The sequence below is a fragment of the Columba livia genome, unplaced genomic scaffold (assembly GCF_036013475.1).
Source record: "Columba livia isolate bColLiv1 breed racing homer unplaced genomic scaffold, bColLiv1.pat.W.v2 Scaffold_127, whole genome shotgun sequence".
NCBI lineage: Eukaryota > Metazoa > Chordata > Aves > Columbiformes > Columbidae > Columba > Columba livia.
Genome location: NW_027043024.1, coordinates 917776 through 988132, shown reverse-complemented (window position 1 = coordinate 988132; position 70357 = coordinate 917776). Strand labels below are relative to the sequence as shown.

Sequence of the window (70357 nt, the reverse complement as noted above, 5' to 3'; positions counted from 1 at the left end):
GCTGTGACAAGAGGCGAAAAGGACACGAGTGAAGAAGACTCCTTACTTCATCCTGCAGACCCCCTGAACGACCACCAGAGAACACTGCGCGTGCTCAGAGCAGTTCCAAGAGCTGCTCCATTGAGTCCATTTTTACTATTCTGCTTACAATAGATGACAGCTCTTTTCTCCTGCAGCAGAAGCACAGCCACATCTCCTGTTTCTGGGAAAAACAACCCTCAGGCTGTTCGAGGATCAGTTGTGCCTTCCATCACAGCAAACCTCGAAATACAAACGGACTTTTCCTGCCACCTAGTAACAGTGAGGGAAAACATTTTCTCTACTATTTGTTCATTAGAGTAAGTACATACACAAGAGTGTCCTTGCAGTGCTCAGTAATCTCTATGACGGTTCAAAATGTACCGTGGTAAATCAGTGGTGTAGGATCTGCTACCGCAGTGAGTTCAAAGCAAAGAAAGGAATTGTATTGGCATTTGAATAGTGTTGCCATGGGACTTTTTGAGCTGCCATGTTACGGATCTTCGTGTTGCAGGAAAGATGATGGCACAAGTGGTGATTCAGGCTGCTGGGATCCACAGAGCAGAAACGCTGCAGAAATCATTTGCAAGGGTATATAATATCTGAAAATCAAATTAGTTTTGGAAAATAAAAAAGCATCATTACAAGTTTTGTTTGTTTGGTTTTGTGTGTGTGTGTGTGTGTGTGTTTGTTTGTTTCCATTCCTTCCTCAGAGGAAGGAATCTCCTCCCTGAGGAGCCATCTCCTCCCTGAGCTCCCTCAGCCTTTCCCGCCCAAGCTCCTTCCGCGCCGTCCCGCCCTCAGGCTCCTCCGCCGCTCCCGCCCTTCCCGGCCCCTCCCCGCGGCAGCGCCGCCCCCGCCCCTCGCGCCCCCTGGCGCCCCCACGGCGGCCCCGGCCCCGCCTGCGCCGCTCCCGACCCGGCGCTGCCCCCTCCCGCTCGCTTTCCTCCCTCTGCCCTGCGGCACCACGGGCTCCCCCCTCCGCCCCACGGCCCCGCCCGAGCCCCGCGCAGCGCTCAGCCCGGGGCTCCCTTCCCTCACAGCCGCCCGCGTGTTTCCCCCTCGCCCCTTTCTCGGCCCGGCCCGGGGCCGCGCTCTTGCGGCTGGCTGCCCCTCGCCTTCCTCCTGCCGAACCCAGCCCGTCCCTCCCCCTCCAGCCTCCCCCCTCAGCCGGGACCGGAGCGGCCCCGTCCAGTCTCCCCGTTGTCCGCCCGCCCCTCGCTCACCGCCGGCCCCGCCGCTCCTCGCGCGCTGCTCCCGCCGCCGCACCGGCGGCACGCGCTCCTCGGCCCGCGCTCCTCGGCCCGCGCGCTTCTGCAGCGTGGCCCCGCCCATCCCGCGCAGGAGCCAACTTTGCTTTGTTTCTCAGTCCCTTTGTTCTGTTCCCTGCCTTTCTTTTTGTCTCTCCATCTGTACATCCCCCTCCCTGTCTTTCTCTACCCCCTTCCTGCTTCTCCTCCTCCACACTCCCCATCCCTCTGTCCTGCTCCTCAGCCCTGCTGTTTCTTCCTCCCTGTCTCATCACGACTCCTTGTCCCTTTTTGCCTTGATCTCTCCATCTCTCCATCCTTTTCCCTGTGTGTTTCTTTCTCTCTGGGCTCCTCTGTCTTCTCTCTTGTCTCATTTGTCTCTTTCTAGTCCTCTGTCCTTCTCCCCAGCAGCTTCAACTGAATGACCGGGTGTCCGTGCACTCTGGTGTTTCCTCATCCCTGCCCTGGGGAAGATCTGTGTCTGTAGGGCTGGGGATCATTTAGGAGCTGGTCTCCTTGTGCAGACGGCAGAGCCGGGTGCAGTTGTGGCAGAGGTTGTTCTCAGCTGCTGCTCTGTGCAGCTTGGTTCAAGAGCCAGCTGGGGGCTTCTTTGGAAGGGAGGTTTCTTGTTCTGTGCTCACTGCTCCTCGGGACCCTGCACAGGAGCGCTGTTGGGGTCTGCAGGGACGGGTGGGACCTGCTGTGACTCCTGGTGAATGTGAACTCAACTTGTCCTGATGGCCTCGAATGAAACCAGACTGACCGTAGGTGGTTTTCTTCCCTCTTTCAGTTCTAAACTACACGTTTGGCACTGAAGAACATGAGACTTTGTGCTGTTTTCCAGACATCAGTGGCTGCGAATCAGCTGAGAACATCACTGCCTTAGGTACCAGGGCAGGTGGTCTGTGATCAGGGCTGGGGACTTGCATGGCAGCGCTTTTATGAACATTTTATGGTGTTGCCACTTCAAAGCCCTTCATTTTCCTAGAAATTTTAAGATGGTATTTCTTATTCGGAGGTTCAGACTCTGGTTGGACTTGATGTCGAATGGTCCATATAATGGGGTCCATAAAATAAGAATCTCGCTTCCTTGTTGTTTTCTAACACTGTCTGAATTTGGTAAGTGAGAGCAAGAGTGGTTGACAGTGTCTACTCTTGATGTAATGTATTCCTGACTCTCCTTCTTCGTATGGTGAAGGTTTCTGCCTGCACTATGATTTTGCTGGGCTGTGAGGCTGTGTTGGAGCAGCAGAGGTAAGAAGTGGTGGCTTTAAAGGCATTGAAGCTGTGGTAAAACTAGCAGGTAAAGCTTGTTTCTTCCTAGAGAGCTGCCTGACAAAAATAGTTACAAGGAAAGACCCTTGAAGTTGGCTTTTTTTTTCTAATTTAGTCTTAATATGGAGCTTTTGGTATTGATTGATTGATTGATTGATTGATTTCTGGGAAGCAAGAAGTGAGAGCCTGTGCACTCCCATAGGCAGCGCTGCCTCCCAAATAGGTGCACCCTTCTCCACTTCTGTTCCTTCCCTGCTCGTGCAGAACAAGGCCATGCAGTAGTGTGCAGATGTGGTGGTTCCAATGTGACTATGAGGTCACAGCCCCACGGTGACGTGCTGTGCTGTGTCTTGGCAGCAGCAGCAGCAGCATCATGGTGCGAGCGTGGGGGCCATGGTCCTCACCCTCCTCCTCCTCCTGGTGTCCCTGCCAGCCCGGGACGCCCAGGCTGCTCCAGCCGAGCGCAGGGAGCAGGTGGGCGGGCAGGGGCAGCACCCAGCCCCGAGCAGCTCAGCAGGGCAGCAGTGGGGCCAGGGCTGGGGCTGGGGCCGGGAGAGCAGCCGGGCTGGGCCGGGCAGGGCGAGCCAGGCAGCACCAGGGTGTGGGCAGGGGGCAGACGCCCCGCAGGGAGGGGAGAGGGGCTGCGGCTGCTTCAGGGGCAAGTTCTGGGCAAGCAGGGGCTGGGAGTGGTGGCCCAGGGGCAGAAACCAGCACTGAGTCCCTGTGGGGCCCTCGCTGCCCCCCAGCCTCGTGCCACACGGCCCCATCCCAGGGCACGCTTGGAGCCTTTGGGCCTGTTTCAAATCAAAGCTGGGAATGCTTTGGCCCTTTGGGCCAGTTTTGAGCTCAATATGGGCACATTTGTGCCCTTTGGGGTCGTTTCTGCCTAGATCTGGGAGTTCTTTGGCTTTGCAGTCCAGTTTATACCCAAATCTGGGGGTGTTTGGGCCACTTTTGGCTGTTTTTTACCCAAATCTGGGCAGACTTTGACTTTTTGGTCCAATTTCACCCCATATCTGGGGATGTTATACCCCTTTTTGGCCATTTTTGATCCAAATCTAGTGGTGCTTTATTATTTTTGGCTCTTTTTACCTGATATACTCAGGTGCTTTTGCCCACTTTTTCCCCTAATGGAGGCGCTGTAATCCCAAATATGGGATGTTTTCACCTTTGCTGACAGTTTTGCATCCAAATGTGGATGTTTTTGCCTCTTTCGGACACTTTTTGCCCAAATACTCAGGTACTTTTGCCTGTATTGGCCAATTTAGCCCCGAAATATTTGGAATATTTTGTCATTTTGCCATTTTTTTCCCCAAATAGGGCTGTTTCTCTGCAATATATGGGCATTGTTGTCCTAAATATGTTGTGTTTTGTTTTGTTTTTCTCTCTTGTTTATGTCCTCTTTCACCCAAAATGCAGGAGTATTGCTCTGTGAGCCTGGAAACCTCTCTGCTCTGTGCTTGACTCCAGGCCATGGCATTGGCAGAGCTGATCGAGCTTCTGAGCTGGATCCTGGTTATGAGCCTTGGGCTGTCCCAGAGGTACGTTGGCACTGTCTGTCTGCTGGAGGGAATAAACAGTCACGTTTTAATAGGTTATTCACGTGTGATTGTACCCAGGATCATCTCAGAGGCTTTTCAAAAGCTTTTTGTGCCTTGGTGGTGTTACACAGACAAGTCATAAATACTATTTGCCTGCAAACCTGCTAGGTCTCAGCAAAACGGTCACCCATGTTCCATTTCTAGCTGTGGGAACGTACACCTTTGTATGTGTCCTGTGTCATTACCTCACCCCCTCCTGTCACTGCAGGTGACTGAGGAAGAAGGAGATCACAACATGCCATGGAAGCTCCTCACCCGTGTTTGACTCCCTGTTTGGTTCCTGCAGTCCATGGTGATCAAGCCTCTTGGTGTAATCCTGTTCCTGAGCCTGGGGGCAATCCCAGGGTAAGTGTTCAGTCTTCATTGGTCACTGGCCTTCTGCATTTGTTAATATTTGGTTTATTATTTGTTAACATTTTCCTGCAATAGTTGTGCCTTGCAGTAGCCAGCAGGCTCTTTGCTAGAAGAAACATGGCTGATCATTTTTTGCCCTGGTGCTCCATGCTCCCACCTTAGTGTGGGTTTTCTTTTGTGTGTGTGAGAGGTGTCCTGGTCAGAAGGCCCTGAAAGGCCCCATGTTTGTCCATCTGGTCCTTGAGGGGTGTTGCATGTGGCCTGGTCACAGTAGTTTGGAAGCTGCCAGGTCCCAGCCAAGGGCTCTGCAGCCCCTCTGCAGCTTTGGCAATTTCAGCATGCGTCTGGGTCCCGTGTTGTTGCCTGACCCCCGTCCAGGCACTGCAGGTCACCGAGGACAAGGTAGATCACAACGTGAAATGGAAATGCTTTTCCTTTCTCCTTGTTTCCAGCCGTCCCTGTAGGCAGCGGCTACTTGGCTTCTTGACTTGAGTCTGTCCGTGAGCCTCGGGGCGATCCCACAGCTACGACCTTGGAACAAATGAGCGTTTCCATGTTCATTTTCTGTTCCTGTGAAATTTAGCTTGCTACTTTCTTGTCTGACGCTGGGTCACGCAGAGGGGAAGTGGGTCCGCCTCAGTGCTGTGCCCCAGAGGGATCTGCCTCGCAAAGCTCTTTGCCAACTGCTCCATCTCTGCGCTGCTCGCAGTGCCGGCTGCCGAGCCAGCGGCAGGTTGGGGCTGAGTTTAGAGCTGGGTGAGCTCCAGGGAGTCCTTTCTCCCGACAGCTCCAGGCCTGGTTAGTGGCCACTGCAAGTGCTGGATAAATGTTGGCAAGCTGCTCCTGACGGGAAGGGAGAGAGGAGCTGCCGCTGGGATGGGTTTGGATCCTGAGGACACAGCGGTGGGTGACAGGGGTGGCCATTGCGGAGGGGCAGTGTGAGCTCTGGTGCTGCTGTCTCCAGGTTGGATCACCAGACCCAGGCCACCATGCTGGTTCACCAAGTCCTTGGCAGATCCCTGTGGTCCATGGTGAGCGCTGGCTGCCAGGTCCTGGGCCTGTGACTCTCAGGGCAGCGGTTTCCCTGAGAGCCTTGCAGTAAAAATCTTTTGGGAAAACTGCTGAGTGTGTGTAACTTACCCAGAGGTGCAGCTGGTCAGTCTTGTGGTTCCTGTGGGTTGTGGCATGTGTTGTAGTGCTGGAAAAGGCTGTTGGCTGGGGGCCCCCAGCTCTTTGCAACCAGCTGAGGAACCCATGTTGGCAGTTATGTACCAGCACTTGCTGTCCCAGCACACAGTGGAATTGCACGCTGTGAATCCTGGTGCCGACATCCCAGAGCCCAAAGCTGGAGAGGAGGAACACGGCAGCTGCCTGTGCTGTGCTGGGGTGGTGTTGGGTGCGGGTGTTGTGCCAGGGTGTGCTTACTTCCTGGGCCTGGTGCTGGAGATCAGGTAGTGGGGCAGAGTGTGGGTGGGGGAGCTCTGCTCTCACAGGGGATGTTCCTGCAGCTGCACCGTTACTGCTCTCCAGGCTGCTTAACTGCCAGTGTCAGGCAGGGTGCAGGCAAGAGGGAAGCAGCTTCTGTTGTTGTGCTGCCTCTGTCTGGCAGAGCAGAGCCTGTTGCCTGAGCATGAGCCACGACTCCTCCACTGAGGCTCCATGGGACTGGGGACAGTCCAGCCGTCCCTCATGGCATGCTGGCCAGTGCCTGGCTGGGGGCAGGCTCAGGGCTTTGGTGCAGTCTGTGGCCCTGTGCTCATGCTCTGTTTTATCTCTTGGGGCCAGCGTCTCTGATCAGGTGAAAAAAGCTGAGACCAACAGACCCATGTGTTCACCAGTGACAGGCCAGGTGAGTCCTGAAGGCTGTTCTGGGCCAGAGCTGCAGGGAGCTGCTGCCCCTCTGCCTGCTCTGCGAGGGCAGGTGGGCTGCAGCTTGGCAGGGAGGCAGGCACTGCACCCAATGGACAGGTGTGAGGGAGGATGGCTTGCAGGAAGGATCCTGCTCAGTTAAGAGTTGCTGTGTGAGCTTGGAGGGGATGGGATTGCAGTATCACCCTGTGTCCTTGGCACAGTGATTCAGCCTGGAGGCCCAAAAAGCTGCTCGCCCTCCTGCAGCTGCCTCCTGTGCCCAGAACAGTTCAGAGCTCCTGCAACACCAGCAACGCAAGTGCGGCCAAAGCAGAGCTGTCCTGGCAGAGCTCCTGGGAGAGCAAGCAGCCACCCACCTCACCCAAGCTGCTGCTGGAGCCCATCCCCAGCCAGGAGCCCAGGGGCAGTGGGGAGAATGCTGAGACCCTGCAGAGGGACTCCTGCAGCAGCGGTGCTGCCAGCCCAGTGCACGGCACAGCGGGGATCTGCCCAAAGCGTCCCAGAAGGCCCAGGGTGGAACCAGCAGCTTCTGCACCTCTCAGGAATCAGGCTGTGGCATGGACCTCCCTACTGGCTCCAGCACCAAGATGGCTGCACCCAAAGACTCCAAACTGGCAAATTGAAATCCTCCCTGTTGGCCAGTGTTGCTCTGGAGCTGAACATCACCATGTCACCACCACCAGCCATGAAGCTGGTGCTTTCTGCCAAAAAGTGAGTCTGAGCTTCTGCCTGGAGTCTTCAATAGGTGCCTTGTGTCTTCTGAGCTGCAGATTGTGTTGGGGAGAGTGTAGACGGAATGCTGCGTGTCTTGCTAAGCTGGAGGCAGACGGGGAGAGCCCCTCAGCCCCAGGACTGCAGCAGTTGCTCTGGTTTGGGGTACAGGGCCAGGTCCCCGCTGTTGTTCCCTTCTCTGATTAAGGCTGGAGAGACGCCTCCTGTCATCTTGTTCAGGACAGAGGGGCGGCTGTGCCAGTGCCTGGAGCGGGGTGGCCTCACCAATCTTCTCTGAGTGTCTTGTCCCCTGGGGTAATGGGAGCAGGTGACTCCCCAGCTGGAGGCTTGTCGAGTGTTAAGATTGCGGGGTGACAATAAAACCCTGGCAGATGTATTGTTAACCCCCTCTCCCCCCCCCACACTTCCCCCTCCCTCTCCCCCCTTTTCACTAAGGAGGGTCAATTGGGAGGAAAAGAAGCACAGAGTGAAGAGAGTTGGAAAAAATTAAAGATGTTTTACTAATGCTACTAATAAGAATAGAGAAAATAATACAAAATATACAAAACCAATCTCGAAAGTCTCAGCAACTGCAGAGCCGGCACCTGAAGTCCTGGATTAGACTCTGCAGCCAACCGGAGCTGGATTCAGTCTGTCACTAGGCCTCAGTTCGCAGGGACGACTAGCAAGGTCCTCTCCTAATGTCGGCCATAAGCAGAAGGGAAAAGGGAAAAGCAACAAGCAAACGAGATCCTCGTGATCTCCCACTTTTATATGAAGTATTCACGTGAATGGAATGTTATACACAGTTGGTCAGTTTCTTGGTCTCTTTCTTCTCGTCGCCCCTCTCGCGAGATGTCCATCTGTGCTTATCATTAAGTTTGCATTCCATTGATAGGTTTACCAAAACATGTGTCTGGCTCTCCAGGAAAATGCAGTTAATATGAAGCTTTAGCTGACAGGCAAAATTCACTGAAAGAGAAACTTGTTTTTACCAAAACCAGGACAAGGCTGCAGAGTCTCCTCCTCCCCAGGCATGGGCTGGGACCGGCCCTCTGGGCGCCGCTGTGCAACCAGGGCTCAGGACAGTGCGCTGGCGTTTCTGTTGTTTATATGTCCTTCCTTCCTTTTTTCGTTTCTAATCTTTTCTTTAGATCACCAAGTTTGTTGGTTTTTTCCATTTCAATAACTGCAGCGCAGCATCCTGTGGAAGGCGAGCAGAAGTGACCATTGCACACCACCTCATTCACAATTTGCCAACCACACCTACCCCATGGACACCACCCACCCAACTCCTTGGCCTGTTGGCAAGTTGAGGTAAGTGGTGCCAGTCGCTCCCAGGCTCCTGCACGGCAGCAAGGCCAGTAGTCCACGAGGCAACTGTCTGACATGGCAGGTGGCCCGGGGCAGTGATTTCAGCAGCCACCTCTCCTGTTCTCTTGGATTGGCTAAGATGGTAGCAGTTGGGTGCTGTGCTTGTGCGCTGTGGAGTGTGGAGGAAGAGGGGGGCTCCTGCTCCTGACCTGGCCTTCAGATCATGTCAGCCTCTTTTCCTGTTCTGCAGGCTGTCCTCATCTGCTCTCCGTTGGCCAAATCATGAAAAGCCGACCTTCAGCTTCATCCTCAGCTCAGCCCTTTGGCTCCCAGCCTCCCCGTGACCAGCTGTTCCACTGCCCACCCTTCGCACCACCTTCCTCCCTGCAGCAGCGAGCAGGAGCCCAACCAGGTCACCCCTGGTTCCTCCAGAAAGTGTCAGTGTGAGCAGCACCGTGGAGCAGACAGCAGCCCCTGTGCTCTGGCTGTGAAGGACAAGGATCAAGTCTCCAGCCCCAAGGAAGAAGAAGAAGAATCTCACAGGAGGGCTCAGTGTCCCCTGCGGGGAAGGAGGTGGCAGGCAAGGGTCCCAGCGGTGGCAGGGAGGCCACCAGCTGCCAGCACCGAAAGATCAGGCCCGTGGTGCAAGTGTCAGGCCCCAGGACCTGTCTGGACACAGAGCCCATCTGCCCCCTCAAGAGGAAGAAAAAGAGGAGATGGAGGAGACAGAAGAGTGCTGCTCAGGGTTAGAATTAGGTTTAGCATTAGGGTTACAGATTGTGGGTAAGGGTTAGAATGAAGGCTTGGGTTTAGGTTTAGTGTTTAGGGTTTGAGTTAGTGAAAGGGTTAAAGTTAGGTTTATGGGTTAGGATTAGGATTAGAGTTAGAGTTTGCTGTTAGGTGCTAGGGTTAGAGTTAGGGTTAGATGAGTGTTAGGGGTTAGTGAAGAGTATTATGGTAAGTAGTTAGGGTTAGGGGTAGGGACAGAGTTAAGGTTGGGTTTTGGTTAGAGGTAGGTTTATGGTTTAGGTTTAGAGTTAGTGGTTAGGATTAGGGTAGGGTTAGGGATGAGGAATTGGCATTGTAGTTAGTGGTAGGGTTTGTGGATAAGGGAAATGGTTAGATTTTGGGTTTGGGGTTAGGATTAGGGGTCTGGTAGTGCTTGGAATAGTGGTTAGGGTTAAGAGTTAGTGTTAGAGCGATGGTTAGAGTAAGGGTTGGAATTTGGGGCAGAGCTGGGGTTAGGAGTTAGGACCAGGATCAGAGTTTTGCTTAGGGTTATCACTTGTTGGTGATTGTTTCTTGGCTAGCGTGTATTAGTTAGGTTTAGAGTTAGGATTAGTGTTTAGAGTTAGGTTTCAGTGTTAGGGCTAGGGGCTAGGGTTAGAGGATATGTTAGGTTGAGAATTAGTGCTACAGGTTAGAGTTAGGAGTAGGTTTGTATTAGCGTCAGAGGGGGCTAGTGTTTTGTCATGTGCAGGGACAGGGCTTTGGGTAAAGCACAGGGTCAGGATTAGAGTTACCAGTTAGAGATTAGGAGTAGTGTTAGGTTGAGATAAAGTGTATGGTGAGGTTTAGATATGAGTTAGGGGTTTGGGTGTAGAGTTAGAGTTAGCATTAGGTAAGGTTTCAGGTTAGGTTTAGATTACAGGTAGATTTAGGGGTTAGGGTTATAGTTAGGATTAGGGTTTGCGATTAGGGTTAGTGGTTAGTTTTCGAGTTCTAATTAGAGGTAGGGTTAAACTTAGCCTTAGGGAAAAGAATTAATTTTAGTTGTAGGGCTAGGATTTGGGTTAGTGTTAAGGTGTAGGGGTTATTGTTAAAGTAAGTATGAGGTTTAGAATTAGGCTTGCAAGCTAGGGTTGGGTTTAAGGTTTAGGAGCCAGGTTTAGAATAAGTGTTAGGGGTTTGTTTTTGTGGTTAGAGTTAGAAGTAGAGTTAAGGATAGGGTTATAGTAAGCAGTAAGGACTTAGGGTTATGGTTATAGTTACGCTTAGGGTTAGATTAGGGTTATTGTTAGGGTTTGGTGTTAGGGCTTTGGTCAGGGCTAGAGTTAGCATTAGGTTTCAGGTTTAGTCTTAGGGTTAGGATTTACAGTAAAGGTTAGAGTTAGAGTAAAAATTAGGGCTTAATTTAAGGGTTAAGTTAGTGTTAGATTGAGAGTTAGGGTTAGGATTAGGTTTAGGTTCAGCATTTAGATAAGGGTTAGGTTTTAGATAAGGTTGAGGGTTAGTGTTAGATAAGGTTTTGGGTTAGGGGCTAGAGTTAGGGTTAGAGTTTGGGATAGGCTTATGGAGCATGGTTAGGGTTAGTGTTTGGGGTTAGGGTTTTGAGTGAGGGTTATGGGTCAGGTTTTGGGTTGGAGTTAGTCTTAGAGTTGGGATTAAATTTTGGGCAAGAGGTTAGAGTATAGCGTTAAGGGTTAGGGTTAGGAGTTTGTGTTTGGGTTATATGAGGTTTAGGTTAGGGTTACGTGGTAGGATTAAGGTCTAGGGTTAGATTTAGGGTAAAGGTAAGTGTTAGGAGTTACAGTTAGGGTTAGGCTTAGGAATTAGGGAGTTGGGTTAGATTCTGGGGTTAGGGGTTTGATCTAGGGTTAGGGGGAAGGGTTACATTTAGGGTTAGAAATAGGGTTAAACTTAGGGCAAGTGGTCAGAGTTAGGGTTAGAATTACTGTGTTTGAGTTAGATGAGGTTTAGGGTTAGGGGTATGTGTTAGAGTTAGGCTTTAGGGTGAGGAGTTATGGTTAGTGCTAGAGTTAGGAGCTAGGGATTAATCTGGGAGGTAAGGTTTGAGGTTCGGGTATGTGTTTGCATTGGGGTTTGGGTTAGGTGTTCAAGTATTAGGGGTAGGATTTGATTAGTGTTAGAGTTCAAGAGTAGCGTCAGTGGAAGTGGTTAGGGTTAGGGGTTAGTTTTAGGAGGTAGGGCTAGGGTTAGGGTTATGTTTAGAGTCAGGGTTAGGGTTAGAGTTAGGGGTTTGCATTAGCGTTCCATTAGGCTGAAGATAATTGGGTAGAATTTAGGGTTAGGCTTAGGGTTGAGGGAGTAGCATTAGTGGACATAGTTAGGAGTAGCTTAGGTGTAAGGGTTGGGGTTTGGGATAAGAGTTAGGGGTTGGGCTTAGAGTTAGGGGTAGGAATTATAATTAAGATTAGGGTAAGGGTTAGATTAGTTTAAAGTTTAGGGGTTAGGCAGTAGTGTTAGAAAAGGTGGTTAGGGTTAGGTTTTAGAATTCTGTTGGAGTTAGGGGTTCGGGTTCATGGTTAGGGAGTAATGTTATTGTAAATGGTTAAGATTAGCATAGGAGATTAGGTTTAGGGGTGAGGCTAGACTTAGGGTTAGAGTTAGGGTTAGGATTCTGTTTAGAGGTCAGGTTAGGGTTAGATTTCATGTTAGGCTTAGTGTTGGGTTAGGCTGTTTTAAGGGTTATGGTTATAGTTAGGTTAGTGATAGGGTTATGGTTAGGTTAAGGTTAGGGTTTAGGTTTAGTGTTAGGACTAGGTTTCAAGTTAGGGTTAGAGTTAGTATTAGGGTTTAGGCTTACCATTAAGGTTATAGTTAGTGTTATGGGCCAGCATTAGAGTTATCATAAGTGTTGGGTTTGTGTTAGGGAGCAGTGTTACGGTTAGTGGAACTGGTTAGGGTTAGGTAGGGTTAGTTTCAGGTTTTAGGGGTTATTGCTCGAGTAAGGGTGAGGTTTAGAATGATGGTTACTGGCTAAGGTAATGGTTAAGGTTTAGGGCTGAGCTTTAGAGTCAGCTTTAGGGGGTTGGTGTTAGGCTTAGGTATTAGGGAGAAGAATTAGGGTTAGATTGAAGGATAAGATTATGGCTAGGATAAGTGGTTAGGACTTAGGTTTAGGGTTATATTTCCTTTTAGGGTTAGATTAGAGTCAGTGATTGGGTAGCGTTACCAGTTAGGGAGAAAGGTTAGAGTTAGCGTTTGATGTTAGCGTTAGATTTTGGGTTGCGGGTATTGTTAGGTTAGGGTTTGGATTTCTGTTTATGTGATGTTAGTCTTAGGGTTAGAGTTAGGGGTTTGTCTTAAATTTTAGGATTAGATTTAGGATTAGTACTTAGGTTTACATTTAGGCTTAAGTTTTAGGATTTGGTTTAGGGTAATGGTTGGATTAGGGTTAGCATTAGGGGTTCCGGAGTTGTCTTAGGGGTAGAGTTAAGTTTTGGGGTTAGATTTAGGGGTAGGGTTAGGTTAAGGTTTAGGGTTAGAATCAGGGTTAGGGCATTGAGTTAGTTTTAGAGTTAGAGTTAGAGGCTGGTCTTAGATTTAGCCTTTGCTTTAGGATTACAGTGATTGGACTAACATTAGAGGTTTATATTTAGGGATAGGTGTTAGAGGTAGTGTTAGGATTATTATTAGGGTTTGTTTAGGATTAGGTTTAGAGTTTATGGGTAGGGATGTGGTTAGTGGTAAAGGTTAGTATTAGGGTTAGTGTTAGAGGTAAGGATTAAGATTAGGGGTTAGGGAATAGTGTTGGGTTAATGTTACGGGTTGGGGATATGGAGTAGTGAAAGTGGTTGGGAGTAGGTTTAGGTACTAGGGTTAGATTTAGGTTTAGGGTTTGGATTTACATTTTGGGTCTGGTTAGTGTTCAGGTTAGAGTTGGGGTTAGTGGTTAGTTTTAGATTTACAGTTAGGATTAGGAGTTAGGGTTAGGGTTAGAATTGGGGTAAGGGCTTGGGGTTACAGTTAGATTAGTTTTAGGTTAGTGTTAGGGTTGGTGGTAGGGGTTTATTTAGGGTTAGGGGTTAGGGAGTAGCGTTATTCTAAGTGATTAGGATTACTGTAAGGGGGTAAGGTTAGGGGTGGGGATAGGGTTAAGGTTAGAATGATGGGTTAGGGTTGCAGTTAGGGTTTGGGATTGGGGGTAGAGTTAGGTTTTGGGACAGGGGTTTGGGGTGCAGATTAGCTTCAGGTTTAGGGTTTAGGATAAGGATTAGGCTTTTGGTAAGTGTTGCGTTAGTGTTACGGGTTGGGGGTACGGAGTAGTGGAAGTGGTTAGGAGTAGGTTTAGGTGCTAGGGTTAGATTTAGGTTTAGGGTTTGGATTTACATTTTGGGTTTGGTTAGAGTTAGGGTTAGTGGTTAGTTTTAGATTTACAGTTCGGGTTAGGTTTAGGGGCCAGGGAGTTGTGTCAGTGGAAGTGGTTAAGGTTAGGGGTTAGTTTTAGGATTTAGGGTTTGAATTAGGGTTAAGTTTCAGATTAGATTTAGGGTTAGGGTTAGATTAGAGTTAGGGGATGGTGTTTCCAGTTAGATTTATGGTTAGGGGTTTGGATGAGGTTACTAGTTAGGATTAGATTAGTGTTCGGATATAGTTAGTATTAGAGGTAAGGATTAGGTTTCAGAGTTAGGGAATAGTGTTAGTGTAAGCAGTTAGGGTTAGGTTTTAATATTAGGGTTGAAGGGTAGGACTAGGTTTAGGGTTAGAGTTAGGCTTATGGGTAAGTATTAGAGTTAGGTTAGGTTTAGAAGAGGGTTAGAATGTAGCGTTGGAGTTAGCATTAGGGGTTAGTTTTATGTTTTCGGTTAGAGTTAGGATTATGTTTTAGCTTTAGATTTAGGTTAGAGTTAGGGATGGGGTTAGCATTAGGGTTAGGGATAGCGTTAGGCAGTAGTGATAGTGGAATGGTCAGAGTTAGGTTTTAGATTTCTATTGGAGATGGAGGTTGGGGTTGGCATTAAGGGTTGCAGTTCTGGTGAGTGGTTAGGGGGTAGTGTTAGTTTAAGTCGTTAGGATTAGTGTAAGGGGTTAGGTTTAGGGGTTAGGGGTCGGGATAGCTTTAGGGTTAGGATAATGGGTTAGGGTTTGAATTAGGGTTAGTTTAGGGTTAGAGTCAGTCGTAAGAGTTGCAGGTTAGGATTTAGGGTTAGGGCTTGGTTTAGTGTAGTGTTTGGTTTAAGGCTGGTGTTAGTATGATGGGTTAGGGTTAGTTTTAGGGTTAGGCTATGGTTATGGGTTAGGGTTAGAGGTCGCATTAGGGTAAGATTTCAGTGGTTCGAGTTAGGGTAAGGGTAGAGTTAGGGTTAGTTTTAGAGTAAGTGGTTAAGGTTGGGGTAGGGATAGGCTTAGGTTTAGGGTTAGGTTTAGGTTTTGGGTTATACTAGGGTTAGTTTTCGGGTTGAGGGGTGGGGTTTGGTTTAGGATAGATTTTGTGCAAGAGGTAGGGTTAGGGTGGTGTTTGGGTGAATGTTCTGGTTAGGTGAATGCTAGGTGTAGGGTAAGTTTTAGGTTTAGGGGTTAGGATTATGGTTAGGGTAAGGGATGGATAAGTGTTAGGGTTATGGCTTAGGGAGTTTTAGATTTATATTGAAGGGTTAGGGTTAGGACACTGGGTTAGGGTTAGAGGTAGCGTTAGTGTTATTTTTGGGATAGGGGCTTAGGGTTATAGTTAGTCTTAGAATGATGGGTTAGGATTTAGCATTAGATTAGGGCTAGGTTTAGGTTAGGCTTTAGGGTTAGGCTTAGAGGTTGAGTTAATGGTTAGGGTTAGATATTGGGGTTGGGTTAGTGTTAATTTTAGTCTAAGTGCTTACGGTTGGTGGCTGGGTTCATGGGTTAGGGATATGAATGGGGCTAGGATTAGATTAGGGTTGTTTAGGTTTAAGGTTTGGGTTAGAGGTGAATTTAGGGGTTAGGTGGAGATTTCAGGTTAGAGTTAGGGTTAGTGTTGGGTCTGTGTTAGCGTTAGGTTAGGTTAGGTTAGTTACGGCTTACCATTAAGGTTAGGTTAGTGATAGAGTTAGTGTTAGGTTAGGGTTAGGGTTAGAGTTTAGTATTGGGGTTAGAGTTTAGGGTTACTGTTAGAGTCAGGGTTAGGGCTCAGTTTTAGATTTATGGTTAGAATTAGTGGTAGGGGTTAGGATTAAGGTTAGGGTAAGGGTTGGAATAGTGTTAGGTTTGGGGGTTAGGGTGTAGTGTTAGGGTCAGTTGAAGTGGTTAGGTTTAGAGGTTAGGTGTATGGGTTAGGGACAGTGATTGGGTTAGGGTTAAGTTTAGATTTAGATTTAGGTTTATGATTTTAGTTTGGTTTGAGTTTAGGCTTAGACTCAGGCTTTGATTTAGGATTAGAGTGAGGGTATGGGTTAAGCATTATGGTTAGTTTTTTTTAGAGATAGGTGTTAGGGGGTAGGCTTACAGTTAGGATTAGGTTGTGAATAGGGTTAGGGTTTGGGGATGGGGGTAGAGATTAGGTTAGGGTTAGAGTTATGGTTTAGAGGTTAGGATCAGGGTTGAGGTTTAGCAATGAATGTTCATATATGTGGTTATGGTTAGGGGTTAGTTTTATGGGTTAGGGGAAGGGTTAGTGATTAGGGAATGAGTTAGTATTATAGTTAAGGATAGGGTTAGGGTTAGCAGTTATGAGTTAGGGTTAGGGTTAGCAGTTATGAGTTAGGGTTAGGGTTTCAGCTAGGGTTAGATGATGGTTAGGGTTAGAGTTGGCATTACCAGTTGGGGGAAGGGTTAGGGTTAGGGTCTGGTGTTACAGTTTTGGTTAGGGGTAGAGTTAGCGTTAGATGTTTAGGGTTAGAATTGGAGTTAGGGTTAGGAATTACAGTTGAGGTTAGTGTTAGGGTACAAGTTAGGGCTTAGTTTAAGGGTTAAGTTAGGTTTAAGAGTTAGGATTGCATTTAGAGTTAGCGTTAGCACTAGGGTTATCATTTAGATAAGGGTTAGTGTTGGATAAGGTTTAGGGTTAGGTTTAGATTAGGGTTAGGGAATAGAGTTAGAGTCAGGGTCAGGATTAAAGGTTAGGTTTAGGGGTAAGGGCCTATGGTTAGTGCTTGGGGTTAGGCATTTGAGATAGGGTTAGGGGTTAATTTTCAGGTTAGGGTTAGGCTTACTGTTAGGATTAGGCTTAGGAGTTAGTGAATATTGTTAGTGTAAGCAGTCAGGGTTAGGTTTTAATACTAGGTGTAAAGGGTAGGATTATGGTTAGGATTATGGGTAAGTATTAGAGTTAGATTAGGTTTAGAAGAGGGTTAGAATGTAGGGTTGAAGTTAGCATTAGGGGTTAGTTTTATGTTTTGGGTTAGAGTTAGGATTACGTTTTAGCTTTAGATTTAGGTTAGAGTAGGGATGGGGTTAGCGTTAGGGTTAGCATTAGGCAGTAGTGTTAGTGGAATGGTCAGAGTTAGGTTTTAGATTTCTATCAGAGATGGAGGTTGGTTTTGGCATTACAGGTTGCAGTTCTGGTTAGTGGTTAGGGGGTAGTGTTAGTGTAAGTCGTTAGGATTAGTGTAAGGGGTTAGGTTTAGGGGTTAGGGGTCGGGATAGCATTAGCGCTATGTTAGGGGGTTAAGGTTTGAATTAGGGATATTTTAGGGTTAGAGTCAGTTGTAAGAGTTGCAGGTTAGGATTTAGGGTTAGGGCTTGGTTTTGTTTAGTGTTTGGTTTAGGCCTAGTGTTAATACGATGGGTTAGGGTTAGTTTTATGGTTAGGCTAGGGTTATGGTTTAGGGTTAGGTCACATTAGGGTGATATTTTAGGTAAGAGTTAGGGTAAGGCTAGGGTTAGGGTTTGTGTTAGGGTTAGGGGGGATATAGGTTTAGGTTAGATTTTGGGCAAGAGGTAGGGGTAGGGTGGTGGTTGGGTTAATGTTATGGTTAGTTTTAGGTGAATGCTAGGTCTAGGGTAAGTTTTAAGTGCAGGGATTAGGGTTAGGGTTCGGGATGGATAAGTGTTAGGGTTAGGGTTTAGGGAGTGGTGTCAGTGGAAGTGGTTGGGGTTGGGGTTTAGCTCAGGGTCCCAGGGGGATTTGTGAGGTACCAAGGCCTGGATGAAGAGCTCCCTTCTTGGTCGCACACATCCCAAAAGACAGGGACACGTCTGTGACTTATCTGCCTGGCGCTGTCCCACCAGCAGTGGCAGATGCATCCTGGAAAGGAGTGGAGCTGCCAGGCACTGTCAGAGGATCTCCCTGAGGTGCCACTCGCTGCCCACCCAGACTCACACCCTGTCCCTGGCTGTGACAGATACACCAGCTACGAGCTCTGGACACAGGACACAACAGTCCAACAGCAAAGACCATCTCTCCTGTCCTGAAAGACTCTTATGACCCCTGGAGCCCTAAGCCATGGACCACATGAACTCATTGGACATTTTAGAGGCGTGGCCTATAGACTGAGGAATGAGATGTGTGTGTATATCCAGAGATAGGAAAGTGCTGTTGATTAACTGGAATGTATTGGAGAGTGTGGGACCCGGGCACAACACAGATGCTACAGAATAAGGGGGGGCACTGTCCTGGTTTCAGCTGGGAGAGAGTTAATTTTCTTCCTAGTAGCTGGTAGAGTGCAGTGTGTTGGATTTAATCTGAGAAGAATGTTGCTAGCACAGGGATGTTTTGGTTGTTGCTAAGCCATGTTTATCCCAAACCAAGGACTTTTCAGCAAGGAGGCTGGAGATGCACAAGAAGCTGGGAGGGGCACAGGCAGGACATCTGGCCCAAGTGGCCAAAGGGATGTTCCACACCGTATGATGTCATGCTTGGTGTGTAAACTAGAGAAAAGTTATCTGGGGGACCGCTGTTTGGGATCTGGCTGGGTGTCGCTCGATGGGTTGTGAGCAATTGCATTGTGCGTGACTTGGTTTATATCTCCTGTTATTATTATTACCATTTTTGCAATTACTACTATTACTACTGCCATCGTTATTATTATAATTACTATTACTATAATTATTTTATTTATTATCATTATTATATTATATTTGTTGTAGCTGTTGTAGCTATTGTATCTGTTGTAGCTATTGTAGCTATTGTAGCTATTGTAGCTATTGCTATTGTTGCTGTTGTTATTGTTTTGCCTTTCTGTCTCATTAAACTGTCTTCATTTTAACCCAAGATGTTTCTTTCTTGCCTGATTCCCTCTCCCATCCCACTGGGCTGGAGGGAGTAAGAGAAGGGCTGTGTGTGATGTTCAGCTGCCTGCTGGGTTAAACAAAACAGTCCTGGTAAAAGGAGTGATCATGCAAGGTGTCCCAGAGGAAGAGGTGAACCTGAGGAGGGCACAGGGTAACAAGGGCCCTTCAATGCCAGGACAGGCTGTGAGGAGCCAGGATGCCAAAAGATGTCAGACTGGAGAATGTTTCAGGACACCATCTTGGTTCAGCCCTCCCCTGCCCTTGGTGCCATGAGAGACACCCCATGGTCCTGCCCAGCCTTGTCCTGGGCTCCTGAGCCAGCTGGGAAGACGGCAAGGGCTCAGCAGCAGTGATCCTCATCCAGCTGGCTCTGTTTCCCAGCCCAACCAGCGTGGCCAGAGCGGAGTCAGCCCATGGCCCCAGGGCACCACAGCCCCTCGCTCTGCAGAGCAGCATCGCCAGCTCAGGGCCCTGTGGGGAGCACAGGGAGGGAACCAGGACCAGCCGGCCAGGCCAGGCTGGACACCCTCACCTGGGGAAAGGGATGTCCCTGGAGAAGAGCAAGGGAGCATTTCTGTGCCTGCATGGAGGAATCCAGGAGGAAGAGAAACCTCTTTCTGCAGACACTCCTTTGGGTCAGGCTGCTCTGTTGCTGGAGCAGGACTCTTGTTCTGGTCTGAGGAGAGGGGCTGGCACTGATGGACACAGCTCATCTGTGGTGGGGACCTGCTGGAGTTGAATCTGCTTTTCCTGTCTGTCCACACCTCCTCAGGAGACACTCTGCATCGGTATCCATGGGGGAATTCTGCTATCACATCTTCAAAGTGCTCACTGCCGAAACAGTGTCATCCTCACCAACTTCTCTGTCATCCTCACTCACACAAGACAAATCAACCTGTTGCCCATGTCATTGAGCAGCTCCATATATCTGAGCTGATCCTTCACACAGGGACATCCCTCTGTCCTCACCCTCCCTGAGACTCTCTCCAGCAGACCCTGTATCCTTCAGCTGAAACACCACAGCTCAGCAAGCTGACCCACCTCACCTCATATCATCCAAAAATGACACAGTGCTTTGACAAGACATGGGGCGCCTCCTGGCAGTGGATGTTCGGAAGCTTGTTCAGTGCTACACCACCTGGGTTTCCACCATCCAGAGGGACACAGATTGCCTCTGTGATAGCCCTCTTGTAGAGCCAGACCTAATGAACAGCATTTTAAACAATACCTCAGAGTCTGAGTGCATTTCTTTCTGGGTTCATACCAGACCAGCATCAACTGGGGAAAAACACTCTCCCAGCACTCTTGGATGCAAACCCTCTGGTCCCAAGGGCTGGTAAGGCTGCAGTTTGCTCATGAAACCCCTGGCTTGATCCCCATCCACCACAGTTGTTGTCCTCCAGAGTCGTGCCTGAAAGCACAAAGGCCTGGAAGACTTTGCTCGTGACATCTGATGCAAAGACACGGAGACATCTCAGGTCTACATACACCTTGTCTTACTAAATTCAGTAGTAGTCTCACAGTATTTAGGAGTATCCTTTAGCTGTTTCTGAAGTAGCAACAGCTTATCTTGATGACCTTCCATTCCTTTTGGAGTTTTACTTGTGTTTTGATGTGAACCATTGCTGTGCCTGGAGGACCCTTGTCAGGGATTGGCTCAAGGAGCCTGGACATGAGTCCACCGAGCAAGTGTACGAGCAGAGCCCATTTTAGTTGACATAACTAGGCCTTAGCTAGCTTGAATATTAGGGCGTGGGGAAGGGGGAAATGGAAAAGTACTGACTAAGGCAGGGTCTGCATAACCTTGAAGAGATAAGGGTCAGAGGAATGGGGTCTGTTCTTGAAGAGATAAGGGTCAGAGGAATGCGGATTGTTCTTGAAGAGATAAGGGTCAGAGGAATGCGGAATGTGCATAGTTAACTAAACCCAAGTAGGTGGAGGAAGTAAACGTAACCTTTTTAGTGCAAAGCCTATTAGGTAGAGACAAGTATGCATAATTACTGTGTTTGGTATAAATACGCGCTATTTCGGGCAATAAAGTTGAATCATGCTTTATCACTCACACTGAGTCGGCCTGCATGTTTTCCTCAGCCGCGTACTCGCAGACGCTGTCCTTGAAAACTAAATGTATCCAGGCATATTGTGAAAGTATTTGGTCTCCCACAGCATCCTCACAGCTAAGTTGAGGAGGTGTGGTCTAGACAATAGAGTAGTGAGGTGGGTTGCAAACTGGCTTAAGGAGAGAAGACAGAGAGTGGTAGTCAATGGTGCGGAGTCTAGTTGGAGGCCAGTATCTAGTGCAGTGCCTCAGGGGTCAGTACTGGGGCCAATATTATTCAATATATTCATTAACGATTTGGACGAGGGAATTGAGTGTACTATCAGCAAGTTTGCTGATGACACCAAGCTGGGAGGAGTGGTGACACTGGAAGCTGTGACGCCATCCAGCGGGACCTGGACAGGCTGGAGAGTTGGGTGGGGAATAACCTGATAAAATTTAACAAGGACAAGTGTAGAGTCCTGCATCTGGGCAGGAACAACCCCAGGTTCCAGTATAGGTTGGGAAATTACATATTAGAGATCAGTGTAGGGGAAAGGGACCTGGGGGTCCTGGTGGACAACAGGATGACCATGAGCCAGCACTGGGCCCTTGTGGCCAGGAAGGCCAATGGCATCCTGGGGTGTATTACAAGGGGGGTGGTTAGTAGATCGAGAGAGGTCCTCCTTCCCCTCTACTCCGCCCTGGTGAGACCCCATCTGGAATACTGTGTCCAGCATGGCTTTTGCTGTTAATTTAGCAAGAACTCCTCCTGTTGGCAAATTACGGTTGGTAAACTACTGTCAACAAGTCCAGTGGCTTCGTAGCCTACACTGGGACCCAGATTGCTCCTAGGAAGGAAGTGTTGATTTCAGAGAGAACACATAATACAGATTAAAGTGAAGTACACATTGCTGAGTCAACACCTTGAATTGGGCACCTGCTGAATTGGAACTGGGAGCCTTAGACGAGTCAACGCAGCTGTGATTTAGGGCCCAGCAAGTCCCGTGTGTCAAAAGTGTTCCAAATCGTGCCGAGGAAACAGATGCTTCCCACAGAACGATGTGGGTATCTCTAGATGTACATCACTACCTTTCTGACCACGGCCCCAACTGACTTGTTGCGGCACAGCCCCGCAGCACCAGAACATGTCGCCGGTCACCTCCCGCCTGAGGAGCGCAGGTTGGACAGCTGTGGCAAGTTACTTGCTTTGTTCCATGTCAGTTTTACTCCTTTGGCTTTTCGGGAAGTGTGGCTGTTTCACGTCCACTCCATCATGACGTTCCAACTTCCCTGAAAGTGCCGGCGTCACCTTATCCCAGAGAAGGACCGCGCTGTGAGCAGGAGGAATACACCAGTCCAAGCCAGGAAAAGAAGGGCTCTGCTCCGGGGACGTGGCGGTGCTGTGCTTTGTCCTGAGCCCCCGGCCGATCGCAATACAACTCTGCCCTTCCCAGGCAGAAATTCCCTGCAGGGCAACTGGGCAGCTGGAGGCTGGGGAGAGAGATGCTGCTGCTGCCCGGTGCTGCCCCAGCCATTGCAATCAGCTCTGGGTCTGTGCAGTGCACGGGGGTGCTGGGGAAGAGGAGGATGCTGCGAAGGCTGCAGCCCGGGGCATGCAGCAGCCACAGACAGCCATGGCTGGTTTGCAATGCGCCACACAGGGATCAGCAGCTGCTGCGGCTCTTGGCTGACTGGGTTTATACCTGAGCCCCCCTCCATTTCTGGGCCCCAGAAACCCAGGGCAGAGTAACTCACATCTGAGACAAAGCTCTGAGCAGGTGGATTTCTTGTCAAGACCAGCACTGTTTGCGGCGATTCTCCCCGGTGTCTCAGGCCTGAATGTGCTCTTGTGATGCTGGCAGCCTTGTGCATCAGAGCCTTGTGCAGAGATGGGTCATGGCTCAGATTTCCAGCAAGGGAGCGAGCAGCCGGCTCTTCCTGACTTGGAAGACCCTCGGTGGAGGAGAGGGACCACATGAGGGTTTGGAGGGTCTCGCCTGTATCAGCTCATGCAGGTGCTCCGAAACACCCCCGCAATGGGCAGGTTCCTTGTGAGACGAAGGGGGTGCCGTACGGTGCAGGTCAACCAGGCCAAGTCGGCAATAGATCTCAAATGTTCCAAGTCCTGGACTGGAACTGGAGACAGGCGGGTGGGAAGGGAGCTTGAGGGGGATCCAGCCAGACTGCCGGCTTGCGGCACCACCATCCCAGGGCTTCCGGCAACCAAGGCTGGGACACCCCGAGGACAGAGATTTCCTGCAGCCTTCTTTGTCCCGAGATGGAGCAGGAACAGAGGAGCACAGGGGGAAAACTTGTCTTTTGGTTTTTTTTTTTGGCTTTATTGATTTTGAAAACAATCCAAGCCCGAGCAAAGGCTGGCAGCACCATGTCCTCAGGGCAGGTGAACGCCGCGGTCGCGGCTCTACTCCTCTTGCTGTCCCGCGGTGCAGCTGCAGCGGAAAGCCCTGCGCAGAGCCCGGAGCGCCCTCCTGAACCGGGAAGGCCGTCGCTGTGGAGCCGGGCCCTGCACTGGGCAGGCGATGTCTGCGCTGGTCTCTCCCCCATGCTCTGCAGACATTGGAGAAACCATGTTCTCTTCTTCCTCCTTTGCAGCTGGGATGAGAGGGGCTGTGCTGGCCTGTCTCTCATCCTCTCCTGCCAAATGAGCCTCAATGGCTTCAAGTTCTGCAGGTGCTGGTGCTGCCATTGGAACATCCGTGCGTTGGGCCAGGTCCTGCTGTTCTACCGGTTGCTGGCCAGGTCCCTGGATCTCAGCCTCAGCCCTGCGCACCGCCTCACTGATGATGTACTCCACAATGTCTGACAGGTCCACATCATCCTCTGTGGGGCTGTGCTGGGCAGGTGCTGGGCGCTCTGCCTCTGCTGCCGCCTCCGTGTCTGTGCAGCTGGGCAAGCCAGACCCCTCCTGGGGACCTGCAGGGACGTCCCGGAGGTGCTCCTGGACCGAGGGGTTGATCCAGATGCTCTGGATGGTGTCTCCGCCCTGGCACGCCTCTTTGCTGTTCTCATCTTGCAGGTCCATGTGCTGGGCCAGGTCCTGCTGTTCCTCTGGTTCCTGGCCAGCTGCCATGATCTGAGCCACAGCCCTGCGCACGGCCTCACTGACGATGCGCTGGGCTGTGTCCCACAGAGCCGCGTCGTCGGCTGTGGGGCCCTGTGGGGCAGGTGCCGGGCACTCCGCCTCTGCTGCTGCCTCGCTGTTGGTGCTGCGAGGCCAGCCAGACCCCTCCTGGGGACCTTTATGGTGGTCCTGCAAATGCTCCTGGACCGAGGGGGTGACCCAGGTGCTCTGGAGGGTGTGCTGGCCCAGGCTGTGGCTGATCTGCGGGCAGGAGGAGGAGCAGGACACCTCCTTGTCAGTTGGCATCTTGGGTCTCCTCTATCAAAGAGCCGCAACGGGCACCCAGGGGAGATGCTGCCTCGTGAGAAGCTGCTGCCTCGTGAGAAGCTGCTGCCTCGTGAGAAGCTGCTGCCTCCTGAGAAGCTGCTGCTCCTGAGAAGCTGCTCTCCTGGGAGTGAGCACCCCAGGGCTCTCGCTCCTTAAATACCCCCACGGTCAGGGCGGGGACCCCCACGTCACAATGGCCTCTGGTTATGACGTCACAGAGCCCGGGCGGTTGTCATGGAGACACCCACCTCCGGGCCCGGCTGGGACTGGCTGTGCGCGGCTGGGGCAGCCCCTGCTTGAAGGAGGAGGGAGCAGAGAATGGCGAGGGAAGCTGTCCCCCGCACACAGGACCCGGTCCCCCAGAGCTTTACTCAGATGCTGCTGCCTGCTCCGCTACACCTGCAAGAATCCGCATTCAGAGGTTGTTTGCAGGACAAACCAAGGGCCACTTGACAGCCTCACCACGCTGATTCTTTGTTTTCAACATGATCGTCATGAGTTTTCTTAAGTAGGTATGAGTCTCCTTTGAAGAAATAGGCTGAAGCCACATTCACAAAACCACACAGTCCGTTTTCAGCAATAGAATCTACCGTTTTCCCCTTTAGTGACAACCAAGTTTCTCTCAAGGTGTGCTATTACAGTGCTTGTGAGCTGTTCAGTGACTCACTTGCTAAAGGAGGTGGCCTCATCCAACTCCCAGTTTTAGCCTGCCAGCTCTCCAATGCATTGCCTCTGCCACCTTCCTTCTACCGGGCCCAAAGCGCATTCTACTGCCTGGTTAGGGAGATGCACGTGCCACCGGTCCCAAAGCATCCCTCTGGGGACCCATCCTAGCTGGCCATTACCTCTCAGCTGCTGCACCAGCCAAACCTTTCTGGAACAGCAAACTCTCAGAATCTGCTCCAGCTCTGTAAGAGTCGGTCCAAAACCAGAATCTGCCTGAACATCGCCACCAAGAACAGACTGACAGTGACTTAGAGAGAGGCCTGAGGAGAAGCATTGTGGTGCACAGGTGTCTCCAGCCTGCTAACAATGGTTGCTGTGTGGAGTTTGCATGCTGCTTCAGCCAAGCCAGCCCCCACCCCCTAAAAGGGATTGTTAGACGGGTCTCTCTGACCCAGGGACAATCGCTGCCGTCCAGAAGATGGATTCTTACCTGCAGCCTCAGTCACACCTTGTCCCCCACCCGCTCCCTTGAACAAAGGACAACAGAAAAGAGCATGCCCAGAAGCTCGCCAAGGGTCCTGAGGCCACCCGATGGACCAGAGAGATACCCCTGAATGCAGGCCACGCAGGCGCAGACAAGCGCTGGCAAGAGAGGCGAAGACTTTTCAAGCCTGCGCATTTAAACCCGGATTGAGAAACAAAGGCGGAGATTGGCCTGAAACAATGGGAGCGAGGGGGGTGAAGAAGTATAAAGATGGTTCCTGACTGGACGTCATTGAGATCTCCCCACCAGAGGATCCCAAGCCACCACGGAGGACCGTCAGGACTCCACGGGACTGGACACCAGAGGGACGCCTTTGGAACTCACCTGCTGGTAAACCAGTCCTCATTCCCATCTTTTCCTTCTTCTTTCCCCGTTTCATTTTCCTTTCCCGTTTTCTTACTCTCTCGCTATCGCGTGCCGCTTTACGGGCAAAATAATAAAGTAACACTGTTTGATTGCATTCTAAGCCCTTGGCATTTCAGATGCCTTAGTTTTGTGACACCAAGCTGGGAGGAGTGGTGACACTGGGAGCTGTGCTGCCATCCAGCGGGACCTGGACAGGCTGGAGAGTTGGGCGGGGAATAACCTGAGGAAATTTAGCAAGGGCAAGTGTAGAGTCCTGCATCTGGGCAGGAACAACCCCAGGTTCCAGTATAGGTTGGGAAACTACATATTAGAGAGCAGTGTAGGGGAAAGGGACCTGGGGTTCCTGGGGACAGCAGGATGACTGTGAGCCAGCACTGTGCCCTTGTGGCCAGGAAGGCCAATGGTACCTCGGGTGGGTTAGAAGGGGATGGTCAGTAGGTCAGAGAGGTTCTCCTGCCCCTCTGCTCTGCCCTGGGGAGACCACACCTGGAATCTTGTGTCCAGTTGTGGCCCCTCAGTTCCAGCAGGACAGGGAACTGCTGGAGAGAGTCCAGCGCAGCCACCAAGATGCTGGAGGGAGTGGAGCATCTCCCGTGTGAGGAAAGGCTGAGGGAGCTGGGGCTCTGGAGCTGGACAAGAGGAGACTGAGGGGGGACGCATTCCTGGGGATCAATATGGAAAGGGGGAGCGTCAGGAGGATGGAGCCAGGCTCTTCTGGGTGACAACCAGGGACAGGACAAGGGGCAATGGGTGCAAACTGGAGCACAAAAGGTTCCACTTAAATTTGAGAAGAAGCTTCTTGCCGGTGAGGGTGGCAGAGCCTGGCCCAGGCTGCCCAGGGGGGTTGTGAAGTCTCCTTCTCTGCAGACATTCCAACCCACCTGGACACCTTCCTGTGTAACCTCATCTGGGTGTTCCTGCTCCATGGGGGGGATTGCACTGGATGGGCTTTCCAGGGCCCTTCCAACCCCAAACACACTGTGATGCTGTGATGTACCCACCATCCTAGGTACAGCATAATAGATACAGCATCACAGATACAACATGTCGAGTTGTGCTCCTCTCCCGCACCAAGTGGTGATCGTGGGGCTCAGGGTGGGGGGGGGAGCAGGGAGGGCGGGGGGTCCGTGGGCTTCAATAAGTTTTGTTTGGGGTTTTTCAATCGCCTCTTTTGACACGTCGTATAAAAATTGATTGCTGCAGTGCTAATGAATGAAAAGGAGGATGAGCAACAGACCGCAGAAACTGTTTGGGTTTTGGTTTATTGAAAAATTATTATTGAACTCAAAAAGCAATAAGATCTTGCAGTGGTCTTCTAATACCTAGTGATAGATTTTTAATGTACTGGTTTGGAACTTTGAGATGATATCTGATATGAAGTGGCTGTTCCATTGTGGAATATTGCAGGAGTAAACTCTTGCATTTTAGCATTCTTGGCAGATCTGCAGCTTGAGAAAGACCTCAGGCTGTTTGGTTTAATCAGACTTTTGCAGATTCCACCTTCACTGTTCAAAGCACCGGCTGCCAATGTGTTTTCTGGTGTTGTCACTTCTTTCTGAACAAAGACGGCAGAGGCAGCAGCTCTGCTGGTGGTGTCTGTTTTATTGAAACATGGATTATCTACAGGAACTTTAACCTGAAAGCTCAGAAAGCTGTGGTCGGTGGTATATCTGTGTAATGTTTGTAGATCCTTCTGCAGTTATTCTTACGCCAACGAGCACGGAACGTTTGTGAGTGTGACCTGCTGTGCAGTTCGAAGGAAGAAAGATGTGTGAGCTGCAGCAGCAGGAAGGCTGCAGCTGTGTAAGCCGGGGTGCAAACGGCACGAAACGGGCTGCAGCGGCGGAGCCCTCGGTCCCGGGCCGTCCCGGGCAGGCGCAGCCCGAGCGCTCCCGGCCCCGCTGCCGCTGACCCGCTCTGCGGCCGCCGGCGGCTCCGGGCCGGGAGGGGGGGCGGGGCCCGGTGGCGGACGCGGACGGGATTGGCTCCTGCGCGGGCTGGGCGGGGCCACGCTGCAGAAGCGCGCAGGCCGAGGAGCGCGTGCCGCCGGTGCGGCGGCGGGAGCAGCGCGCGAGGAGCGGCGGGGCCGGCGGTGAGCGAGGGGCGGGCGGACAGCGGGGAGACTGGACGGGGCCGCCCCGGTCCCGGCTGAGGGGGGAGGCTGGAGGGGGAGGGACGGGCTGGGTTCGGCAGGAGGAAGGCGAGGGGCAGCCAGCCGCAAGAGCGCGGCCCCGGGCCGGGCCGAGAAAGGGGCGAGGGGGAAACACGCGGGCGGCTGTGAGGGAAGGGAGCCCCGGGCTGAGCGCTGCGCGGGGCTCGGGCGGGGCCGTGGGGCGGAGGGGGGAGCCCGTGGTGCCGCAGGGCAGAGGGAGGAAAGCGAGCGGGAGGGGGCAGCGCCGGGTCGGGAGCGGCGCAGGCGTGGCCGGGGCCGCCGTGGGGGCGCCAGGGGGCGCGAGGGGCGGGGGCGGCGCTGCCGCGGGGAGGGGCCGGGAACGGGGGGAGCGGCGGGAGCGGCGGAGGAGCCTGAGGGCGGGACGGCGCGGAAGGAGCTTGGGCGGGAAAGGCTGAGGGACCTCAGGGAGGGGGTGACATCGGGGAGGCTTTGGCGGGAAAGGCTGAGGGACCTCAGGGAGGAGATGGCGTCGGGGAGGCTGCAGTGGGCGATGCTGAGGTAGCTCAGGACGGGATGGCACTAAGGTGTGGTTTCAGAGGGAAATGCTGAGGTACCTTGAGGAATGGACGCTGGGCTGGGAACTATGAACACATCAGATTGGTTCAGAGAGTGTTCATGACAGAAATTTGTGCGGTGAAGTATTCCAGCAAAGAGAGGGAGAAGAGCCAAACTTAGATCAGGCCTCCTAGGACGCCTGCAGGTTTGGGGACAGGGGTGACGAGGTTGTTAATCCGGTCCTAACTGTTTCTTTCTCTGTCCCTCTCTTGCAGCACCTGACTGAATGGAGGAGCAAGTGGACGGGAAGCTCCTGCGCCACACACAGGTCACATTTGTTACTCTCGCCCTCAGAGACCCGGAGATCCAAACCGTTCGCATGGTGCCTTGAAGCAGCCTGTGCTCATGCGCTTCTCCCAGGGAGAAGGCGGAATGGCAGTGACTGGCCACGTCAAGCCACAGGGTGCACACTCTGCAGCTGTCAAGCCCAGCTCTGCGTCAGCTCACACCTGCGATTTTGCGCCGCACACGCGGATTTGAGTTGTCGCTGGTTGTCGCAGCATTTGGCTTTGGTGAGGACAGTGTGTGTTTGTCGGCAGTTGGTGTAGGTGGAATCTTGAGCAGAAAGCGATATTTCCGTGCCAGAACTGGTTGGTGTTTGCATGGTATTGTGGCGGTTGTTCCCGCAGGCGATGAGTGCTGGAGTATTATTGCAGGATGAGGGGATTTTGGAGCCTTGTCTGTGAGATGCACCAGAGGCAGCAGCTGAAAGCGAAAGGCTGAGATTTGGAGAGTTTGTGGATGTGTTTTGGGCGGTTGTCAGCTGAAGAGTTGGCTGTTTGCAGGTGAGGTGTAGGGCAGAGGGTGAAGCTGACTTTGCCTGGGCGGCGCAACTGGCTGGGTGTGCAGAGCTGAGGAGAGCGGGCTGCTGCGGGTGACCCTAAAGCTGGAGAACCGGCCGGCAGCTCCAGAGGCTCCCGCTGCCGGGCAGGGCCGTGCAGGCCAGTGCCCTGGGGCACAGCGACGTGACCCTCCGCAAGTACCAAAGAGCAGGTGAGGACCGTGGGCATTTGTACTGAGCTGTGACATCTCTAATCCGTGACACTGGGGTCCAGCAAGTACCAAAGAGCAGGTGAGGACCATGGGCATTTGTACTGAGCTGTGACATCTCTAACCCGTGGAACTGGGGTCCAGCAAGTACCAAAGAGCAGGCGAGGACCGTGGGCATTTGTACTGAGCTGTGACATCTCTAACCCGTGACATTGGGGTCCAGCCTGAGCAGGGCACGTGCGGAAGCTGTGCTGCAGGGAGGGCAGAGCTGAGGGGAAGGGCTGTGTGAGGGGCTGGTGCCAAGGCAAAGTGGGCTCGCTGTGGGGTGTGGGGAGGTGTCAGCCCCGGACTCAGCCCCTGTCTGACTGTAGTGCCCTTGGGCTGGTGTAGCTCAGTCCTCCGTGTGTTTCTCTCCAGGTGGAGCAGCGTGCAAAGGAAAAGCAAGGAAGGAGGTGAACCCGTGAGGAAGAGTGATGGATAAAGAGGGTTGGAGCGCACCTGCCAGTCAAGAGGGATCAAGAAAGAAGACACCGGTGGTGGAACCGCAGGTCAGGAGAGCTCAAGGAGGGAGAAAGGTGACTGTGGCCGTATGGGTTTTTCTAGCTCACACACCAATGATAACAGTTTGGATAAGAAAAGAAATGTATGCAAAACCAATAATGAAAGGCAGAGAATGTTTATATGCTATGTATTGGGTAGACCTGAAGGTATATTTCTTCCTACAATGAAGGAGAATTCATAATGTTAATTAACTGAAGATGTGAATTTCCAGATTGCACTGGCAACATATGCAGGGAACATATGAGTTTATTACCCTCAACATAAACTGTGGGCTGAAATTGGTAATTTACCGTTGTACGGCAAACGCTGCTGTCAGCAACGACCGGTAAGCGACAAGACTGTATTTACTGCTGCCTCTGGTCGCTCACGTAAAGTTGTAATGACGTGGCTAAACTCAGATACCCAGTGCTGCAAACACAAGGTAGAAAAAGAGACCAAGAGTCAAACAAGTTCTTGAGCTGACAGCTGTTAGGATCGCTTTGAGGTGTTCTGTAACAAACCTTTGAATGTGGTAACTGGCTCATATTATGCAGCTGGCATACTTAATGACCTGGAAGCTTCTTTTCTTAAGGAAGAGGATAATCCTCTTTTGATGGCTGAATTGAGAATGCTATGGTTTCTAATAAATGATAGACATCATGGTTATTACGCAATACACACCTGCTCTTGCAGCGGCCCTTCCAGGACCATTTGCGGAAGGCAATAGGAGGGCCGATGCACAAGCTGTGCTGCTTACTGTGCCTGAAGCCTTGCAGCAAGCTAAATTATCACATCAATTCTTTCACCAGAGTGCAAAGTCGTTAAAACGACAATTTCAAATTACGGTGGATCAGGCCAGGAGTGTTCTTATGTCCTGCCCTGATTGCCAACAGAGAGGGTGTTAATCCAGGAGGGATTACTGCCAGTGAAGTACGGCCAGTGTTAAAGAGTCTCTTTGCTGACTTTTTGGTATCATTTTCTGGCGACGAGGATGGGATGATCTGCCTGACCTCCCGTGGACCCCAGGATCTTTGGGACCTTGTGCCGGCACCGGGGAGTTCCCGGAAGGGACCACAGATGCTCGGACCAGCTCGGGACGCGGGTAAAACCCCATCAATGAGATAAGGCGCTTCCATTGTCTGGTTGGGTTGGCACGCTGCCTGCGCGAGACGTGGGTGACACCAGCGCGTTGGGTCTGCGCATTCGCGTCTGCGCATTTTGGTAAACTGGGGAACTTAGAAAAAGAAAGAAAGAAAAAATTTAAGAGAAAAATGAGAAAACAATAAATGAAAGAGAAAAACAAGGGAACAGTAATTTGATAAATGTACCTTTAGTGATTTTGCTGTTTGTGCCTTAGCATTTGTATAATTGTTTGTGTCTTTAGTGGTTTGTTGTTGTTGTTGTTACTTGTGTCTTGGGTGATTTTATAGTCCAGTACTTACAGTTCACCAATTGTCTGTTATTGTGATTGTGAAGTAGGTAGTGGACAATCGGCAGGAGGGATTTGGGAGAAATCCCCCCGGGCTGTATTTTCTGACATTGGAAAAGGATCGTTTGCTGTTCAACAGGGAGTCAACCAGGGAGAATCTGATTGAATATTGTAATTATTGGCGGCCACTGTAAATAACATTAATATGCTGCACAGGTCTAGGTGGGTATACTTTGAGATGTGTAGTATAGTAATGTGCTTCATGTAGTACATAGTAAGATATATATTTTAAATCCTATATTGCCTATTACATAAGGCATATTACACAATACATAATGTTACATATGCATTGTCTTTATCCCCTTCAGATCCACTTGTTTTGAAAAAGGATAATCAGGGAAAGAAATGGAAACCAGTAAAAGGTTTTTGAAGAACAGCTATTGGTGTAGAATACACAGAGAACATGAGATCAAAATTGTCCCTCAGTCAGTCCAGGGTGGACGATTTAGACTGTATTTACCGTTGTAAAAACAAAGCTTTCCCCCCTTAATTTTTGTCACGTGTTGTAATTAGAATTAATAGAGATATTGGAGCCCGTCCTAGCTAAACTGGAAAAAAGACAGCAGCCGTGTGTATTTTTAACTAAAGATTAAACCAAGTCTGCTAGCTCATTATCTTTAAGCATTTTCCTGTGATCACCTCCCTCCCAAGGTTTTGTGTCTGTTGTATCAAGGCCTGACACCCACGGCCACAGTGGATGAATCACCATGGGCACAACACCAGGAATCCGCCTGTTTGTGTCCAGGATATCCACTCCAGCAGACACGTTTTAGTAAAAGAGCACATCATGAAACTGAAAAACCATCTAATTGTGTCATTATACACAATCACTGCTCTTTTTTCTACTTTATAGCCGTTGTAGGTTTTTAAAATTAAACAGTTTGAAAAGGGTTTCTGTTTTGGCTCTACACACGGAGCCTGATTTTCCTTCTCTAGGGCCTTTCACCAGGTTCACCGCACTCGTGTGATCATTGCGCTGCACGTGGGCAAAATCAGCCGTGCCCTGTGTTTCTCCTGTAAAATAGTAAGAACGCTAATATAATTGTGCCAGGAACTGCCTGCACAGGGAATATTTGAAGGAACCCACTGCTAATGTATTTTTAATTGGTACTTGCGTTACGGATTAGATGCAACAAAAATCCATACTTTCTTTTATCCTTTGCTATACAGGAGGTGGTTGAACTTTTCTACAGCACATTTGATCACTTGTTGTAAAGCAATGAAATAAATAACTTAGGCATTTTCTATGGATAAACAACATTTAATCCAATTCTTTAATTGTATTCCTTAAACATGTGTTCATTAGAGCATAAGCAAAACAGCGCTGGGTGCACGGGGGATTCACTCCGCCCAACAAGCAAACCTTGAAACAATAAGAGGTGTGCTTAAATACAGTAAGGTGTTACATATTCATAATGACCCCAGGAACGCCTGTACATATTCATAACCTTTCCCGATTCTTATTAAAATGAGTCTCAGAGAACCAGTTCCATAGTCTCCTCCTTGACCTTCCCCTGTTCTGCCTGCGCAGGGTCTCTATGGGTCTCTATGGTCTCTGTGGGTGTCTCTGGGTCACTATGGTCTCTGTGGTCTCTATGGGTCTCCCAAGTTGCCAAGTCAACTGAAACCAGACTGGCGCCCCTTTTGCTGTAAATCTTGGCTGTCTTGTCTCCTCAAGGTTACAGCTGGTGCTGTAAAACTTCTGATCTCAGCATTTGATGAGATTCTGTTTTTTCTTAACGCAACTGGTTACATGTGGCTCTAAACTAGATACTCGTTATGTGGCTTCAAGTGTTAGTTCATTAGTAGGCCCTTATTATGTGGTTGGTTAACCCTGAAAATGTTAGCTCCCTCTATCAATATAACCTCATAAACAAGTTTCAGGACTTTTTACATAGAACTTAACCACCTTTTCCTTTTTCCAGGTTCAGAGCCCAAGCCTCATTTGGTTGTATCTGTAAACATTAAACATCTCAGCACAAATCACAACTGCATTTCTCACAGACAGAAGTGCCTGAACTCCACAGCTTGCCTGGCAGTGCAGAGAGCAGGAAGTGTGGTGAGTCCTGGGCCCTTGGGGACATTTCACCCTGTTTTGTGTCCCAGTCCCTCCCTGCTCCCTCCTCTTTCCTACTGTGCCCTTCTTCCTCTTCATCTCTTCTCCCTCTGTCCCTCTGCTGCTTCCTCACCTATTCCTCCACCCTTCTGAATCTCTGTGCAGGGTTTCTCGTATCTCCCTCTCCGTCTCCACCCCTCTGTGTTCTCACCATCCCTGGTTTCTCTTTGTCGTCATTCTGGTCTGTTGCTCTGTCCTGCTCCGTGCCCCATCATTTCTCACGGTATCCCTCTGTCCTGCTCCCTGCGCCTATTCCTGCCCCTCTTCTTTTTTACTCCCTCTCCATCTTGCTGCCCACCCCAGGATTTTTTCCCAGTCTCTATCCTGCCCCAACCCTTATTGTTCTTTCTCTCTCCTGCTCCCTCTCTGTCTTTCTGCCTGTCTTCCCTTTCCCTGCTGCTTCTTTCTCCATCTCTGTCCAGATTACTGCCCCTTTTCCTTCTTGATGTCTTTCTGTCCCGTTTGTCTTTCTGTCTTCCTTGCCTGTTCCCGGCCCCATCCCTTCTCACTATATCTCCCCTGTCCAGCTGGCTCTGCCTTTTCTTTGTCTTCTCTTCCTCTTTCCTGCTCCTCAGCCCTCTTTTCCTCTTCCTCCAGCTCATTGCTGCATGTTTTCCTTTTCCAGTCTCTTCATTTTGATCTGAACTTTGCTTTGTTTCTCAGTCCCTTTGTTCTGTTCCCTGCCTTTCTTTTTGTCTCTCCATCTGTACAACCCCCTCCCTGTCTTTCTCTACCCCCTTGCTGCTTCTCCTCCTCCCCACTCCCCATCCCTCTGTCCTGCTCCTCAGCCCTGCTGTTTCTTCCTCCTTGTCTAATCACGACTCCTTGTCCCTTTTTGCCTTGATCTCTCCATCTCTCCATCCTTTTCCCTGTGTGTTTCTTTCTCTCTGGGCTCCTCTGTCTTCTCTCTTGTCTCATTTGTCTCTTTCTAGTCCTCTGTCCTTCTCCCAGCAGCTTCAACTGAATGACCAGGTGTCCATGCACTCTGGTGTTTCCTCATCCCTGCCCTGGGGAAGATCTGTGTCTGTAGGGCTGGGGATCATTCAGGAGCTGGTCTCCTTGTGCAGACGGCAGAGCCGGGTGCAGTTGTGGCAGAGGTTGTTCTCAGCTGCTGCTCTGTGCAGCTTGGTTCAAGAGCCAGCTGGGGGCTTCTTTGGAAGGGAGGTTTCTTGTTCTGTGCTTACTGCTCCTCGGGACCCTGCACAGGAGCGCTGTTGGGGTCTGCAGGGACGGGTGGGACCTGCTGTGACTCCTGGTGAATGTGAACTCAACTTGTCCTGATGGCCTCGAATGAAACCAGACTGACTGTAGATGGTTCTCTTCCCAGATCCCGTTCCAACCTCCGTGCTCAGTGCTAAAGAACAAGAGACCTTGTGCTCTTTTCCAGATGTCAGTGGCCGCAAATCAGCTGAGAACATCCTGCCTTAAGTAACGGGCAGGTGATCTGTGATCAGGGCTGTGGACTTGAATGGCCGTGCTTTCATGAACGTTTTCTGATCTTGCCATTTCACAGCCCTTCCTTCTCCTGGAAGTTTAAGACGGCGTTTCTTATCCTGAGGTTCAGACGGGAGTTGGGCTTAGTGTTGAACGGCTGATATAATGTGCTCCCTGAGGAGCACATCATGCTTTTTTGTTGTTGTTTTCCAACACCGTCTGAACTTTGGTCAGCAAGAGAAAGAGTGGTGACAGTCTGTTATCTGAGAGTAACGTGTTCCTGTACCTTTCCCGTCGTTCTGTGGTGAAGGATTCCTTCCCTTGCAGAGAGGACTGCGAGACCCGCTCCTGCCAGGTTGGACTTTGCCTCCAAACGTGGCGCAGCCTCTTCCATTGTGACATCAGCCACTGCCATTGAGGTCACAAAGCAGCATCAGCGCTGAGGTCGGCACAGCAGGGTATAAGACCAGGGGTCTCCCTGCGCCTTGGTCACTCTCGATCTTGAGGGAACTGAGATCGCAGAGTTTTTGGCTCATTCCTGAGCAAGGAAGATGCTTGATACCTGCACCTCAGCAGGTACCAAGGGACACACAGAGAAGGTTGCACGTCTGAACTGGTATGTTTGAAAACTCCTCCTCCCCTTTCCCCAGGTGTGTTTTCCACCTCCTCAGCTGGGGTGAGTGGAGGGTGGGCAGGAGAGGAACACGAGGGCAGCCTGAGAGCTGGGTCTGGAGCTGCTGGAAGGCAGCAGCCACCTTTCAGTCTCTTCATGAACGCAAGGGCTGGGCCCAGAAAGCCTTTGATCTCTGCAGAATGAGGGACAGGTCCATTTTGGATGGGACAGAGTGAGTCCTGGGGGGTGGCCCAGACACAGCCTGCCGCAGTAATTGTGAGAGCTCAGCTCCGTCCTCTGTTGTGCTCTGCAGGGTGGGTTCTGTCCCTGAGCCTGCTTGGTTTTCCTCTCCACGGGGACCAGAAGGACACCAGCGTGTCCTCTGTTGGCCGTGGGTCTGACTTGTGTTCCTGACAGAGGAGTTTTCCTTGGGAAACCTGGTCAGCTCCTCACCAGGGCTCTGCCTCAGAAAAGGGGCTCAAAGTCCTCAAAGGGGTGCAAGGAGTTCTCTAGGAGAACAAAAGGGATTGTTTATTCCAGATGAGTGTCGCTGTGAGCCTGTTGAGAGCCTCCTGGAACAGGCAGGAGGAATTTCCCCCTTGCAGAGCGGTGTGTGCTGTGTCTTGGCAGATCAGGCTCAGGGCAGCAGGGCCCAGACACCGGAGTTTCTTTCTTTGGCGCTTCCTTGGTTGCCCGTTGCTTGCCAGCACGCATTGAGGTTCAGCCCTCCCTCCCTCTTTCCAGTCTGCATTTGTCTGCCGTTCTGCCAAGAGAAGGGCCAGAGATAACCCGGCTGCTAAAGAAACGCTGTGAGAGGGGAGACACACACCCCTGGCAGCTGTTGGACTGTAGGGGCACAGGCTGAACCTTCTCTTGAGAGGGTGGAGAACAGGATCAGCACAAGTGTCCATTGAATGCTGGGCAGGAGAAACAGGCGTTTGTTATGTCTTTCCATTTCCAGAGAACCCCTCTCCAGCCCCACAGACACGAAGTGTGGACAGAAGTCCTGTTGCAACTCCTGCTCTTAGTCCGGAGTCAATCTTGAGCCCTTTGTCCCTAAGGAAACAATCTTTGTTGTGACAAATCCCCCACTGGTGCAGCTGGTGACACCTCCAGCAGTGACTGGAGCTGGTGCAGGACCAAGCCAATGCACACGGCAGGAACGCCAGGCTCAAGGGCTGAGTCCGTGCTGCTGCTCTCCAGTCTGCTGCTGATCTGCACAGGAAACACCAGCTTCACCAGCCTTTTCTTTATCTGCTCTGCAGGAAGATGAAGGCACTGAAGGCATCGACCCTGCTGCTGCTTCTTAGTCTCTTCTCTTTCGGTGAGTCTCTGCAGATCTCCGACCTGAGGACGGTGCTTTAGGAGGTACTCGGGGCTCCATCCTGCCCTGTTCCGCTTCCCCCGCTGTGAGCAGAGGAGCTCAACCAAGAGCAGAAAGTCCCCACAGAGCTGTGCCAGTCCCTGCTCCAGCGGGGCAGGAGTGGTTGAGGAAGGGCTGAGTTGCCTTCCCCAGGAGGGCTGAGCCAGTTCTCTTCAGCCAGGGAGAGGCCGTGGCTGAGCTCTCCTGCCCCAGGGGCTGAGAATCTTCTGCAGAACAAGGAGCACAGTCCAGGGCAGGGAACGTCCATCTGTTGTGAAGCCCTTATGCCGTGATGGCCACTGTCAAAGACAATGAGAGACAACTAGGGCACTTGAGAGAGACACAGAAAGGGGAGCAGGCACCTTGGGGCATAACCCAGCCTTAGACCAAGTTTTAAGCTCTGGTGTGTGTCCCACAGGTATTTACCACTTCGGCCAACTTGGCAAAGAAAGCCTCTGGAGCACCGCAGCACAGTTACAAGACCTGAGCAAAACCCTGTCCCTGCCAGACCAGCTCCATAAGCTCCAGGAACAGCTTTACCATCTGCGCTGGAGCACAAAGGATGTTGCGGAGCAGGCTCTACAGGAAGGCGTGAAGCAGGCAAAGCTCCCAGGCTTTACCGGACGGGTAAGGGCACAAGGCAGAAGGAACTGCTCAGGGGTTTTATCCTCCCTCTGGCACGTATCCTACTCCATTCCCTGTCACAGCCAACAGGCTGGTGCTGCTGGAACAAGTGCTGCCATGGCCACACTTCCTTTTCCTGTTGCTCCACACGTCCCTATGGAGAAAAGAGAGCGTGATGGGAATGACAGCTGTCTGAGTTGTACCTTCCTCTGCATTCAGATCTCGAGTCCTCCGCAAAGGAGGACTGGAGAGAAAGACCTTCCAGGCAATTTGGGTGTTCCTTGCATCTGAGATGGGCCTTGTCCCTGTTCACCTTGGCTGGCCTTGCAGGGGAGCTGCTTGCCTCGTTCCTTTTCCTTCTAACAGGCACTGTCCTTTGTGTTCCTTCCCAGGCTGTTCAGGAGATCATCAGTCAAGCCCTGGAGAATCTGGTGGAAATCCAGGTCCCGATGCCGGATTACGCCCTGAAATCAGCAGGTGCCGTGACATTGTACATACAAACCAGTTCTAAAGCTCTTCCTGTCCAGATTGACAAGATGGGTGTTGTAACTTGCCCTGGGGTGGGAGAGAAGGGACGAGAAGTCAATTTGTGCCCTAAAAGTGCACCCACTGACAGAGCGTGTAACAGGCCAGACCCCATGGGAAGCTCAGAAAGCCTTGTTCACGTTCTTGTCTTTTTCCACGGCCCCATACGACATTTTAGTGACACCTTGCTGTGTGTTCCAGAGAGGCTGTGCCAGTAAGAAAGAGGGGAAACAACTGTGGGACATAGATGATAACTGAGAAACCTTTTCCAAGTCAACAGTGCAATATCCGTCCTGACAGTGCCTGATGATTCTGCTCATGTTTTAATTTCCAGGGGCTGCTGTCATTCATTCCAGGACTTCTCCATCCCTCCGGAACGCCAAAGCCAAACTCTTCTTCTCTTCCCTGCCATTGATGGATTACATGAGGTCCCCTGAGCTTATTCTGGAGGTAGGAGCACCAAGAAGCAGTAAAACATAGGTCAGGATAATGAACCACACCTGCTGCTCAGAGTTGCCTTTCCCCGTATCTTTGATCCTCAAAGCTTCTTCTCCTGCCTCCTTCTTGCATGGACCTGCTTTCCTTCTGTGTCTCCCTGCTGAGTATTTCCTCTCCCAAAGTGCCCCAGGTTCTACGCGGGAGCTTCTGCCAGGCCAGGCTGCTCCTGCAGTCTGTGTCTGCCCACTCGCTGTGCAAACTGTCAGCACGGCACGGGAGGAGAATGGCAGAGGAGCCTGCAGAGCTCTGGGATGTGTTCTTACTGAGCAACAGCAGGTGCTGAGAGTCTGCACTGCTGGAGGGTCCCATGTTGGGCTCTCAAGCTGTCCTGGCCCTGCTCCTGAGCTGCCTGCACAATCTGAAGAGCTGGCTGGTGCCAGTGGAAGGAGGTGGGAGCGGATGAGAGGGAGCGAGTGCTTCCCCTGACAGGAAAGGTTCATCCAGGTGGGCCCAGAGCTGCCCCCTGCTCTGGGCAGGGGCTTTTGAGCCACACCAACCCTGGCTTGTTTTTGGTGAGGGCTCTGGACTGGGAGAGGCCACTGAGATTCTACAACTAGCACACCCAGCTCCCAGCCATCGAAGGGCTTCTCTGCGGAATTGTTTTGTGATACGTGAATTCTCACAGCTGCTGCTCTGTTCGGTACCCACAGAGTCCAACTGAAGGCACTGGCTGTGGTTCAGAGCAGAACTGATTGGCCAAATGATTATTAATCCTCTGATGCTCATGGCAGGAATGAGAGCCAGGGCAACCTTCTCCACGTCAATGTAGTTTCTTCTTCTCCTTTCAGCCAGAAAATTTTCCTGGAAACTGCTGGCCCTTCCCAGGAAGTCAGGGTCACGTGTTCATCAAGCTCTCTGTGCCAGTCATTCCAAGAGCAGTCACCATGGACCATGTCTCAGGGACAGCGTTCCACGGAGAAAGTATCTCCGGAGCTCCAAAGGACTTTGCTGTCTACGTAAGTGACTTCTCTGGAGTTGGGGGCTGGGGGTTGCACAGCATTTCTAAGCAGGGAATGAAGACGGGTCAAAGAGTCCAGTGGCCTGAAGCTTCCTCCTGACTCTCAGAAGAAACAGGGTCCTTGGAGGCTTTCCCTTCCCATTTTATTCCTCTTTTATTCAATGTACCACTCAAGAACAAAAAGCTGCTCAGGCAAGATGCTACTCCAGGAGCCACAAGGAAAAGGAGCTGAACAGTACATGGTCCTAAACCTTCTTGGCTTCCAATCCCAGTGGCATTTGTGATCCTGAGGTTACCTCCCTCTCACTGGGAGTGTCTGCTCCTTTTCGGACTTCCAGCTTGGACTTGTTGAGTAGACAAGTGTAGCGTGCTGCCCAGCTGCAGCTTAAGTCTTTTCCTTGTGGTCATCGTCCTTGGACTATGTAGCTGAAATAACCCCGTACTTCACCGACTGAAGGTCAGTCTTCCATGATGCACCAGACGCTCTTGTTTTCTCCACCCCTGTTTTTCTGTAGGGCTTCAAGGAAGAACACGAGGAGCAGGGAATGTTCCTGGGACAGTTCACTTTCCTGGCGTCACTGAATCCCAGTCAGACCTTCCAGCTGAAGGTATGGGGACAAAGACGGAGGAGAACTGTAGGAGAGGAGGAGAAATGCAGTTGGATGGGCAGAGGCTTCCCTGCCAAAGGGCTACAGGCACCCCTGTCCTTGAGTGTGTGCCACACTGGCCTTTCTTTTGCTTTAACTTCCTGGTGGGAGATGTCTGGAATGCCGGTCTTCTCTTTCATTTTGGGTGCTTAGTGCTTAGAAGTGCCACAGTTGAAGCTGGAATCAGCTTGACTGTCTAGACCCCAAGTGCACACAAGCGGCCACATCCTGTAGGATGCACGACTGCTGTTCTGCCATTTAAAGACCAGAAATACTGGGCTTCCTGAGGATTCTGTTGGTGCTGGCAGTGAGTAGTGACAGGGAGGCCATTCTGTTTCTGTGGCTTTCTAGAGAAGGGAACAAAACATTATACTGACCCCAGCACTGGGTCTTCTGACGGTGGAAACGTGTGCCTCAAAGCAGGCGAGAACTTTCCAGTGTATTTGCTGAGGCATCTGGTAGCTGCTTCTTCCTTTGCTGTTCTCATGACCCAATGGGGTAGAGCAGGATAAGAACATCTGGACCACCACAGGTCAAAGCACCCGCGGGGCAGCAGGAAGGAAGCTGTTGAACGAGGCCGTTGCTGTGGCACTTCTGTCAGCGCTCACGTGCCAGAGAGGAAAAGGCGACTCATTTCTTCTTGTCATTGCAGAACGAGCTCCCTGGGGTCATGAATTACATCAGGCTGCAAGTGCTGAGCAACTGGGGCCACCCGGACTACACCTGCCTCTATCGGTTCAGGGTGCACGGTGATCTGCCCAAAGATGGGGGAGACACAGCAGTTGCATCTGTCAATAAATTCCATTAATGTTCACCCAGCCGAGTTCCCGTCTGCTTTGCCTGTGATGCTGCCTGGTCCTCTCTGAGCTCACTCGAGCTCCCTGTCCTTCTCTAAACCCACCAGCTTATGAGAGACTTCAGGAGTCCGCAGCAAGATTGTCCTAATTAAAAGAAACAGGAAAACTCAGTCACAAATCTGCAGAAAGCCTGACATCCACACTCTTGCTGTGACACAGGAACATCAGCAAGGCCCTGCCTGGACACCAGAGATTAAATTAATGGACAGTTTGCCTATGCAAGAAGCAACTAAGGATCGACTGAGTGGAACCATCTGTTGTTACCTGTTTTCACAAGAGGCACGTGCTGCTTCAGCTTCCATCTTTCAGTCTGTTGCCGATGAGAAAATGGAAGTGTGGGTTTTTGTGAGAAGGAAACCTTAACTGGAAAGTGGGTTCATGGACTTATTTGCCTCTCTGGGCACATATTGAGTTAATAGTGTGGGAACGTTACAGAGCAAAGCAATCCCAGGACACTTAAGAGATCCCGTAACCACACGAGTCTGTCTTTCCTTTTGACCCGAGCTCCCCAAGCCCCAAGGCAGGAGCAGGCAGGGCAGTCGTGCGCTCGGGCCGTACCAGGGAGGAGAGAACAGGACCAGCACTTGGCACCCAGGGCTGGGAACAGCAATTTGTGCTCTGAGCTGGGGCTTAGTCCGTGTGCAAGCCCAGCACGGGTCCAGATACCAAACTGAGGGTGTCGGTTCACCCCTGGTGCCACACACATGGCACCTTCTTCCATCGCCTCCTCCGATGAGCTGTTTTGCAGCCCCTTCCAGCTCAGCCCAGCTCAGACACCTGCACTCTGGCTCAGGGCTGCCTGGGGCTGGTGACCCTCGGGGCAGCAGCAGGAACCGCTCTGACCCTGGTTGTGGGGCTGCCCCTGGGCTGAGCCTCGGGCCTAGGGCTGCTGAACTGGGCCATGCTGGGGCCCAGGGCTGCTGGGGTCGACAGGTCCCCCCGTCAGCTTTCCCACAGGGACCCACAGAGACCCATAGAGACCATAGGGACCCATAAGGCCCCATGGAGACCATAGAGACCCATACAGACCCATAGAGACCATAGGGACCCATAGAGACCCGTAGGGACCCATAGAGACCATAGGGACCCATAGAGCCCCATAGAGACCCACTATACCAGTGTTGCTGTTCTCCGTGGTGCAGCGTGGTGCTCAGCAGGCACAGCCAGAGCTGTTCCTGTGCCAGGAGAAGACTTCACACAGAGCCTTGGCTGATGGTGACAGTTCCCACCAGCCGTCCAGCTCTGGAAGGTCCAGGTGCCACAGAGGGGACACTGACTGGTCATCACTTCTCTTGCAGCAACAGGATTGACCAGCAGGAGGGAGGCAGGACCAGAGGGTCCATGAGGTCAGAAAGCACATAAGAGCGCTGGTACAGTCATGGTGACAGCAGAGGGAGAACAGAAAGAGATGCAGTGACCTGGCTAGGACAATGCTGCTGATGTGACGCCTGCCACACAAACACAGAGACAGATCCATCACCACATGGTGGAGAAGGCAGACGTTAGAACACATGAAGCACCGTGGATCAGCTAGAAGCCATCCAAATTACATGTGGGAAGGATGTTTTACCTGGTGACAAGAACATCACCTGCCAAAGGATGAAACAGGAGAGCACTGGAAAATTAAAGATTAGTTAATTTGGATTAGCAGCTGACCGAACAATATCAAAACTAAATACAAATTCTGGATGGTTCCCTATCAACAGAACAAGACATGCGTAGAAAGCAACTGAACAGGCAAGAAATAAATTGGTATAATATGTGTGAAATGTCAATGGCACAAAAACACACCCTCCTGGTAGAAACTAAAGCTGCACTATTTTTCTAAAAATGCAGTACATTTATTATAAACATTCAGCCAGGGAAAAGTTAGGGTGACCCTTCTGTGGCAGGATCAAACTCCCCTCTCTCCCTCTCCCTCCTCCATCATGGAAGGAGTGGCCACATCTCCCTCTCTCTGCTACAGCTTCTTTCGTTTGGCCCCAGAGCCCCTGGCCAGGGCCTTTAGGAGAAGGGAGTGCTGAGGTGCCAGGGAGCCGCTGGGCACCTGTGGCCAGTGTGGGGGACACTTGGAGGCTTCAGGGGCAGGCACAGCCAGTGTGGGGGAGCAGAGAAGCTACTGGAATGCCCACAGTCACAGAATCACAGAATCACAGAATGTTAGGGATTGGAAGGGACCTCAAAAGATCATCCAGTCTAATCCCCCTGCTGGAGCAGGAACACCTAGGTGAGGTCACACAGGAACATGTCCAGGAGGGTTTTGAATGTCTGCAGAGAAGGAGACTCCACAACCCCCCTGGGCAGCCTGTTCCAGTGCTCTGTCACCCTCACTGAGAAGAAGTTTCTTCTCAAATTTAAGAGGAACCTCTTGTGTTCCAGCTTGATCCCATTACCCCTTGTCCTACCATTGTTTGACACCGAGAAGAGCCTGGCTCCGTCCTTGTGGCACTCACTCTTTATATATTTATAAACATTAATAAGGTCACCCCTCAGTCTCCTCTTCTCCAAACTAAAGAGACCCAGCTCCCTCAGCCTTTCTTCATAAGGGAGGTGCTCCACTCCCTCCAGCATCTTTGTTGCCCTATGCTGGACCTTCTCCAGCAGTTCCCTGTCCTTCTGGAACTGAGGGGCCCAGATCTGGACACAATATTCCAGATGTGGTCTCACCAGGGCGGAGTAGAGGGAAAGGAGAACCACTCTCGATCTACTGACCACCCCAGAATGCCATTGGCCTTCGTGGCCACAAGGGCACAGTGCTGGCTCATGGTCATCCTGTTGTCCACCAAGACCCCCAGGTCCCTTTCCCCTACACTGCTCTCTAATATGTAATTTCCCAACCTATACTGGAACCTGGGGTTGTTCCTGCCCAGATGCAGGACTCTACACTTGCCCTTGCTAAATTTCATCAGGTTATTCCCCGCCCAACTCTCCAGCCTGTCCAGGTCTCTGGATGGCAGCACAGCCTTCTGGCATGTCACCACTCCTCCCAGCTTGGTGTCATCAGCAAACTTGCTGACAGTCACTCAATTCCCTCGTCCAAATCGTTAAAGAAGGGCAAGAAGGAGGACCCGGTTAATTATAGACCGGTCAGCCTCACCTCTGTCCCTGGGGAAGTAATGGAACAGCTTCTCCTTGGTGCCATCTCAAGGCATATCAAGGATAAGAGGGTTATTAGGGGCAGTCAGCATGGCTTTACCAAGGGTAAGTCGTGCTTGACCAACCTCATAGCCTTTTATGAGAAGGTAACAAGGTGGATGGATGATGGCAGAGCGGTGGATGTGGTCTACCTTGACCTCAGTAAAGCCTTTGACACAGTTTCCCACAGCATCCTCACAGCTAAGTTGAGGAGGTGTGGTTTAGACAATAGAGTAGTGAGGTGGGTTGCGAACTGGCTTAAGGAGAGAAGCCAGAGAGTGGTAGTCAACAGTGTGGAGTCTAGTTGGAGGCCAGTATCTAGTGCAGTGCCTCAGGGGTCAGTACTGGGGCCAATATTATTCAATATATTAATTAACGATTTAGACGAGGGAATGGAGTGTACTATCAGCAAGTTTGCTGATGACACCAAGCTGGGAGGTGTGGCTGACACACCAGAAGGCTGTGCTGCCATCCAGCAGGACCTGGACAGGCTGGAGAGTTGGGCAGGGAATAACCTGATGAAATTTAACAAGGGAAGTCCTGCATCTGGGCAGGAACAACCCCAGGTTCCAGTATAGGTTGGGAAATTACATGTTAGAGAGCAGTGTAGGGGAAAGGGACCTGGGGGTCCTGGGGACAGCAGGATGACCATGAGCCAGCACTGGGCCCTTGTGGCCAGGAAGCCAATGGCATCCTGGGGTGTATTACAAGGGGGGTGGCTAGTAGATCGAGAGAGGTTCTCCTTCCCCTCTACTCCACCCTGGTGAGACCACATCTGGAATATTGTGTCCAGTTCTGGGCCCCTCAGTTCCAGAAGGACAGGGAACTGCTGGAGAGGGTCCAGCGTAGGGCAACAAAGATGATTAAGGGAGTGGAGCATCTCCCTTATGAAAAAAGGCTGAGGGAGCTGGGTCTCTTTAGTTTGGAGAAGAGGAGACTGAGGGGTGAACTTATTAATGCTTATAAATATATAAAGGGTGAGTGCCATGAGGATGGAGCCAGGCTCTTCTTGGTGGCAAACAATGATAGGACAAGGGGTGATGGGATCAAGCTGGAACACAAGAGGTTCCACTTAAACTTGAGAAAAAACTTCTTCTCAGTAAGGGTGACAGAGCACTGGATCAGGCTGCCCAAGGGGGTTGTGGAGTCTCCTTCTCTGGAGACATTCAAAACCCTCCTGGACATGTTCCTGTGAGACCTCACTTAGGTGTTCCTGCTCCAGCAGGGGGATTGGACTGGATGATCTTTTGAGGTCCCTTCCAATCCCAAACATACTGTGATACTGTGATCCCCATTAAGATCATAGGGAAGATCCCGATTAAGGAAATTCACACTAATAAAAATGCCAGGTTTATCCCCATTAAGCAGCAGCGAAGTTCAGCCCAGAGGGCAGCGAAACACCTGTTATTTTGCATTTGAGAAGAGCCAGGGATGTTCATCCCAGTTTGAGAAACAAAAATGGGGCAAAACGGGGAATTTGCTACAAACACGAGAACTTGAACGTCCCGGTGTTTCATCCGGGGGTCGCTCGGGTGGAATAAAACACTCGAGGCCCAAAGGGATTCGTGATAAATCAGCGACGGGTGTTTTGGTTTCGGGTGTCAGGGGAACGGTTGGGTCTTTTCCTACCCAAATTATTCGGGATTCTAAAACCAGAGGGGATTGGGGGTAAATTGTGGTGCAGGGGGGAAAAGTGTGGGCCATGTGCCCCCTGTGATCCTCACGTCCCCTCCAGGTCCCCTGTGTTCCCCCAGCCACTGCCTGCAGCCAGTGCAATGATGTTGTTGGGCTTTGTGGGTGGGTTGTGCATTAGAGAGGGACTTTTGTGCTTTGTTGTATCTAGTTGTTTTTCCTGTACATAGTTTTGTTTCTTTGTGTGTTTGTTTGTTTTGGTAAATATATTGATTTATGTTTTTTCAGCCCTGTGCTCTCTGTCATTTTCTTGTATCTGCAGAGCTGTGGTTTCCGCTCACTCTGGGTTCCTGGGGCTGGAGGTGGCTGGGGGTGCTGGCACGGCCAACCCAGGGACAGGGGGTCCCTGTGCACTGAGGGGTCTCACTTGCAGAGACATGGCACTGGGCACCAGTGGGGTTGGTTCATGAGTTGCTGGAGAGCGGTGTCCCCAACAGCAAAGCTGTCACCAGCAATGAGTGAGCCATGAGAGCCTTGGGAACGGCTTGTGCCGGGATCAGGGAGAAGGTTTTGCAGCTGTAGGTGCTGCTGTTTAAGGCTCTGAACCTACACATGTGCAGGGCTTTGGGGCTGTTCCCCACCAGGCTGGGGTCAGGACCGGGGTTGCTCCCAGCTTGCAGAAGCCTCCGGGCTGGAGCCAGTGGGAGCTGTTCCTCTCCTCTGGACGCATGCAAGGACATTCAAGTCCTTCTCAAATGGTGGGGCCCAGCCCGACACACAGTGCTCCAGGTGAGGCTGCACCAAGCCTGGACCCAGTGGGACAATCCCTTCTCTTGGCTGGCTGGTCGGGCTGTGTTTGACATCCCCAAGACGCCGTTTGCCCTCTCCGAGCCCGGGCACACTGTTGGCTCCTGAGCCGCTGCCCCCCCAGCACCCCAGGTCCCTTTCTGCAGGGCTGCTCTCCAGCTGCTCCTCTCCTCATTTAGATTTGTGCAGCTGTTGCCCCCTCCCAGGGGCAGAACCCGCATTTGGCTTGTTACACATCAACCCATTCATCATCACCCAATGCTCCAGTCTGTCCAGATGCCTCTGCAGGGCCTCTCGTCTCTTGAGAAGCTCAACACGGAATCACAGACTGGTTGGGGTTGGGAAGGACCTCTGGAGATCACCTAGTCCAACCCACCTGCTAGACCGGGTTCACCAGAGCAGATGGCACAGAATGGCATCTACGTGTGTTCTGAGTGTCTCCAGAGGAGGAGACTCTCCATCCTCTCTAGACAGCCTGTTCCAGGGCTCTGGCACCCTCACAATAAAGAGGTTTCTCCTCATGTCAAGACAGATCCTCCTGTGTGTCATTCTGTGCCCGTTGCCCCTCACCCTGTCATTGGGCACCACTGAAAAGAGTTTGGCCCAACCTCTTCACACCCACCCTGGGGATATTTAGCAGCATAAACACGATCCCCTGTCAGCTTCTCTTCTCCAGGCCAAACAGACCCAATTCTCTCAGTCTTGCCTCTTCAGAAATAAGCTCCAGAGCCCTCATCATCTCTGTGTCTCTCCACTGGACTCTCTCCAGTAATTCCTTCTCCTTTGTAAGCTGGGGAGTCCAGAGCTGGACACACAACTCCAGATGCGGCCTCACCAGGGTAGATCAGAGAGGGAAGATAATCTGCCTCGACCTGCTGGTCACGCTCTTCCTAATGCTCCCCAGGAGACTCTTGGCCACAAGGGCACATTGCTGCCTCATGGTCAACCTGTTGTCCACCAACTTGGGAGAAGACTCATTGGCTTCTCTTTCTGCTCAGGGCCTGTAGGAAACACCCACAACACGTCACCCCATGTTAGTCTGGCCCTTCATTTTTACCCATAAGCTCTGGACTCATTTTTCATCCCCTCAGGCAGAGCTTGATACATTCGAGTTGCTCTCTCACATAAAGCGCAACTCCCCCACTGCCCTTGCTGGCCTGTCTTTCCAAAAAAGTACAGACCCTTCTGTGACAGCGTTCCAGTTGTGTGAGCTGTGCCACCGTGTCTCTAGAATGGCAAAGAGATCGTGGCTGTGTGACCATACACGGATCTCTCGCTGTTCCTGTTTGTTCGCCGTGCTGCGTGCGTTGGTGCACAGACATTTCAGAGAAGGAATCGAGTGTGCAGGTTTCCCGTGAGGTCTGCAGAAGGATCCACCACAGCCATACACACCCTGGAGCTGGTTGACCTTCTGGTCCTCATCTTGGGAGGCAGCTCAGGAGCATTTGTCGCTTCTCTGGTTGGTCTGGCTTATTTTCCCCAGTTGGATGTGTTGGCATGGGTTTTGCCACTTTGGACACTGTCCCCGAGCCCTTCAGCTGAAAGCCCACCTCACCAAGTTGGCCAGCCTGCTGCCAAACATTCCCTCGCCTCTTCTAGACAGGTGGATCCCATCCCTTCCTAGCTGCTTATAGTCATCAATGTCCCATTGTCATAGCAGCCAAAACCCTTAGGACGCCACCAGCCACAAAGCATGGAGTTGATGTGCATTATACATCTCTTTCTGTCTGCGCCCTTTCCTTTAATTGGTAGAAGGGAGGGAAAGATGACCTGGGCATCAGATTTATTCACTTGTACCCCAAGGCTTTCTGGTCTTCCTTGACAGTACCCAGGCTGGGACTTGCGGTGCCATTGGTGCCCACGTGGAAGAGCGGCTGTGCTGTACAGGGGCAAAGCGAGACCAGACCTGCAAAGGGATGGCCATGGACAGGGAGGTGAACTTCAGCTACTGCAGGAACCAGCTGGAGAACAACATTTGTGAGGGGTGAGGATGGCTGCCGGGCATGACAGGACGGTTGGGAAGAACCGCTCAAGGCTGCATGGAAGTAGGACTGGTTGGGATTAAAAATTCGGTGGAGGGGGCAGAGTAGTACCTCCATAACCAGCACTGAGGGGGTGTCACCCCCATCCCTGCTGCGCAGCCAACCCCAGAGTGCCCACGCAACCCAGGTGTGATGTCACGGCCTGTGTTCCATCCGCAGTGCTGGTGCCCGGCAACGACCACAACAAAGAGAATCCCACCAGCACTGAGCAAAGCCCATCCTGTCTTCCCTTTTTGCTTTCTTACCACTTGCCCTGTTCCCAGTCCAGCCCTTATATCCCGTTCCCCGTGCCCTGGCTGCAAAATCCAACCTTCTCACCTGTTCCCACAAACTCAGTCCCATCTTTCTCTTCCCACTTTTTTTTGTTATGAAGTTCTTGAAGAAGAGGAAAACTGCGCTGCTGGAGGTATGGCCCCCACTGCCTGGGGGGCTGGCGTGGCATGGGACCCCACTCTGGGGAGCTCAGGGGCCAGGAGCTCAGCTTGTCTTCTCCACCCAGCCCTGCAAGGCCACGGGCTGGGAGAAGCCCTTCTGGGCTGCTCGTCCCCTGCTGAAATCGAGCATCCCTGCCTGTGGGACACGTCCCCATGGGAGCCCAGGGCACCCCGGCTCGTGTCAGAGGGATGCTCAGCAGGAGCAGCTGGTGCTGCCCGGAGCCTAAGCCCGTGCCTCCTCTGCCCCTTTCCAGGCTGCAGCCAGGGCAGCCCAGCCCTGCCCGTGGAGGTGCGCAGAGGCAAAATACCCACCTGTGCAAGGTAAGGAGCTTCTGGGTCCCAAGGCAGGTGTGGGGCTGGGGTCTGTGCCTGGGGCACCCCACAGGGCAGGGACATGGCTGCTCACCCCTGCCCTCTCTGCTCCCGCACATCTGTAAGACTGCGTCACTCCCAAACCTGCTGAAGGGCACAAAGCACAGGATCCAGAGGCTGCAGGTGCTGGCCCGTGGGTGCTGGTGGCCCAGGAGCTGCCCAGACTCCAAGCAGCTACTGCTGGAGACATACCATTGGGTCCTGTCACACCATAGCTCTCCCTGGGCAGCGAGAGGGGTTGGGGTGCTGAGACCCCTGTCCCACAGGTGCGCTGGGCTGGTCAGGGCAGGACCAATGCACTTTTCTGCTTGTATTTGGGCTTAGGATACACCACATCTGGCTGGGGAGCTGCATGTCCGGCTGCTGGGGTCAAGGAAGGAGAGATGGAGGAGAAGATGGATGTAGATGTGATGGTGGAAGAACAGATGGAGGTTGATGTGACGGTGGAGGAAGAGATGATGGATGTGGACGAAGGGACAGAGGAAGAAATGGAGGTAGATGCAGAGATCGAGGAGGCAATGGATGTGGATGTATAGATGAAGATCACAGATGGATGTACCAGCAGCCGGATAGGAACGTGCTCCCCAGCCACTGCCTGCAGCAGCTGCAATAATGTTGGTGGGTGGGTTATACATTAGACAGGAGCTTTAGGGTTTTTTGTACTTAGTTGTAGTTGTTTTTTCTGTACATAGATTTGTTTCTTTGTGTGTTTGTTTGTTTTGGTAAATAGATTGATTTATGTTTTTTCAGCCTGTGCTCTCTGTCATTTTCTTGTATCTGCAGAGCTGTGGTTTCCGCTCGCTCTGGGTTCCTGGGGCTGGAGGTGGCTGGGGGTGCTGGCACGGCCACCCCGGGGACAGGGGGTCCCTGTGCACAGAGGGGTCTCCCTTGCAGAGACATGGCACTGTGCACCAGTGGGGTTGGTTCATGGGCTGCTGGAGAGCGGTGTCCCCAACAGCAAAGCTGTCACCAGCAATGAGTGAGCCATGAGAGCCTTGGGAACGGCTTGTGCCGGGATCAGGGAGAAGGTTTTGCAGCTGTAGGTGCTGCTGTTTAAGGCTCTGAACCTACCCATGCGCAGGGCTTTGGAGCTGTTCCCCATCAGGCTGGTGTCAGGACCGGGGTTGCTCCCAGCTTGCAGAAGCATCCGGGCTGGAGCCAGTGGGAGCTGTTCCTCTCCTCTGGACGCATGCAAGGACATTCAAGTCCTTCTCAAATGGTGGGGCCCAGCCCGACACACAGTGCTCCAGGTGAGGCTGCACCAAGCCTGGACCCAGTGGGACAATCCCTTCTCTTGGCTGGCTGGTCGGGCTGTGTTTGACGTCCCCAAGACGCCGTTTGCCCTGTCCGAGCCCGGGCACACTGCTGGCTCCTGAGCCGCTGCCCCCCCAGCACCCCAGATCCCTTTCTGCAGGGCTGCTCTCCAGCTGCTCCTCTCCTCGTTTAGATTTGTGCAGCTGTTGCCCCCTCCCAGGGGCAGAACCCACATTTGGCTTGTTACACATCAACCCATTCGTCATCGCCCAGTGCTCCAGTCTGTCCAGATGCCTCTGCAGGGCCTCTCGTCTCTTGAGAAGCTCAACACGGAATCACAGACTGGTTGGGGTTGGGAAGGACCTCTGGAGATCACCTAGTCCAACCCACCTGCTAGACCGGGTTCACCAGAGCAGATGGCACAGAATGGCATCTACGTGTGTTCTGAGTGTCTCCAGAGGAGGAGACTCTCCATCCTCTCTAGACAGCCTGTTCCAGGGCTCTGGCACCCTCACAGTAAAGAAGTTTCTCCTCATGTCAAGACAGATCCTCCTGTGTGTCATTCTGTGCCCGTTGCCCCTCACCCTGTCATTGGGCACCACTGAAAAGAGTTTGGCCCATCCTCTTCACACCCACCCTGGGGATATTTAGCAGCATAAACATGATCCCCTGTCAGCTTGTCTTCTCCAGGCCAAACAGACCCAATTCTCTCAGTCTTGCCTCTTCAGAAATAAGCTCCAGAGCCCTCATCATCTCTGTGTCTCTCCACTGGACGCTCTCCAGTAATTCCTTCTCCTTTGTAAGCTGGGGAGCCCAGAGCTGGACACACAACTCCAGATGCAGCCTCTCCAGGGTAGATCAGACAGGGAAGATAACCCGCCTTGACCTGCTGGTCATGTTCTTCCTAATGCCCCCCAGGAGACTCTTGGCCACAAGGGCACATTGCTGCCTCATGGTCAACCTGTTGTCCACCAACTTGGGAGAAGACTCATCGGCTTCTCTTTCTGCTCAGGGCCTGTAGGAAACACCCACAACACGTCACCCCATGTTAGTCTGGCCGTTTGTTTTTACCCATAAGCTCTGGACTCATTTTTCATCCCCTCAGGCAGAGCTTGATACATTCGAGTTGCTCTCTCACATAAAGCGCAACTCCCCCACTGCCCTTGCTGGCCTGTCTTTCCAAAAAAGTACAGACCCTTCCAGTTGTGTGAGCTGCGCCACCGTGTCTCTAGAATGGCAAAGAGATCGTGGCTGTGTGACCATACACGGATCTCTCGCTGTTCATGTTTGTTCGCCGTGCTGCGTGCGTTGGTGCACAGACATTTCAGAGAAGGAATCGAGTGTGCAGGTTTCCCGTGAGGTCTGCAGAAGGATCCACCACAGCCATACACACCCTGGAGCTGGTTGGCCTTCTGGTCCTCATCTTGGGAGGCAGCTCAGGAACATTTGTCGCTTCTCTGGTTGGTCTGGCTTATTTTACCCAGTTGGATGTGTTGGCATGGGTTTTGCCACTTTGGACACTGTCCCCAAGGCCTTCAGCTGAAAGCCCACCTCACCAAGTTGGCCAGCCTGCTGCCAAACATTCCCTCGCCTCTTCTAGACAGGTGGATCCCATCCCTCCCTAGCTGCTTATAGTCATCAATGTCCCATTGTCATAGCAGCCAAAACCCTTAGGACGCCACCAGCCACAGAGCATGGAGCTGATGTGCATTATACATCTCTTTCTGTCTGCGCCCTTTCCTTTAATTGGTAGAAGGGAGGGAAAGATGACCTGGGCATCAGATTTATTCACTTGTACTCCCAAGGCTTTCTGGTCTTCCTTGACAGTACCCAGGCTGGGACTTGTGGTGCCATTGGTGCCCACGTGGAAGAGCAGCTGTGCTGTACAGGGGCAGAGCGAGACCAGAGCCTGCAAAGGGATGGCCATGGACAGGGAGGTGAACTTCAGCTACTGCAGGAATCAGCTGGAGAACAACATTTGTGAGGGGTGAGGATGGCTGCCGGGCATGACAGGACGGTTGGGAAGAACCGCTCAAGGCTGCATGGAAGTAGAACTGGTTGGGATTAAAAATTCGGTGGAGGGGGCAGAGTAGTACCTCCATAACCAGCACTGAGGGGGTGTCACCCCCATCCCTGCTGCGCAGCCAACCCCAGAGTGCCCATGCAACCCAGGTGTGATGTCACGGCCCATGTTCCACCTGCAGCGCTGGTGCCCGGCAACGACCACAACAAAGAGAATCCCACCAGCACTGAGCAAAGCCCATCCTGTCTTCCCTTTTTGCTTTCTTACCACTTGCCCTGTTCCCAGTCCAGCCCTTGTATCCCATTCCCCGTGCCTTGGCTGCAAAATCCAACCTTCTCACCTGCTCCCACCAACTCAGTCCCGTCTTTCCCTTCCCACTTTTTTTTGTTATGAAGGTCTTGAAGAAGAGGAAAACTGCGCTGCTGGAGGTATGGCCCCCACTGCCTGGGGGGCTGGCGTGGCATGGGACCCCACTCTGGGGAGCTCAGGGGCCAGGAGCTCAGCTTGTCTTCTCCACCCAGCCCTGCAAGGCCACGGGCTGGGAGAAGCCCTTCTGGGCTGCTCGTCCCCTGCTGAAATCGAGCATCCCTGCCTGTGGGACACGTCCCCATGGGAGCCCAGGGCACCCCGGGCTCGTGTCAGAGGGATGCTCAGCAGGAGCAGCTGGTGCTGCCCGGAGCCTAAGCCCGTGCCTCCTCTGCCCCTTTCCAGGCTGGAGCCAGGGCAGCCCAGCCCTGCCCGTGGAGGTGCGCAGAGGCAAAATACCCACCTGTGCAAGGTAAGGAGCTTCTGGGTCCCGAGGCAGGTGTGGGGCTGGGGTCTGTGCCTGGGGCACCCCACAGGGCAGGGACGTGGCTGCTCACCCCTGCCCTTTCTTCTCCCGCACATCTGCAATACCGTGTCACTCCCAAATCTGCTGAAGGGCACAAAGCACAGGATCCAGAGGCTGCAGGTGCTGGCCCGTGGGTGCTGGTGGCCCAGGAGCTGCCCAGACTCCAAGCAGCTACTGCTGGAGACATACCATTGGGCCCTGTCACACCATAGCTCTCCCTGGGCAGCGAGAGGGGTTGGGGTGCTGAGACCCCTGTCCCACAGGTGCGCTGGGCTTGTCAGGGCAGGACCAATGCACTTTTCTTCTTGTATTTGGGCTTAGGATACACCACATCTGGCTGGGGAGCTGCATGTCCGGCTGCTGGGGTCAAGGAAGGAGAGATGGAGGAGAAGATGGATGTAGATGTGATGGTGGAAGAACAGATGGAGGTTGATGTGACGGTGGAGGAAGAGATGATGGATGTGGACGAAGGGACAGAGGAAGAAATGGAGGTAGATGCAGAGATCGAGGAGGCAATGGATGTGGATGGATAGATGAAGATCACAGATGGATGTACCAGCAGCCGGATAGGAACGTGCTCCCCAGCCACTGCCTGCAGCAGCTGCAATAATGTTGGTGGGTGGGTTATACATTAGACAGGAGCTTTAGGGTTTTTTGTACTTAGTTGTAGTTGTTTTTTCTGTACATAGATTTGTTTCTTTGTGTGTTTGTTTGTTTTGGTAAATAGATTGATTTATGTTTTTTCAGCCCTGTGCTCTCTGTCATTTTCTTGTATCTGCAGAGCTGTGGTTTCCGCTCGCTCTGGGTTCCTGGGGCTGGAGGTGGCTGGGGGTGCTGGCACGGCCACCCCGGGGACAGGGGGTCCCTGTGCACAGAGGGCTCCCACTTGCAGAGACATGGCACTGGGCACCAGTGGGGTTGGTTCATGAGTTGCTGGTGAGCGGTGTCCCCAACAGCAAAGCTGTCACCAGCAATGAGTGAGCCATGAGAGCCTTGGGAACGGCTTGTGCCGGGATCAGGGAGAAGGTTTTGCAGCTGTAGGTGCTGCTGTTTAAGGCTCTGAACCTACCCATGTGCAGGGCTTTGGAGCTGTTCCCCACCAGGCTGGGGTCAGGACCGGGGTTGCTCCCAGCTTGCAGAAGCCTCCGGGCTGGAGCCAGTGGGAGCTGTTCCTCTCCTCTGGACGCATGCAAGGACATTCAAGTCCTTCTCAAATGGTGGGGCCCAGCCCGACACACAGTGCTCCAGGTGAGGCTGCACCAAGCCTGGACCCAGTGGGACAATCCCTTCTCTTGGCTGGCTGGTCGGGCTGTGTTTGACGTCCCCAAGACGACGTTTGCCCTGTCTGAGCCCGGGCACACTGCTGGCTCCTGAGCCGCTGCCCCCCCAGCACCCCAGATCCCTTTCTGCAGGGCTGCTCTCCAGCTGCTCCTCTCCTCGTTTAGATTTGTGCAGCTGTTGCCCCCTCCCAGGGGCAGAACCCACATTTGGCTTGTTACACATCAACCCATTCGTCATCGCCCAATGCTCCAGTCTGTCCAGATGCCTCTGCAGGGCCTCTCGTCTCTTGAGAAGCTCAACACGGAATCACAGACTGGTTGGGGTTGGGAAGGACCTCTGGAGATCACCTAGTCCAACCCACCTGCTAGACCGGGTTCACCAGAGCAGATGGCACAGAATGGCATCTACGTGTGTTCTGAGTGTCTCCAGAGGAGGAGACTCTCCATCCTCTCTAGACAGCCTGTTCCAGGGCTCTGGCACCCTCACAATAAAGAGGTTTCTCCTCATGTCAAGACAGATCCTCCTGTGTGTCATTCTGTGCCCGTTGCCCCTCACCCTGTCATTGGGCACCACTGAAAAGAGTTTGGCCCATCCTCTTCACACCCACCCTGGGGATATTTAGCAGCATAAACATGATCCCCTGTCAGCTTGTCTTCTCCAGGCCAAACAGACCCAATTCTCTCAGTCTTGCCTCTTCAGAAAGAAGCTCCAGAGCCCTCATCATCTCTGTGTCTCTCCACTGGACGCTCTCCAGTAATTCCTTCTCCTTTGTAAGCTGGGGAGCCCAGAGCTGGACACACAACTCCAGATGCGGCCTCTCCAGGGTAGATCAGACAGGGAAGATAACCCGCCTTGACCTGCTGGTCATGTTCTTCCTAATGCCCCCCAGGAGACTCTTGGCCACAAGGGCACATTGCTGCCTCATGGTCAGCCTGTTATCCACCAACTTGGGAGAAGACTCATCGGCTTCTCTTTCTGCTCAGGGCCTGTAGGAAACACCCACAACACGTCACCCCATGTTAGTCTGGCCGTTTGTTTTTACCCATAAGCTCTGGACTCATTTTTCATCCCCTCAGGCAGAGCTTGATACATTCGAGTTGCTCTCTCACATAAAGCGCAACTCCCCCACTGCCCTTGCTGGTCTGTCTTTCCAAAAAAGTACAGACCCTTCCAGTTGTGTGAGCTGCGCCACCGTGTCTCTAGAATGGCAAAGAGATCGTGGCTGTGTGACCATACACGGATCTCTCGCTGTTCCTGTTTGTTCCCCGTGCTGCGTGCGTTGGTGCACAGACATTTCAGAGAAGGAATCGAGTGTGCAGGTTTCCCGTGAGGTCTGCAGAAGGATCCACCACAGCCATACACACCCTGGAGCTGGTTGACCTTTTGGTCCTCATCTTGGGAGGCAGCTCAGGAACATTTGTCGCTTCTCTGGTTGGTCTGGCTTGTTTTCCCCAGTTGGATGTGTTGGCACGGGTTTTGCCACTTTGGACACTGTCCCCAAGCCCTTCAGCTGAAAGCCCACCTCACCAAGTTGGCCAGCCTGCTGCCAAACATTCCCTCGCCTCTTCTAGACAGGTGGATCCCATCCCTTCCTAGCTGCTTATAGTCATCAATGTCCCATTGTCATAGCAGCCCAAACCCTTAGGACACCACCAGCCACAGAGCATGGAGTTGATGTGCATTATACATCTCTTTCTGTCTGCGCCCTTTCCTTTAATTGGTAGAGGGGAGGAAAAGATGACCTGGGCATTAGATTTATTCACTTGTACCCCAAGGCTTTCTGGTCTTCCTTGACAGTACCCAGGCTGGGACTTGTGGTGCCATTGGTGCCCACGTGGAAGAGCAGCTGTGCTGTACAGGGGCAGAGCGAGACCAGACCTGCAAAGGGATGGCCATGGACAGGGAGGTGAACTTCAGCTACTGCAGGAACCAGCTGGAGAACAACATTTCTGAGGAGTGAGGATGGCTGCTGGGCATGACGGGACGGTTGGGAAGAACCGCTCAAGGCTACATGGAAGTAGGACTGGTTGGGATGATGAAACTGGTGAAAAGGCAGGTTAGTAGCTCCATAACCACCACTGAGAGCGGGTCATCCCCATCCCTGCTGCTCAGCCAAACCAGAGTGCCCATGCAACCCAGGTGTGATGTCACGGCTCGTGTTCCATCTGCAGCGCTGGTGCCTGGCAACAAGCACACCACAGCGACCCTCTCCATCTCTCAGCACTGCCCACCTTGTCTGCTCCTCTTGCTTTCTTCCCGCTTACCCTGCTCCCAGTCCAGCCCTTCTCTCCCATTCCCAGTGCCTCGACTGCATAACCCAACCCTTCTCGCCTACACCCAGCACCTCAGTCCCTTTTTTCTGCTCAACCCGTCTTTTGTTGTGAAGCTCCGGAGCAAGAGGAGACTTGTGTTGCTGGAGGTACAGTCCCGCTCCATGGCTTTGGGCACCTCCACTGCCCGGGCAGGCGGGAGCAGGCACTGCGGGGATGGCGTGGGGTGGGGACCCCATTCTGGGGAGCTTGGGGACCAGGAGCTCAGCTCATCCTCTCCAGCCACCCCTGCAAGGCCACGGGCTGGGAGAAGCCCTTCTGGGCTGCTCGTCCCCTGCTGAAATCGAGCATCCCTGCCTGTGGGACACGTCCCCATGAGAGCCCAGGGCACCCCGGGCTCGTGTCAGAGGGATGCTCAGCAGGAGCAGCTGGTGCTGCCCGGAGCCTGAGCCCGTGCCTCCTCTGCCCCTTTCCAGGCTGGAGCCAGGGCAGCCCAGCCCTGCCCGGGGAGCAGCACGCAGCCAAGAAAACACCTGTGCAAGGTAAGGAGCTTCTGGGCACCAAGGCAGGTGTGGGGCTGGGGTCTGTGCCTGTGACACCCCATGGGGCAGGGACATGGCTGCTCACCCCTGCCCTCTCTGCTCCCACAGACCTGCAAGAACACCGAGCTCCCCAAGATGCCGAAGCGCACAAAGCACGGGATACTCCGGATGCAGGTGCTGGCCCGTGGGTGCTGGTGGCCCACGAGCTGCCCCAAGTCCAGGCAGCTCCTGCTGGCGAAGTGCCCAGGGGACCCATCACCCCACAGCTCTCCCTGGGCAGCAAGAGGGGTCAGGGGTGCTGAGACCCCTGTCCCACAGCTCTGCTGAGCTGCCCAGGGCAGGACCAATGCACTTTTCTGCTTGGCTTTTGCCTTAGGCTACACCACACTGTGCTGGGGGCTGGAGAGCCAGTTGCTGCATGGGGGCTGAGCAGGTAGAGGAGATGGAGGTGGATGAAAACATTGAAGAAGACATGGAGGTGGATCAAGTGCAGATGGATGAAGACATGGAAGTGGATGAGGATGCGGAGGAAGAAATGGAAGTGGACAGTGACATGTTAGAGGAAATGGAAGTGGATGGGTAGATGATATGTTGATGATGGGCTTGGTGGGGTGGGATAGACAGAAGAGGGAGTTAGTAGTTTGTTGTGTGTATTTACGTAGTGTATTGATTTGTAGTGTGTGTTTATTGATAGTGTAGTGTATGTTTATGTTGTATGTATTAAGTAGTATGTTGATTGTATTTCGTTTGTTGTAGTTCGGGTTTCTTTCTCTAAATAGGTTTACTTTTCTGTTTTTTCCTGTAAATATATTTATTCATGTTTTTTCAGACCTGCACTCTCTGTCTTTTTCTGGTATTTGCCAAGTTGTGGTTTCCGCTCACTCTGGGTTCCTGGGGCTGGAGGTGGCTGGGGGTGCTGGCACGGCCGCCCTGGGGACAGGGGGTCCCTGTGCACAGAGTGGTCCCACTTGCAGTGCTCACGGCACTGGGCACCAGTGGGGTTGGTTCATGGGCTGCTGGAAAGCGGTGCCCCCAACAGGAAAGCTGCCACCAGCAACAAGTGAGCTCTTACGTGACCAGGACCTGCATGGATACCATCAAAAGAAATACAGAAGGACTCGTGGGCAACAGGGAGGTCGCCTTGGGCATAGTGACCATGAAATGACGGAGTTTTCCGTTCTTGGAGAAGTTAGCAGGATGCTCAGCAGAACTGCCACCTTGGACTTCCAAGGGGTAAACTTGGACCTGTTCAGGAGCCTGCTTGGCAGAGTCCCTTGGGAAGCAGTCCTGAAGGACAAAGCAGCCCAGGAAAACTGGTCTCTCTTCAAGAAGGAAATCTTAGAGGCACAGAAGCACGCTGTCCCTGTCTGCCTAAAGACGAGATGGCGGGGAAGAATTTCTGGCCTAGCTGAATAGAGAGCTGCAGCTGGAACTTGGGAATAAAGGGAGAATTGATAAGCTTTGCAAGGAGGGGCAGGCTGCTCAAGAGGAATACAAGAATGCCGCAAAGTTATGCAGGGAGAAAATTAGAAAGGCCAGAGACCAACTAGAGCTGAGCCTGGGCACCACTGCGAAAGGCAACAAGAAATGTTCCTATAAATATATGAGCAACAAAAGGAGGGCTAAACGGAATCTCCATCCCCGCATCGGTACGGGGGAAACACAGCGACAGAAGACGAGGGAAAGGCTGAAGTACTAAATGCCTTCTTTGCCTCAGTCTTTAAGAGTCAGAGCGGTTGTGCTCCAGGTACCCAGCCCCCTGAGACAGGAGGCAGGCTTAGGGTGCAGAATGAAGCCCCAGTAATCCAAGGGGAAATGGTTAACCACCTGTTACACCACTTGCACACCCACAAGTCTATGGGGCCAGATGGGATATACCCAAGGGTGCTGAGGGAGCTGGCCAAGGTGATCACTAAGCCACTTTGCACTATCTATCAGCAATCCTGGTTACCTGGGGAGGCCCCAGTTCACAGGCAGCTGGCTAATGTGACGCCCATCCACAAGAAGAGCTGGAAGGAAGGTCCGGGGAACTACAGACCTGTCAGTCTGGTCTCGGTGCCGGGGAATGTCATGGAGCAGAACATCCCGAGTGATATCACACAGCACATACAAGAAAACCATGTGATCAGGCCCACTCAACATGGTTTGTGAAAGGCAGGTCCTGCTTCACCAACCGGATGTTCTTCTACAACAAGGTGACCCACCTAGTAGATGAGGGAAAGGCCGTGGATGTTGTGTAATTAGACTTCAGTAAAGCCTTTGACACCGCATCCCACAGCATCTCCTGGAGAAGCTGCAGCTCGTGGCCTGCTTGGGTGTACTCTTTGGCGGGTAAAGAACTTCTCCCCAAGTAGCAAGAGACAAGAGGCCTCACATTGCGCCAGGGGAGGTTAAGATGGGGTATTAGGAAAAAATTCTCAATGTCCCTGCCTCTGGCAGAAAGCATCAGGAGAAACCCGAGGTCAACCCTTAGGTTTTTGGAGTCGAGGATACAAAGGATCTGAGGCCACCTATACTCCAACTGAAAAAGAGATACTGGCCACATATGCAGGAGACCGAGCTGCTTCAGAAGTGATCGGTACTGAAGCACAGCTCCTCCTGGCACCTCGACTGCCGGTGCTGAGCTGGATGTTCAAAGGGACGGTTCCCTCTACACATCATGCAACCGATGTTACGTGGAGTAAATGGATTGCATTGATCACGCAACGAGCTCGAATTGGAAATCCCAATCACCCAGGGATCTTAGAAGTGATTACAGACTGGCCAGAAAGTAAAGGCACTGGGATGTCTCCAGATGAGGACAAAGTAACATGTGCTGAAGAAGCACCACCGTATAATACCCTTTCAGAGACTGATAAGCAGTATGCGCTGTTCACAGATGGATCCTGTTGTCTTGTAGGAAAACATCAAAGGTGGAAAGCTGCTGTGTGGAGTCACACACGACAAGTTACAGAAGCCACTGAAGGACAAGGTGAATCTAGTCAATTTGCAGAAGTGAAAGCCATCCAGCTGGCTTTGGACATTGCTGAACGAGAGAAGTGGCCAATACTTTATCTCTATACTGACTCATGGATGGTAGCAAATGCCTTGTGGGGGTGGCTACAGCAATGGAGGAAAAGCAACTGGCAGCGCAGAGGTAAACCCATTTGGGCTGCCACACTGTGGCAAGACATTGCTGCTCGGCTAGAGAGCCTGCCTGTGAAAGTTCGGCACGTAGATGCTCATGTGCCTAAAAGTCGAGCCACCGAGGAACATCGAAACAACCAACAAGCGGATCAAGCTGCTAAGATTCAAGTAGCTGAGGTGGACTTGGACTGGCAACATAAAGGTGAACTTTTCCTAGCCTGGTGGGTCCATGATGCTTCAGGACATCAAGGTAGAGATGCAACATAGAAATGGGCTCGCGATTGAGGGGTGGACTTAACTATGGACACTATTTCACAGGTTATTCATGAATGTGAAACTTGCGCCGAAATCAAACAAGCGAAACGGTTAAAGCCTGTATGGTATGGGGGGCCATGGTTAAAGTATAAGTATGGAGAAGCTTGGCAGATTGATTATATTACACTTCCACAAACACGTCAAGGTAAGCGTTATGTACTTACAATGGTGGAAGCAACCACTGGATGGTTGGAAACATATGCCGTACCTCATGCTACAGCCCGAAATACTATCTTGGGCCTTGAAAAGCAAGTCCTTTGGCGACACGGTACGCCAGAAAGAATTGAATCAAACAATGGTACTCATTTCAAAAACAGTATTATAGACAATTGGGCCAAAGAACATGGTATTGAGTGGGTATATCATATTCCATATCATGCACCAGCCTCTGGGAAAATGGAAAGGTACAATGGTTTGCTAAAAACTACACTAAAGGCACTTGGTGGTGGAACCTTTAAAAACTGGGATTCACATTTAGCAAAAGCCACTTGGTTGGTCAACACCAGGGGATCAACCAATCGAGCCGGGCCTGCCCAATCAGAAATTCTACGGACTGTAGAAGGAGATAAAGTCCCTGTAGTACACATGAAAAACATGTCAGGAAAGGCAGTCTGGGTTACTCCTGCCTCAGGCAAAGGCAAGAACATTCGTGGGATTGTTTTTGCCCAGGGACCTGGCAGCACCTGGTGCGTGATGCTTAAGGATGGAGAAGTTCGGTGTGTACCTCAAGGGGATTTGATTTTAGGTGAAAATATTCAATACTGAACTGCATGATGTGAATTGCCATGCTAACAGTATTTAATAAGTGTCTTTCAGATCAAAACAGTGATGAAACCAGAGCTAGTTTCTTTGAGTGGCGCCTGACAACTTCTTCGAAGTTGATGTCTTTAACCCACAGTGGTCATGAGATGCACTTGTACCATTTTTCCTGCCCTGGGAGACTGTCGTGACAAAATGAACTTAATGAACTTTTTAAAGGATGGTCCACTGATTAATTACTCCTGTGTATATATGTACATATGTATATATATATATATTAGTAGTGAGTAATTAGATTGTATTGATAGATTGTATTGATAAGGTTTAAGCATTCAGTGAATGGCATATTATAAGGGGTGGAATGTCCTGGTTTTGCTAAAAACAAGTTTCTCTTTTAGTGAATTTGCCTGTCAGCTAAAGCTTCATATTAACTGCATTTTCCTGGAGAACCAGACACATGTTTTGGTAAACCTAGCAATGGAATGCAAACTTATTGATAAGCACGGATGGACATCTCGCAAGAGGGGCGACGAGAAGCAAGAGACCAAGAAACTGACCAACTGTGTATAACATTCCATTCACATGAATACTTCATATAAAGTGGGAGATCACGAGGATCTCGTGTGCTTTTCCCTTTTCCCTTCTGCTCATGGCCGACATTAGAAGAGGACCTTGCTAGTCGTCCCTGCGAACTGAGGCCTAGTGAGAGACTGAATCCAGCTCCGATTGGCTGCAGAGTCTAATCCAGGACTTTGGGTGCCGGCTCTGCAGTTGCTGAGACTTTCAAGATAGGTTTTGTATATTTTGTATTATTTTCTCTATTCTTATTAGTAGCATTAGTAAAACATCTTTAATTTCTTCCAACTCTCTTCACTCTGTGCTTCTTTTCCTCCCAATCGCCTCTCCTTAGTGAAAAGGGGGGAGAAGGAGGGGGAAGTGTGTAGGGGGGAGAGGGGGTTAACAATACATCTGCCAGGGTTTTATTGTCACCCCGCAATCTTAACCCTCGACATCCAGCCACCTCTGCACGACTGGGCACAATGCAGAGGGAGAGCGAAAAAGAATGCAGAGGGAGAGGCTGACTACACCTTCCCCCTCCCGAGGGGTGTCCTCCTCGCACAGTGCTGCACAGCTCCAGGGCGTCTCGCTCGCGCATCCGTGGGAAGCCTTTTCTGACTTAGTGCTCCCTGCGTATATATTTCATACTTTCCTGTAATCAACCTTTCCTTTTTCCTGGCTTGGCCTTTCCCAGCGAGTTCTTGAGGATTGGCTTCCTCCAAACTGCTTGAGTGCTGCTGAAGGAGGATGAAGGGACAGCTCTGGCGACCCAAGCGCTGTACTCACCACCAACAATCGTCCAGCACCGCAACGCAGGTTTCACAGCTCCTCGTGTCCAACCCTGGTGTGACCTGATTACAGCAGGGGGTGAAAAAGCTCAAGCAGCCAACAAGAGAACTGTAGAACAGAGTCACAGAATCATTTTGGTTGGAAGAGACACTCAAGATCAAAGTTCATCCTCAAGACTCATCACTGTTGTCTTTTTTTTCCCCAGCACTAATGTCCATGTTTGCCAGGAGAACACAAGCACCTGAGTCTCTAATCGAGCAGCCCTGGAGATGCTCTGTGCTTTGGCATATTTTCACTGAGAACTCTACATGCTAATTTATTATGCTCAGCAGCTGTAGAAAGCTCCTGCCCTTCTATCTCACAAGGCTGCTTGCATCGATGAAGGCTGAAATTTAAAAAATGTAAAGAAATAAACAACCAAACAAAACCCAAACCAAGCTCCTCCATTGTTTCCTGAGTCGTCAAACTCTCTAGGGAAATCAGGTGGCGCCACTTAGGACTGGGTTTGGCTATGACAGCAATTTTATTGTTGCAAACACACATGTCAAGTTCAGTGGTCAGCATCCTCTTGAGAATGTTTGTCTGTGGCCTCTGATGGTCACTGGCCAGTTTCGATGGTAATTTCAGTCACGAGTACTGAACGCTTCTGTCCATAAGCCGTGCACCTGGAACACCTGGCAGAGAGGTTGGCAGCATTGCCAGGTGAGGCTGCAAACGCAGCCTCCTTTGCAGTCTCCTCTCCAGTGCTCACTTTGGATTTCTTGATCTTCTTCCCGTTCTGGCATTTCCCTTTAAAGGCTGGATCGCCAGAAGTCTCACTTCTATCCTTCGCCGCTTTCTTTCGGGCGCACCGTCACCCTCCTCTGCACAGGTCTGTTTTCTCTTTCTGCACGGCGGTTTTTCGTTCGCAGCCTCTGGGTGAATGGGCACTGGGGGGAGCGCACCTTGTTTTTCGAGCGAGTATTTCCCAGGCTGCTGCTCCCCTCGCGACCCGGGGTGCCAGTCTGCTCGGTGGCCGCTCGAGCTGTACAGCCGTTCCCAAATGGAGCTTCTGCCATACCCTGAGCTGTTTCTGGCCCTGTGGGAAGAGCGGCGCAGGATCCCACTGCCACGCCGCAGCTGACGGGGAGCGCGCTTCTGCGTTTCCACAGGGCCGGTGCGCCTGCGCTTGGTAGGCGGACAGTCCGGGTGGCTCCCGTCCAGCTTCTCCCCCTCCTCAGTGGCAGAGTGCCTTCTCTTCCTGCCGCAGCGCTGAGGGCGAGGCGCTGTGGAGTCCCGTGGGCTTCCGTTCCGGTGGATCCTCTGCGTACTTGCTTCACCTTCCGGCTTTCTCGGTGCCACGAAGCCTCCAGAAAATGGACTCTTCAGCTCTGGAACCGACTTTGCCAACCCAGTGCTCTGTGTCTCTTGGCGTTCAGCGCCCGCTCCAGGGGTCAAATCGTGGTGCCTGGAGAAACAACAGGGATCTTAGTCTAGGGTTGTTCTCGCAGCCTCCACGTGGCTTCACTCTCATCCTGACATCTTCTGGCAGCACTTGATATGACACGCAGAAGACTGAACCCGGACTGGAAGCTGGAAATTAGATCGTGCTCTGCCAGTCCTATCTGCCCCTTCCAGAGCAGGAATTCATCTTTCTACCCTCTTGAACCCCCATTTCACCTCTCTTCACAGCTAGCCAGGCCCAGAGAGCAGACAGATAGCAATTTACACAATCACAACAAATGAGTGCCAAACAAGGAAGAAGAAGAAATGACGGGGCCATCTGCAGAGCAGACAGAACTCAGCTGGACGGTCTTTCTCTCTTAGGACAGAAAGCAAAGCCCACCGGAGAAGAACAGCAACGACAAGATCAGAAACAGGAGAGGGAGCGTATTCTGAACACCCTTTCACACTTGTTCTTACCTGACATAGAAGAGTAAATATGCGCGCTGGCCAAGAACTGTCTGGATGTCACACAGAACCACAGACTCATCGTCCATCTTGTACCACCGTCCATCGCTGGCCTGCAAAGCAAAGCAATTCTATCTTCAGATGAACGGCAGGCTTTTGAAAACAAAAACACAGGCAGTACATCACTGAAGGGCACAATAGACAAATGCAAATCACACTTTTACCTTTACAAAGCAGTAATAGTGTCCTTGCTGACAGCTGTGACCTTCATGGACCAGGACGGCATACAAGGAATAGAGGAGTGGTCCTCCAGCCGCTTCAGATGTGTATTTGCCAAGGTCCAAATATTCTGGGTACCGCACGACCTAAGGAGACAGCAAGAGGATTCCCAGGTTATCCTGAGAGTCTTTGGGAAGCAGCCTGAGAAAATCCTGTCAAAGGATCTTCTCAGTTCATCAGAAACAGGTGTCGCCATGTCATCACCAAAGTGGCAGAAAACTGTTCTCGGCCAAACCAACTCTTCATGAGCACCCAGGTGCTCATCTTCACCCTGGAACTTTCCTCTGGCCACAAGGGCAAGAGCAAGGCAGAGCTGTTGCAATTCTTTTTCTCAGACGGCTGCACTCCACAGCCATCGTGTGCAGACACGAACAACTTCCAGAACAAGCATTCTCCTTCGGGAAAGGACTCCTTCCAAGCAGACAACGTGGCCGTGCACTTGTTTACATACCTTGCTAATCTTTCTGCCAAAGAAAGGATCGAATCTCTTCAAGCACACCGTCAGGACGTTGGAGGACTGATGGATTGTAAGCCTCTTGGACGCACTGACCCGCTGTTCACACCTTGAAAACACAGACCCAACGGTTGCAACCTGTCTTGCCCACACTCCACCCCCCATCCATCTAGGGTTGAGCTAAGGCTTGTTTTGCCCAGTTCAGGCAGAAGGGAAAAAAAATGTACCCATCTTAGAAACAAATGCATTTTATTCCAAGTCATGGATGATTCAGGAGGTTTAGTTGTACAGGGAAGAAAACCAAACAAACAGAAAAACACCCAAGCTGTGTCACGACTGGGTTTCTCAGTGACGTCCAAACCTAACTACTGCTTCCAAACATGCAAATCCATAACCCAGTATCTACTATGAAGATGTCATTAGTAAAGATCTTACTTGCTACACTTATAGCTGTTTTCGCCACCCAGATGCTCGGGTCTGACGAAGTCCTCCAGAGCTCCGGTGACAGATGTGGCTGTCTGGATGAGAAAGAAAGGAGAGCACTGAGCTCCTGGAAACTCAAAATCCCAAGAAATAGCTCCCCATGTGGTGCCAGCGTTAACCCGATAAACAGCTACTCCTGGGCAGCACCAGAGTGTCCTGTGCTCTGCCTGGTCAAAACCAGCAAAAGCCACAAAAGCCACCCGTCCAGCATCACGTGCGTACTGAGGAGTCCAAAGCAGGGCGGTAGGACAGCGTCATCATGGCTGTCGACAGCATCCTTGCTCTTTGCCCAGCTGGCACCCAGCGCAGGGAGACCATTTACAGGGCTTCTACGGAGGGAGCACACAAGTCCACTTCCCTTCCCATCCACCACCATCTTGCGTGGTAACAACCCGCAGTTTGAAGTCAACGGAGTTTACTGGAGATAAACGAGGCCCCTGCAGGGACCTCAAAACATTTTGCACCACCATTTCCAAACATCTTACCTTGATATCCAAAGGAATATCACGGAATGCCTCGTAGGTGTCTGAAACAGCTTTGCAGCTCCAGCATGTTACTGGAAGGCAAAGAGAAAAGGTTCTCAGGTTGGGACGGACACTAACTCTGCCCATGTAATTGACCAGTGCAGCCTGGACATGCTGCCACCTGCAAAAAGCAGTTTTCCACAAAGGAAGAAAGAGCCACAGACCGTTCTAAGGACAGGGATATTTTTTAAAATTACCTCTGGATCTTAGAAGTCCTCCAAAGACCTGATCAATTACTGTGCCGCCTTGAGATGCGTCCCAGCTGGAAAGAAACGGTAATCGTGGCTCAGATGGTGGAAGGCAGAGAGCTCGCTCTTGCAAGAGTTTTCCTTGTTAGGAGAGCCCCGTAGAGCGGGTTTCACTGACGATTTAAAGGAAGGAGTCAAAAGGGCCAGAGAACATTTCCATGGTCATGTGCTCATGCTTACTCGCTGCTGCTGCTCAAACAAGCTGTCTGCATGGCATCCACGGCACAGCCGAAGAATTCATGCGCGTCTTCCTGAGCGCCAAACTGGAAATCTCCTATTCCTGAGAAAGAAGAAGGTTTTCACATTAGTCTCCCCAGAAAAGGAAAGAAAACTGAGCCTTCTAAAAGCTCTCCTCCTTAACCTGAACCCGGAAAAAACAGTTACACACGGGGTTCTTCAGCAATGAAAAATACCTCCAAATGAAACCATCTGAAATGACTCACGTGGCAGCTCGCTGACAACAGCCACAGGTGCGACGGCACTGCCTGAGCAAGACAGGACCTCCTCCACGTGCACTTCCATCGTACACATCATGCAGAAGCCTTTCTTCTCACCTAAGAGGGGAGGGAAAGAAGGAAGCAGCCCAATTAAAATATACACGGCTATGGAAAATCTTCAAGGAAGAAAAACACCAAACCACCCCACAGGTTACAGGTACAACGTCCGCTCTCCCTTCTCCATCCTCTACTTCTCATCCTCAGAGCTGTTTTCCCAGAGTTGCCGTGGTTTCTTCATCATTTAGAGCTGCCCCAGAGGTGTAAAAGAACGCGTAGCAAGGACTCACAGGACTGGCTGTGCTGGCGAGACAGCAAGTAGCTGGCCAGCGGAGGGGTGTACGTCAAACACTGCAGGATGGAATTGAGGTAGCAGGTGTCGCCCAGGTTGTAGAGGCCTCCTCCCACACTGCGTGTTTGCTGCCAGGCCGCGCAACTCTTCTGCGGAGGATACAGGTCCCTTTCTGGCAGAGCCATTCTGACACTGGTGCCTGCAAGAAAATCAGATTTTAAAGGAGATCTCCTTGTGTGGATAAAGAAAGCCCTCAAGTGGCGTGCCTAGATTTGGCCCTCTTTGGATGTGCTAGAGAAAAGATAACTAGGAAACAGGAATTACGCTGACAGCCTGCATCTACCCAAACCCCAACGGGAGAGCCCAGCGGACAGCGAGGAAGGTACAGGCCAACCCACACTTCTAGCCTCTCTCTATCTACAACATCCCATGTCTCAAAGGAAACGAAGCATTACCTTTTCCACAAACTGGAATTGTCAGGAAGGGGAGGGAGAAAAAAAAGGTCGTAATTTCCAGAAGAGTATTGAATGAATACAGCAAGGAGCTGAGTGGCTTCGCCGTCGAGCTCAGCCCGCGCTCACGCTCGCCAGCACAGCCGCCAGCTCAGTGCGAGAGCACAGCAGGAGCTGCCGGGGACGCCCCTTATGAGCACCCGGCCCTGGGACGCCCTTTGTGACATGGGGGGCCGTGCGGGGCCGCGCAACAATGGGGCTGGCGCCGCCCGGCACCTCCTGCAGCTGTGGCTGCGGGGCCTCCCCAGGCACCAGCCGCGGGGCAGGGGCTCCTCCCTGGCAGAGCACGCACCTCTGCCCACACCAGGGGCTCAGAAACAGGCCAGAAGGCGCACGAGCCTTTTGGACGCTGCACGATCGACTTCAAGACTCATCGCTCTTGTCCTTTTTCCGCCAACACTACTGCACGAGGTTGGCAGGAAAGTCAACTTCTTCACTGAAAAAAGGAAGGAGGAGTGTGTCTGCAGTGCTGTGAGCTCCCAGAGAGGAGCATCGAGCTCTGGCAAATCTGCCAGGTTCTGAGTCCCACACGCAGGGCGAAGTGCCCATTGGAAGGCTGAACAGCAGCTTCTACTGTCCCCCTCTTCTCCTTTCAGGAGTTTTCCGTAAGCGCCGAGTGCTAACTTAACGTCGAGCAGTTGGAGCAGGTACTCGGTCGGTTGCTGCTGCATCTGGTCCCTCATGTCTGTCATCTCCCTCTCCTTTGCATCCAGCATCTTCCTGATCTTCTCCCGCTCGCCAGCCATCGTTTCCTCCAGCTCACAAACGCGATCTTCTGCTGCACTGGCCTGTGAAAAACACAGTTGGCATCTATGTGGGTACAATAAAAATGTTCAAAAATCCATCTCCCTCCCAAATGGACGTCAAGATTTCTGTCCGCAAAATTCAGGGAATGCAAAGAGATGGAAATGTCAATCCATCCAAACACCACACTGCTTGGGATTAGTTATTAAAGCAAATTTAGTGCCTTTACCTGTTTCTGAAGGCCACAAAGCTGGTTGCTGAGAACTTCTTTCTCATGAGAGTCTCTTTCAGCTCCTCTCGCGCCGCACCGGCCGCTTTGTCGTTTTGGTCAGAGGACAGTTTGGCTTTTTACAGCTGGAAGGCAAGTTTGATACACGTCACTTGCACCGAGTTGGATATTCTGCAAATATCCTTTCAGTACAAAATAGAAGCTATTTAATCTCTAATAATTTTAAATGGAAATCTGGGAAGTTTATTAGAAGAATTGCATAATGTTAAGGAAATGCCCCAAGGACCAGAAAAATCTATTTCAGAACTATTCCTATAGGATTTGCTTATAGAGTCACTACCTAGATCACATCTAACCGGGGGGCTGTTGCTGCCCAGAGATGCCCCCACGGTGGCTGAAGTGCCCGGGATGTTCAGCGCTGCCTCCTGCCCACCGACGGCCATTGGCAGCTCCAGAGGTGATGGGGCCACCGCATTCCCCTCTGTGCCGCTGTCACCCAGGTCCCCAGGCACAGGGCTGCTGCCTGGACCATCCTGGCTGGACTGCACCGCCCCCAGGGAGCAGCCGAGTAGCTGCAGGGCCTCTTGGAGCAGCTCATCCTCCGGGATGGCCAGTTCAGCTGCCAGGTCTGCAGAGGCTGGTTTGGCAGCAGAGGGGCCGGATGGAGCGTCGCTGCCCAGGGCTGTCGCCAGGGGGGTGGCCACTGCATTTCCCTCTGCACTGCTGCCACCCGTGTTCCCAGGTGTGGGGCTGCTTCTGGGACCATCCTTGGTGACCCGCACTGTAGCTGGAGTGACACCAAACAGCCAACAGGCCTCTAGCAGGAGCATCTCCTCAGATACGTCAAAGCCATCGGTGGGGTTCTCAGGGGCTTCATTGAGGAGGGCAGCAGAGGGGCTGCTCTGGGGGATGTTCCTGCCCCCAGATGCCCCTGTGGCGGTGGCCGTGCTGGGAACGCTGATCGGTGCCCATTGCCCCTGGACATGCCGGTAGCCGGGGATGGAGGTCGGCAGCACCGGGGGGGCTGGGGCCACCGCTGTGCCCTGGTGGCTCTAGGGGATGGTCCACTGGATGTGGAACACCCAGGGGTCAAACCACCGAAGTAAAACCAAAAACCCTCTGTGCCTGTTTACGTTGAGTTCTTTAAGGAAAGTAGGTAGGAATTCCTGCAACGAAGCTCTGACAATCAGGTGTAAACTTGAGTGGAGAAGCCTGATGTAAAGAAAAGTGATGTAAACCTCAGAGGCCAAATGAGCAAAACAGGGAGGCTGGACAGGTGAGGAGCAAGGTTTTCCATCCCATGTCTGGCCTCAAGGGACTGCTTTTCCAACCTGTTCACGCCTCCTTAGGAG

At 51.9% G+C, this 70357-nt stretch overlaps 1 long non-coding RNA gene across 1 annotated transcript; it reads left to right on the top strand.

Annotated features, from left to right (window-relative positions):
• The first annotated feature begins 36999 nt into the window (after positions 1–36999).
• LOC135577618 (uncharacterized) lies at positions 37000–38175 on the top strand. The gene is made up of 3 exons (XR_010469329.1): positions 37000–37203; positions 37593–37677; positions 38060–38175. It is a non-coding gene; the product is annotated as an uncharacterized LOC135577618 (long non-coding RNA).
• Positions 38176–70357: the final 32182 nt, after the last annotated feature.